Below are 60,991 nucleotides of genomic sequence, written 5' to 3'. Positions count from 1 at the left end.
AACGTCCATCATAGCGGCAGCTACTGAGAATCGCAACAGGGTGCTCCTAGGAAGCTCCTCTACAGGATCTGATTATCTATCTGAAAATGCAGTTCTTCCTATGCCTGCGCTCCCTGAGACCACACAACAGACCTCAACAGTTACAAGAAAACGTGGGCGCCCAACTAAGAAGATTACGGCTAGCCCCAGAGTCTTTGCTAATGGAGCATCTAGAAGGAGACTGCTTACCTTAAATCAAGCCTCTCAACCCTCTCCTGGCAGACATAGAGCCTCAGCGTCTCCTGCTCCTGCCCCACCCCCTCAACAGAGCACTGCAGAGGTTCCTGACAACCTACAAAGCCCACGATCTGTTCGCACTCCGCCGGCTTCAGCTCCACGTTCTGCTGCCTCTCATCGGGATTTTCGGGCAGACGAAAACCCCCTTCCTTAGGAGTGTTAAGCTGGAACTGTTGTGGGCTTGAGAATCCCAGAATAGTTCGCAGGCTCCTGGACCTGAACAAAAAATTCTCCCCCGACATTATTTTTCTTCAAGAAACTAAGAACACCGATGCCTTCGTCCTTAAGGAACTGGAACCGCTCAATATGCAATCACACTTCCTTGTGTCGCCCTCAAACCCGAGCTCGGGAGGCCTGGCGCTTCTATGGAAATCGGACCTAAATATCCAAGTTACTGCTTCCTGCAACAATTTCGTGGACACGCAAATCACCTACAAACGAACAAAATTCTTCAGTACCTTCGTGTATGGAGCCCCTGAGGTCCCAAGGAGGCAAGAGATTTGGAACCAACTTACTGATATAGGTGACTTGAGAGCAGAGCCCTGGTTTTTGACTGGGGATTTCAACGAGATTATTGACAATTCAGAGAAGACTGGTGGAAAGGATAGACCAGAAAGCTCATTCAGCAACTTTCGCTCCTTCCTTGCAACCAATGACCTCTTTGATTTGCGCCATCAAGGAATCTCTCTCTCTTGGAGAGGAACCAGGCACTCCCACAGAGTTCACTGTCGTCTTGATCGTGCTATGGCCAATAGCTCTTGGTCTGACTTGTTCCCTAAAAGCAGCTGCATCTACCTCCCCTTCGAGGGCTCTGATCACCGTCCGCTCTTCTCCTCTTTCACTTCCATAAAGAAGAAGCGAGGGCGTAACTTCTGTTACGACAGAAGTTTGCGACACAATCCAGAAGTTACAGCTATTGTAGAGGAGACATGGACCAAGTCCAGCTCAGTCTCGGTGTCGTCTAGAATTGCAAATTGTTGACGTGCAATTGCCTCCTGGAGTAAAAAACACCACATCAATAGTCAGAAGGAGATATCTAGACTACAAAAGGAGTTGGACAAAGCTATGACGGATACCTTTGTGGATGATAATGATGTCTCTATCATTAATCAGCAACTGCTATTGGCCTATAAATCGGAGGAGGAATTCTGGAAACAGAGGAGCCGCCAGCTTTGGTTGTCTCTCGGAGACCTCAACACCGGCTACTTTCACGCTTCCACAAAATCCAGAAGAGCTAGGAACCGCCTCTCCATGATTGAAGACGCTGTGGGAAATCCAGTTGTTGATGACGAGGAGATTGCAGAAGTTATCTCCAATTATTTCCAGACAATCTTCACCTCGTCGAACCCACAAGCATCTGATATAGTCTCCAAGGCCCTGACTCCATGCATCTCTGCTGAGACTAACAGACTCCTCACTTCCTTGCCTTCAGATCAGGAGATTAAGGAAGCCATGTTTTCAATCCACCCAGACAAAGCTCCAGGTCCTGATGGTTTCTCCGCCAGTTTCTTCCAAACAAATTGGCCGACTGTCGGTCCTGCCATATGTAGTGAGATCAGGTTTTTCTTCTCTACGGGCTCCTTACCTACCAAGATCAACAACACAAATATCAGGCTGATTCCCAAGATTAATAATCCACTAAAGGTGTCTGACTTTCACCATATCGCTTTGTGCAACGTTTACTATAAAGTAATCTCCAAGGTATTATCTCTACGCCGAAAGCCTATTCTTCAAGATATCATCTCGGAGAATCAGTCTGCGTTCATACCTGGTAGAGCTATCTCCGACAACGTGCTCATCACTCACGAGGTCCTTTACTATCTCAAAACGTCTGAAGCGGAGAAACGATGCTGCATGGCTGTTAAAACTGATATTAGTAAGGCGTATGACCGCTTAGAATGGCCTTTTATCAGACAAGTGTTTATCAGCCTGGGATTTGATAGTACCTGGACAGAGTGGGTTATGCAATGTATCTCCTCTGTCTCCTACTCTTTCCTCATAGAGAACGAAGTGAAAGGCGAAGTAAAGCCCCAGCGCGGCATCAGACAAGGTGATCCGATGTCACCGTACATCTTCATCCTTTGTGGAGAAGTCCTCTCGAGTCTCTGCAGGAAAGCACAACAAGATGGATCACTTCCGGGTGTGAGAGTCTCAAATAACAGCCCAAGAATAAATCATCTGCTTTTTGCATATGATACGATGTTTTTCACTAGAGCAAATCAAAAATCCTGCAATTCGCTACTCAAGATTCTACATGATTACGAAACTGCATCTGGCCAAAAGATAAACCCTGACAAATCCTCTATCTCATTTTCGGCCAAAACACCACAATCTACTCGAACTCAAGTCAAAGAACTTCTAGGTATATCTAAAGAGGGGGGGAGTAGGGAAATATTTGGGACTACCTGAGCATTTTGGCAGGAAGAAGAGCAACCTTTTCTCATCCATTGTTGATCGTATGAAGCAGAAAGCTGTGAGTTGGTCCACGCGGTTCCTGTCAACAGCTGGTAAAATGACGATGCTTCAGTCTGTCCTCTCAGCTATTCCATCCTACGCGATGTCCTGCTTCCAACTACCTGTGGGATTATGTAATAGAATCCAATCAGTGTTAGTTCGCTTCTGGTGGGACGACAGTAAAGGGGAGAGGAAAATCTGTTGGGTAGCTTGGGATAAGATGACGAAGCCTAAGAGTCTAGGGGGTCTGGGTTTTAGAGATGTTCAGCTTTTTAACCAAGCTCTACTAGCAAAAATTGCATGGAGAATCCTAAAGAAACCCAACTGCCTCTTGGCTCGGGTTCTCACTGGGAAGTACTGTCATAGTCAATCTTTCCTGTCTACTGCAGCTAGGACTGATTCCTCGCATGGGTGGAAAGGCATTCTATGGGGCAGAGATTTACTCCTAACCCACCTAGGGAAAGCTATTGGCAATGGAACGTCTACTCGGGTCTAGAATGATTCTTGGATTAGTCCTAGTGACAACCTAAGACCTTTCGGTCCATCGACAGAACATGATCAAGACCTCCTAGTTTCAGACCTTCTAGCTACTGAATCTAGACAGTGGAACCTTGCTAAAATTAATAATATTCTGCCAGAGATGGCTCACCTTATCCTGCGCATAAGACCGAGTGTGTTAAACACTGAAGACGCTTTCATCTGGTCGCTACATAACACTGGAGAGTACACCACGAAGTCGGGCTACTTCTCAGGAGTCCAGTCAATGCACTCCTCACCGTCTTCCATACTGCCCTCCACCTCTCTTTGAATGGAAGAAGTTGATTTGGACGCCAAAGCTGTCACCAAAGTTGAAACTGTTTCTGTGGAAGATCATTCAAGGAGCTCCACCGACAGGAGACAATCTGCAAAAAAGGAGCCTATTATCTAACACTCTTTGTCCTCGCTGTGGCGAAATGGAAACGGCAGATCACCTGTTTCTCCTATGCCAGTTTGCGCAGGAAGTGTGGAGACTAGTCCCTTGGGAATCAGTCTTTGATTCATCAGAGAGCAACTCCTTTGCGGAGGAACTATCACACTCCACCATCAGGCGCAATCTCCCTCCGGTGGGCATCACGATCAACATATTTCCTTGGATCTCCTGGTTCATCTGGCTGAGTCGCAATCAGTTAATCTTCGACAAGCGACCATCAAGTCCTCGTAGCATCGTCACAAAGGCACTCCAGACAGCACAGGAATGGGAGCGAGCCCAACCTCCCATCGATCCCCCGAATCACCAGCTCACTACGATCCCATCGACCCCCGATCTTCCACCGATGACCTTCTTGTGCAACACTGACGGAGCCTGGCTCTCCTCCTCGTGCACCGCAGGCGTTGGCTGGATCATCCGAGCGGTAAAGGCACCCCCTGACTCTGAGATTGGCAGAGGGGGTCGCTCCTTCCTGCATGTCTCTTCGGCCATCATGGCAGAAGCTCTAGCAATACGGGAAGCACTCCTCCACGCTCTCTCCATAGAGATCACTTCAATCTGGCTTCGATCAGATGCTCAAGCGCTCATCACAGCGATCGTCACGAAACGGAGACCGACAGACCTCTACGGTGTTCTGTCGGACGTCGATTTGATTTCTTCTTCTTTTTCGTTTTGTCACTTTTCTTACTAGCTAAAGCCCACCTCTGTATCCAAAACTCTTCTGTAGCCTACCTCGTTTGATTTTAATTTGAAAGATTTAGTTGTGCAAAAAAAAAAAAAAGAAACAGATGGAGTAATATATACATATATTAATATCATTTAAATTTAATTATATATCATAAAAATTATTATGGATTTTTTTACCATATATTATTGTAAATAAAATTAACTATTTAATTTTATGTGTCTGCGCACCAATTTAATTATAGACAATAATTACTGATTCTGAATTATTTAATATATTTATTACTTTACTACTTAATATATGTGAGTAAAAGTGTAAAATCAGTAATAGTGCATAAAATATTTTATATACATAATTGTGATAATATCCTAGTGGCTAGTCGTATGCAAAATTGCTAGGAGTCTCAATAATAGAATTTCTCGGAAAAATAATAACAATAAAGTCTGGGGGAGGAACAGTATGCGCACCAATTTAATTATAGACAACAATTACTGAAAATACTATTTTATATACATAATTGTGATAATATCCTAGTCGTATGCTAAATTGCTAGGAGTCTCAGTAATATAAATTCACGGAAAAATAATAGCAGTGAAGTTTGGGGGAAAGAAAATTTAAGAACAGCCTTTACTTTTTTTTTTTTTTTGTCACTGAGAACAGCCTTTACTAAAATTGAAAATTGGGAAACACAAAGAAGGACACGAAATTAATGTTTGGCCTCGAAGAGGTCCCCCGATATAAACAGACAATCTTAATTTTTACAATCGCATCTTTGAAATCTGCTAATTGTTTAAGTTTCCTTACATGGGAATTTTCTACGATAATTTCCCATATTTTTAAATTCCCTCGACTGATTTCCCAATACATCTATAATATCTTATGCAATCACCTAAAATAAATAAAAGTAATATATTTTATACTAATATCATTTCCTGACATCTAGAAAGAGACGTCAAAAAAAAAAAAACACGGTCCCCTACATAACGAAAGTCTCGCTAAATAATTGTTGTTTGGTGTCAATCAGATATTTAGGTATCAATCGGCTTTGCATATGTTTTCCGAGGAGAATTTCAAGTTTACCTCATTGTTATTATCATTATATTCATGTTTATCTTTATTGAAAAATATTTTCACAAATACATTTTTTATTAAATAAGCAAAATACTCTTATATATTTTTATAAATAATAATAATTTAAATAAATAATAAAATTATATATAATTTTTATCGTTATATGTTTTTAATTTGTAATTTTTATAAACCTTTTCGAGCCTTTCAAATTTTTTTCTAGTCTTTTTATTTTATTCTTTTATCAAAAATTTTCTTTTAAATTCGAATTTTTTTAACTATTTTTAGAATTTTTGAAAATTTTAAATATTTATTGTAATCCCAAACTCCACCTTCCAAAACTCAATACCTCTAAATCTAGATTAATTAATTTTAGAGTTATAAATGTCTATTTACCTTTTTAAAAATATATTTCAAAACTACTATATTTATAATACAATTTATCTTAACCACGTTTATCCTCAACTTTTAAAAGATAAATAGACATTTATAACTTTAGAGTTAACTAATCTAGAACTAAAGTTTAGAGTTGAAGATGAATTTAAAGAATTTAAGATTTAGGATTTTAATAAATATATAAATAATTACGTAATTTTTTAAAAAATATAAAAAATAGATTTAAAAAGAATTTTCTAATTTCTAAAAGAAAATTTGCAAAACAAAAAAAAAACAAATTCAAAGAAAAAACAAAAATTTGAATTTGAAAAGATAATTCGAAAAATATAAAATTTTAAAATAAATATTATATTTATATATCTATAAAGCAAGGGTATAAAATATTTTTACCTCTTTAATAAATAAGATATTTTTGAAAATGTTTATTTAATGAAACTAAACATGATTAATGAGTCCAATAATGTAGTAAAAGTGAAATTTTCATTTCTTTAAAAGTGAAAGTAAATGTGGTTAAAATGAAAATGAAAAGTGATATTAGCAATATGGTCATAAATAACTGGTTATAATTTGACAAAGTTTTTGAATTACTTTTGCACTCGATTAATGTTGGAGTATACTTTTGCATTTAAAATTTTGAGATTCTATGTTCTTAGTTCACAGACTTTTAAAATGAAATTAAATATATTATTATTAGTTTGAAAATTTTCAAAAACTAATGTTTTGGTTTGAGATTTTTTAAAGTACACCTAAATTTCTTGTAATTCGTTTGTGCCCTTCATTTTTTATTGATGATTGATTTTTTAATTCTAACTAAGTTTATGTTAGCGAGATATGAATTCTGCATTTTTACTCATAAGATATAATTTTCAAACTTCATATATTTATGAAAATTTTAGAATCTGTGTGGTAAAAACATTCTAAGTAACAAATAATTATTGTTAACAAAAATTTACTGCAACTTCAGTGCAAATTTTATGTCCAAATATTTAAATTCATCACATTTTATGTAATTGATTTTTCAATGTATAATTATTTTTCACTATTCATATTTTCATAAATAAAAATTTAAAATAACATAGAAATTCATTTACAGACATTAGTAAACATTTAATGTTAGAAGAAAATATTTTTGGAAACTTTCTTAACAATAAATATATTTACTTTATAAAATAATGATTTAAATCAGTTAATAAAATTCATAAAAATCTATAGCATTATATAAAAAGTAAAAAAAAAAATTTCTAAATCAGAATACATATTGACAGAATCTACATAACTTAAAACTTTATAAATCAATCTTCCAGTAACATTCTCAATGATTTTTGGTAAACATGGTTTCGATTGGCACAACTGATTAGGAGAAACTGTATGCTCTCGTTAAAAATTTTAATTAGATGATTGGTAGAACACTACCAGTATATAATTTTAAAATTGTTATAAAATTTATTATATAATATATTAAACTTATATATATATATATATATATTTGTTCATAAAAATAATGAATCTTATTTAATTATATAAATAAAAATTAAATTTTAAATGTGAAATATTATTATTAAAAAATAAATGTAAAATTTATTTAAAATATAAATTTATTTTTGTAATAAAATAATTTTGAATATTATTAAATAATCTAAATTAATTATATATAATTTATATATATATATATATATTATCATTATTTATTAGTTGGTTAAACATTAAATGATTCATATATAATATTATCATAAAAATTAATATATGGCATGATTTATTTATTTCTAAATAATACAGATATGTTTATTTTATAAGGTATAATATATAAATATATATTATGTTATGTTATGTTTTTCGAAAAAAATAATGAATGATATGTGTAATTACATAAATTATATTGTATTTTAAATGTGAAATATTGGTTTTAAAAAAAGATAAAATATTTAATCGTAATTTTTATTCTTAAAATTTTATTTTTATTACGAAAATATTTTGTATATTATTAAATAAAAATAAATAAATTATATATAATTATTTTAAAATTTTATATATTCTAAATGCAAATGATTTATCAAAAAATTCATACGATTTAGCAAAACTATTTGGAGAACATTATCATTTTATAAATACTATTCTAAAATATTTTTATAATAAATATTGATTAATATAATGCTTATAATAATGGGTTTGCCAATCCACCCTTAAGTGGACTTTACCTCTTGAGGCTGGACATGTTTATTTTTGTCTTTCCTCCGCTGTCTTCCGTCAACATAGCTAGTCGTAAGTTTTGTTGGCCCCACTTCTTTGGTCCACACGTCACTTGTGGGTTGACTCACCAAAATTAAATTCAACAAGAAAATCAGATTGGCCATCTACATCTATACTTTCCAGTTGATTTGATGATATTAATGTTATGAACACGGTCATTTAAATCATTTTGTTTTTAGAAACTGAGATTCAATGCTATGCATCTGACAATGGAAACATAACAGTAATGTGTTAGTATTATCACCTAATCTCTTTTTATTTCGTATTTAAAACTGTTTTAAATTGCATAATGAATATGTCAATATGATATATGTTCATAAAGATATGATTGGGTACAAGTAACTCAAAACCGAAATGCAAAGAACAATTTTTTGTAAAGACATAAAATTCAGTGGGATATGAAAATATTAGTATGATAAATATAAATAGATAAAAAAAACTCTACGTGCGAGAGAAAAAAAATTGCAATATTACAATGATGAGAGATTATCATAATTATGAAGGTATATTAGTGCTACTAATCTTATAAATCTCACAATAATTTAAAAGATAATCAAAAATGAACTAGTACGAAGAATCTTAGGGGTACATTTGATTAAAAGTTTGAGATGATTTGTATTGGATGACATACTACTACTATTATTCAAGCATAAACTTTTTAAATATCACTAAACGTGTTATTTGATAAACTATTTTAAAAGTAATTTTTATTGAAAATCTTTAAGTTATGATTTTAAAGATTCTTCAAGTCATTTTAGAGTGTTTGATATAATTTCTTAGTTAAAAAAAATTTCAATCTCATAGTTTTAAGTGAGACTCTGAAGTGGTTTAACAAAGATAAATATTGCTTGAATAGTTTTTAGATTTTAGTTTTAAATTTGGCTTTTTATTTTTAGATTTTGGATTAAGTTTTTGATTTTTGATTTAGAAAAACTTTAATGATGATTTTGATTTTTTATATTTTTAATTTTAGATTAAACTTAAAATAAATAAATAATAATAATAATAAATATAAAATATTTCTTCTCAAATCTAAAATATTATCACCAAAAATGCATAGAAGAGAATGATAAAAAAATGTATGCTAGAATTTTTTATTTTATAAAAATATTTCAAATTTAATATTTAAAACACACCACAATATGCTATTGTATAAGTAATTAAATATTATAAAAAGAAATTAAGACCAGAATTTGAAGAGTTTTTCTATAAAACATTTTTGCAGAAATATTTTAAAATTTTATTTTATGTATAAATAATTTATATAAAACTTAATTAAAGTAATAATTTAAAAATACATTTTACTTTTAAAATAGTTTCCTATTTTTATAATTTATAATGTTGTTCTTATATAAAATTATATTTTTCTGAAAACTCACTGATAAAATAGTAATATTTTAAAATAAATAAATAATGACAAATAAACATATTTTTGTTGAAAAAGCTAACAATTACGATTTTTGTTTTTTGTCAGCTAAATGATTTTTGGTTAGTAATTTTTCTTAAAAACTATTTTTCCTCGATTATAAAAAATTATTTATTCATAATATTTTTTAACTCACCTAAAATCATTTAAAAACTTAATTAAGGAAAAAAAAAACAAAGCACTTGAAATGCTTGAATGAATACACAGTCCTTAAATTAAAAAAAATTATTTGACATTCATGATTCATATTTTAATTTTAGTTGTTCTTTACAATCACTCCAACCCAAATTCTTAACAAATGGATTCTTTATAATTATTTAGGGAAATTCGTTTTTCCAATTTTGATCCGTTTATAAACAAAAAAAACAAAAGCAGTCTCTACTTAATTAATCATTAAATAGTAATTAAATAAATATTATTTTCATATAAGAACAAAACTCTCATAAATTTTTTGTCCAAAACATATCATATAATTTCATCAATAATTTTATATATTTGATTTTTTGTTTTAATTTTATAAACTAGACTTAGGTACTCTGATCAAATATTTGTTTATAAACTTTAAAGAATTATGAATTTATTTTAATAATTATTAGCTACATATAACAATAACTAAAATTTAAAAATAAATAAAAGTCTTATTTTATAATCTATTATATCAATTTGAGAATAAAAAAATACACATCAAGTTTCAAAAACTAAAGTATAAAAACTAAAAAATATAATTAAAAACCAGAAAATAAAAGATGAAATCCAAAAATAAAATAAAAAATAAAAATAAAAGCCAAAAAAAACAGAAACCAAAAATTATGCAAACAAAGAAGGCCAATTTTTTTTATTGGCCTTCAAATGAATTCATTTTATCTGAGTAAATGACATTTCTTTACCAATGAATTCTTAGTATATAAGTATAATAATGGAGTTAGCTGTAAGATATGATGTCTTTGATAATTTTCCAGTAATTATTTGAAAAATGATTTTTCAAATTTTACTTATGTCATTTCTACAAGTATTTTCACTAAAAAGATGTCATGACACACTAATAATTAGGATGTGGCTTAGCTACATATTACATGGATATTTGAATTTAATGTTTATTTATATATTTGGTAAGTTTTTATAAATGGAATTAACTTATACATCATCACTAAATTAAATATATTTAAGTATAGCATTAAAATAATATAATAAAATAAATAGAAATATAATAATAATTTTCAAATTTCCAAATATATTATTTAATTCTATTTTGATACTATACAATCTTTATTACTAAAAGATCTTCAAAATTTTATGCAATTTTAAAAATTAATAATTTCTTATCCTAAAACTATCAATTTCCTTTTGATATCTATAAATTATAATAATATGCCCTATTCACCCAAAAGTTCGGATTATTCACGAAAATGCCATTGCTTTTTTCTTTTCGAAAATGAGTATTTTACTAATCTTTAGAGCTGAGAGTATAAGTTTTCACCAGCGGGTTCGACCCCATTTGACCCACCGCGGGGCGGGTGCGGGTCAGCCAATTCAGAAAATTCAACATGCGGGTGTGCATTAGAGCTGGGAATCTGAATCTTTACCCGCGGGCCCCGCCTCATTTGACCCGCTGCGGGGCGGGTGCGGTCAACAAATTTGAAAAATATGCGGGGCGGGTGCGGGTGCGGGTTGAGCATATTTTCTGCGGGGCGGGTGCGGGTCGATCGAATTTAGACTGCGGGTACCCGCCAACCCGCAAAATAAAAAAAAAATCTTTTTTTTTATTTTTTGTTTATAAAATATGTTTTTTATTAAAAAATAATAATAAAATTACGAATATTTAAAATAAAATTATTAAAATATATTATTTATATTATTTTTTTACAAAAATATAAATAAAATAATTATTTTTTATTTTTTTATTTTACCCGCGGGTCCCGCGGGTCACCCGCTAATTTATGCGGGGCGGGGCGGGTCTTATTTTTTTCAGTTGCGGGTCAAGCGGGTCGGATTTTTGAATCAAAAAAATGATTCGACCCGCAGCGGGGCGGGGCGGGTCGGGGCGGGTCGACCCGCAAACCCAGCACTAGTGTGCATGCTAATCGAGTTGATTTTAAGCGAGCCGGGTGCTAATCAGTTGAATTTGAATCGTGGATACCCGCTAACCGACTCTCTCCTAAACGCTCTCGCCTCTTTCAAAAAGTAACGCAGAAACCTAGCTCTGGCCCGGTGTTCCTGGCGCCGGAGGCACCCCTCTTTCCCTCAAATCTCGTTTTTCTTTTTGCTTTCTCCTTTTCTTCTCTGAACTTTGTCCATATGCTCGTTATTCTGGGTTCGATGGGATCTATCGAGAGACTCAATTTGAGTTGACCGTGACTAGGTCCGGCGTTTACTGGAGTAGCAGCATGGCTCATGGGAAGGTTAAGAAGGAGAGAGTCGGCTTTTAGGGTTTTTGGAGGAGTCAGATCTGATTTTCATTTTTTAGATCTCCAACGATTCCGGCACGGTGACGGCGCATGGCTTGGTGAGACGCCTCCTCCAACATGGATCTTCGTTCCCTTGCGGCGGTGTGACATACAGAGGAGGGAATCAACAGACATCGGCCAGATTTTTGTCCTCCGATTCTCGGGGATTACATGCACCAAGGTTTGCGCCAACATAATGGTCAACCGGAGGAGTAAACTTTACAGCGGTACGTGGCAGAGGCTCTATATCCCAGCATCGGAAAAAATCGGCTCGTTCCCAACCAGTGGTATGAACTCTGCATCTCTGAAATCTTTGTATATGATGAACCGGTTCGTGTCTGTCGCTGAGACCCGTCTTTCAGTATGGATCGTATTGTCCGGTTTTCACAACAGCGAAATCCAGGGTTGGGGGTCTAGTCTGATTAAGCGCCTCAGTGAAGATGCTCTTGGGACACAAACATAAAGCAGATCATTTGGGACCATTAGCTTGTGTAAAATTGTATCATGATTAGATTCCTGTTTCTGTGTTAGTAAGTGTTTGTCGTATCATGAGGTCTAAGTTTAGGTGGTTTAAGAGGCAGATTACTTCGAATCGTGGAGTAATCGTTGTCTCAGTGTGGTCCAGTATACAAAGGGACTTTGATTAGGTAACGTTTGATCCAGCTAGTGATTCAGAGTAATACTCAGTGGCGAAGCTAGACTTTCTTACAAGTGGGTGCAAAATAACTGATAAAATGTTTTAGGGGAGAATTGAACCCATGTTCTTAGAAAATTATGGATGCACTATAATCAAACTAACCACTTAGATCTTAGTTGTCCACTGTAAAATGTTAAATATTTAAAATAGACTGGGTGCACTTACACCCATAGTGTTCAACCTAGATTCACCCCTGGTAATACTAGATCATCCCTTTGTATTTGTGGTATAATGTCTTGTGGTTCAAGTCTTTGTATCCAGTTTATTGGTGAATTGAAAGTTTATGATGTGTTTTAAAAAAAAGTACGGCTACATAATTGTTTTTTTTTTTAAATTCAACAATTGTTGCATATACACTACTTTAGACCACCCATAATATGGGTGTTAAAACACACCTTCAACTGTTGAACCCTTTGTAATAAGGGTGTTGATAAATTTGGTAATCCTATGTGGCATAAACACCCGTTGCAAAGTTTTAGCGGTTGAAACATTTTTGTTTTGCTCCACCACTGCCACGTGTCACTTTTTGATTGGTCAGTGCAGATTTTTTTTGTTTTTATCCCATCCAATAATTCAAATGCATTTTTCATATAATAAAATATTTTTTTAAACAAAAATTTATATCAAAATTCTAGATTTTTTTAATCTATAAATAGAGACTACTCTCATTTCATTTGGATACATAAAAACGTCATTTTTATTATAATCAACTATTTTAGTGTTTTAATCTTTTTTGTTAAATGGATCCCAATAATAATCTTTTTAACACTTAAAACTCTTTTTGTATCGTGTGTATTATTTTTTTTAATTTTATTTGTTTTAATAATATTAAGTTTCGTATTTTTCAAAATAAAATTAGGTAAATATCTAACTTAGAAATGAATATGTTTTTAATTTAAATTGTTTATTAATATTGATTTTGGTATTATTTAAAAAGTAAGCTAAGTATAATAATTCAAAATAAATATTATTAAAAGTTATTTTATTTTAGTTTTAAGTTAATTATTAATCTGTAATTATTATGCTAAAAACTGTGGAATAAGGTGTTAAATTTTTTAAACAAACTATTGTAGAAGTTTAGAATGAAGTGGGTGTTAAATAAATGAAATGGAATAAAGAGACGATGATGTGGAATGTTAAAAGGGAAAAATGAAGGTATTGAAAATAAAAAAGATGTTGAAACCATTGTTGATGGTCCTAAAAGATTAGGACAAGTATTGTAATAACTATTTTTTAGTATGGTCAGTTCTTAGGGATATGAATTTTTATATATTTTCGGTTTACATATATACATTCGATTGTTGTCTACTTTACCAGCAATAAGCTGTTCCATCTCCCTCTCTTCTCTAGTTTCTCTTGTTTGTAAGTGGTGCTTGCTTGCTCAATGTATTTCCTAATCTTCATTAATAAATATCCTTTAACAAAACATATTTTTCTTTTGTTTACAAAGTATAAGAGTCTAAAATTTAAATAACTGTTTTTTTTTACTAATTTAAATAACTGTTTTGGTTTTTAGTTTCAGTATCTTAGAGTTTAAATACTTTATTATATATCTTTTTTAAACTACTTTTCTATATATCTTGACAAAAATATAATATGTATTTTTTACAAAAAGTTAAGATGTATTTTGTACTCTCTTAATCAAACATTTAATGATTTGTATTTTCTTTTGACAAAAAATGATTTGTATTGAAATGAGATTTCTGACCACGATAACCTTTTGCTATATGCATATGCATAATTTAATACGTATCACGTATATTTTTGTGGCTTTTTTTCGTGGCACGTATTTACACGTACATTTATGCATGAAAATAGGCGTCATAATAAAGTCTTGTTTTTGGTAAAGAAACAAACATCATAATAAAGTTCAGAAAGATAATGTCATAATGCATGTCATTGTCTCATTTATTGGACTCGTATACGTACAACATACTTAAACCGTATCATAAAGCATATATTATACACATGTTATTATTTATTTATATTTATACACACTTTTTAGTTATTTCTAATCATGTTTGAGTTAAGACTCTTAACTTTTTTTTTTTGGACAAAAGACTCTAACTTAAAGAGGGTTTGTTGTGACTTTTTTTTGTAAATATAGTTGTGATTCGTGAGTTTTTTTTTTTTTTTTTTTTTGATAATTCTGGTATCTGGGCAGTCACATTCCCAACTATCCCCCGAAAGGGTCCAGCGCCCCAACGGAAGGTGATTCGTGAGTTTAGCATCACTGACCTCTGAGATTACTTTTCTTATTATTATTAAATTTCAAATCCATGATATATATTTGAACTTTTTTTGGCTAATATTTTAACTATTCTTTTTTTTGGGTAAAAGATTTTTTTTTAACTATTCTTTCTTTTATGCATTTCTACATTTTAGATTTAAATGTTCTGTGTTTTTTTTTGTTGATCGGAAATCGGAATGTACTGCTTTAACTTCTAATTATCAGAGATTATTATGTTATGTGTAGTTTAATATGAGGGATTAAATCTTCCAAAAATCACCATCAGCTTTATTACCAAAAAAAAAAACCACCATCAGCTTTTCTCAGAAAAAAAGAAAAGAAAACACCATCATCTTGGTTAACAAAAGTCAAAACTTGCATGAACATATAATTCTTTTCTTTCGCATCATAAGCCACGTGCTTGGGAATAAAAGAATTGTGAATTGTGATTTCTTTTTATTTGTTTGTCAAAGATTATGATTTCTTATCAATAAAGGCTACTCAATTATATGGTGTAGTAAATGCGAAAGCACATTCTCTTACTTTCTCGACATTAACTATTAATCATACAGTAATTCATAACACTACTTTACTCCACCACTCCTTTCCACGATCTATGAATGATCAGCGTGGCGCCACCCATGCACAAACAATTTTCTTTAAAAATTACAAGATCTTAATGAATTTCATAAATACTAACGGATTCACTGAAAAACAATTAGTAATACATCTCCCACCAAGTGTAGATGGTGAAATCGATGTAATACTGACAGTGTCTGGACTGAAATTCTGAATATTTTATCTCTGCTTACTACGTATACCTAAAAGTAAATATTTTCTATTACGATAAATAAGACAAAATCAAGTTATACAGTCTAAAAGAAACTTTTTTTTTACAGTCTAAAAGAAACTTTCTTGTGTGACAATAATACTTGCACTTCTCCTAGAACAAAGATTGATTATTTCTGAGATGTGAATATATATATATTCTTGCTGATGAGAATATATGCCCACTGCATATCGATTCAGGTTCTGATAAATATAAAGAACTACGGAACTAGTAGATGATGTTACGCACGTATACAATGCTGATAATTCATTTGGCATAGTGTGAAAGTTTCAACCACGTCTCGACTCTTTTAGTGCATTTTAATTTTGTTAAATGATAGCATCAAACATGACCTTGTTTTGATCTTCTAATCAAACAGGTGATTTACATGTCATCCACGTCAACAATCATTAATGGAAATTAATACCAATTTTAACACATTCATATAATTGACCATATTTCAAAAAGTTATGTACCAATTCGAATACTTAAATAGTGAATGTGCATTATGGCATTCTTCCGTAAGTCATGTATAAATAAACAATCAGTAACTATTCTATTAAAAACTAGACTCTGACCCGAACAACCACGCAAATATTTATATTCAATTTTTAATTTGTATCTGTACTAAATGTTATATTTGTATTACACATTTTTTGCAATATAATCAGTGTTTTGAAATTCGATTCAGACACAAGGTTAAACCGGTAAATCTGATGACCTATTTGTATTCTGGTTTGAGTTTTAGAAAAAACTTTTATATAAAAATTTGATAAATCCCGTTAAAATCTGAAATCCGACTATTTATTCAACGACTGGTTGACCTAGAAGATAACTTCTTCTACTTATTTTCTTTAGATTTTTTTTTAATTATGTTATTTTATTTCTGATCCGCAAGACAAGGGAAAAATAATTTGGAAACAAATTAGGTGATTTAATAATAGGTAATATTACAATTGTTTCAATATTTTAGTTTCTATATCTTATTGCTATAATAAAGATTCATTATTGATTATGTATGCATAGACTAAAATGATATTATGATTTGAATTTTGAATTTATTGATTTTGTTTATTTAGAAGTGTTAAAAAATCATTGTTGTCTTTTTAGGTAAAATCAGATTAACCAAAATACATTAATAAACATAAAAAGAACAACAATAATAAAATGTATTTCAAAGGAAAAAAATATTTATTATACCTATAGTTATTTAAGGCAACTCGTATATATAAATATTTAATATCCCAACGAATTTTCATTTTTTGTTAGTTTAAAATAAATCTTTAGGACATGTATATATTTTTAAAGAAAATGAAACTAAAAATAGGTTTATTAATTGTCAGTGGCATAACAGTGTAAATAAGTTGAAAACCTAAAGAGAAATTTTAAATGGTACTTCTCTTTTAATAATATAGATAAGATGTTGCATCATTTTTTGATACTTTGTTTATTTTTTCTTTTGTGATGGACTAGCACATGTTCAATAACATTTCTATCGAAAGGAAAAAAGTTCAAGAGTTGATTACATTAAATGCCATTTTTTGTCCTTTTTACACTAAAAGATACTTTTCACATGTTAGACACTTTGAACTTTCTCAGTCTGTGGTTTAAGCAGTGCAACATATATAATGACATGTTTCCTATTCCTACATGGCACTATTGAAAAATTTAAATGTATGAACTTCAATTTTTGGTGGAGTTCAAAATAATGTTACACTGAATTGCATGAGATAATATTTGCATGCCCAAATTATGGAAGGGTTAAGCTTTCAAGATCTACATGAATTCTATGTAGTGCTTCTCACAAAATAACTATAGAAGATAATTTAATTTCTCTCATCTTAATTTACTAGTATGTGCTTTTTCGAGAATATACTATAATTGTTTTTTCTCTTTTGAAGATCAGCAAATATACTTTTCATTATTTGGTTGGTGTAACATTATAGACACAAAGCATCTGCTCAAGTCGGGATTACATAAAGCAATTAGATGGAGACATAATACTAGGTTTGGAGTGAGTTATGGGTCTCAGAAATGAAAACTCGGCTCAAGAGTTTCAAACAGTTTACAGAGAACCCCAACTCTTTATTAATTCTATTATTAAGAGTGCTACAAAAGAGTGTGATTTTCCCTTTTACATGAGTATTTCCGCCCCGATGATATAACTTTGAAGCTTTGGTTGAACCTAGTCGCTCAATATCATTGGATGGATATGCTCGAAATCACATAAAGTCAAAGGTTTACTCGGTTAAATCTGGATATTAGCTACAACATCCAACACAACTGAAAACATGTTCTTAATCCGTGTAGTAGAGGCCTTACAAAGTCATGTGTAAAAAATAGGAGCTCAAAGACAAGATGAAACATTTAATGTGGCAGCAGTAACAGCCCTGAGGGAAAGCCATGGAAGCTTAGGTTTCCGGCCTCCATTTGTCTTACTAAATTATGGGCCAATTATTTACAAAATCCTTGAGTAGTCTATTGGTTAATGATGCAAATAAGAAAGGTTGGTGTGCTGGGTTCAATTACCTGCCAAAGCTTATGACCAAACTTTGTTGGCTTTCCATATTATGAGACCTTATTTTTTAAATTGCTTCCGGTCTAAAATTATTCAGGATTGGCACGGTGTGGCAGACACTCTCTGGATGTGCGGCGACGAGATAAAACCTCATTTCTAGACATATGGATACTGAAAGGAGTTGTCCTAGATGTGGTGGTCTAGTGAAGTCGGTTAATTATCTTCTTTTTTAAATGTCTTCTATGTTTATATGTTTGAGTTTTATCGGACTATCTGTCACTTATGGGTTGCTTCCCGAGTGCATTTTTGTACCAAACATGGATCTTCTCTTTTGGAGGAGAAAAAAGTGGTTCCAGTGGAACCACATTTGACATTCTTATAGATCATTATGTACATTTGAAAGACAAAAACAACAAATGTTTTGATGGAAAATACAACTCTCCGGTCAATACTCTATAACTCGCTTCTCTTGAAGCATAATGCTAGAGGAAAGAAAACCCTAAACATGATGAGGAGGAGGGTCTCAATGATCCCCAAACAGACTTATTGAGGTAACCCCCTTGGATACTCCTAATCATGACTTGTCAAATAACTGCCTTAGATCGATAATGGTCTATTTAGTGCGGCTTAGGGTGGAGTCTTAAAGAACAAATAGATGCTGAATCATTTGTATTTCGTGGATTAATATAAGCATTTTTAATTTTACATGCTGAGATGTAAGAATTTCTTTTATGTCATGTGCGAGATAAATGCATATTCCCTTGATCTGAGTCAAGACTAATTGCTCATATTTGGTGGATATGACTATAAACTCGGTCGAATGGCCAGTCTTCACCTCAAAGATAGATCTGTCGTCATATATGGGATAGTTTTGAGAGTTTGAGCTTAATCCATATCCAAATGAGCAGAAATGTCGGTGCGAATTCACTGACAAAAGATGTTATAATTAGAAACATTATGTTTTCCTATAAAATAGACATGGTGGGATAAAGTTGTTCTTCAAGATAATCTTTGTACTATTACTCCTTGTAATATTTGTAAAAAAACTTAAATGTATACTCCTTGTAATATTTGTAAAAACACTTAAATGTATAAATTTAGCATTTTACAAAAAAATACCGATCAAAACTTAGTTTACATATTTGATAATCCATATTAAGAAAATCTTTTTCACCTTTTTTATATTTTAAAACGTCAAAAATCAAAAAAAACAACGACAGAACAAAAGCTGCAAGGGCCGGGAATGTCCTTGTAGACCCGTTGGTCCCACAAACAAACATTTTTGCGTAAAACGAACTCAAATGTAAAATATATTTTTGATTCTGTTAAGTTTCTCGTAAATTTTTAGTGTTTCTAAATATAAAATAAGAGAACCGATAAGTTTCCTCCATAATTAGCTTTTTCCCCTTTTTATTTTTTTAGGCCAAAACAGAGAAAAATAACTGGGAAGTTTAAATTTTTTTTCTGGCAAATAACCTATTTCCTCTTTTCACCATACTGATAATTATTCTTCGAGACCATTCAAATGAGACAAGGGATTTTTTCTTAGAATTTATTTTTCTGCGAAATCTTTGGTAAAATTTCAGCTAATTTATGGTTGATTTGTTCAGTATTGATATAATTTTCTGTGAATAGTTTTTTCTTTTGAACTTTTTTTCCATTAATTTCACAAACATTGATGTTTTAGGTTTTTTTTTGGTTTCTTTTTTTGGGAAAAGGCTTTAGTAGATTTTGGTTTCGTATATACAAATCGATATGAGTTGTAATTTTCCATGCAAGATTTTTTTTGAAAAAAATCCATGCAAGTTTACATGACGTCTTCAAACAATACATGCCTATGTATAATAGTTGTTGTTTTAGTTTTTTTTTTTTTTGTTGTGGTTTTAGTTGATATCTGTAACTGTATAGTTTTCAATCGGACTGATATTTAGGTCAGTTGCTTGTTTTAATAATATGTGTGAAAAACTTATAAATCTCAACCTTTAAAGATTTAAAAGTATTATTAGTTAAGCATTTGGATTTTTTTTTCACAAGAAGAAACGTATAGAGCTTATAGGAGCTCAATTGGTATGTGTTTTGAATGTGTTAGAAATGAAATGATGTATTTATTATTATAGGTCTAGAAATGAACAACCGAATCAAAGGAGGGTCCAGCATGATTGGTGTTTATGGTCGACCATATGGTTCAAGTAGCATTTTGAGTTTTGATGGATCAGAAAGTCGTCAAAATATAGATGATACTAAGCAAGGCAACGTTTTTTTTTCACTATCTTCTTTGATTTTTGGGACAATAGTTAAAATTTGTATTTGTTCTTATAATCGCTTTTAATTTGACTCACAGGCCATCAGAGTTTAGTGGAGTGGTTAAATGAGACACTTCCTTATTTAAATTTACCATGGCAAGCTTCAGAGGAAGAATTAAGAGCGTGTCTGATGGATGGTACCGTCTTTTGCAATCTCTTGAATCAGCTTAGTCCCGGTTCAATGAAAATGGTACTTGATTTTGGGCAAACCTATTTGTTTTTTCTATATACTTATTCGTATTTTAGATTTACTCTCTTTTGGATTATAGGGCTGTAGTTTTGAGCTTGCTTCTATAAATATTGAGAGGTTTTTAACAGCTATGGATGAAATGGCCTTACCCAGATTTGAGGTTTCAGACTTAGAACAGGTTTGAACTATTTTTGATTAATTTTTATTTAAAAATTTAGGTGGATGTATTTGATCAAACACTTGAAATCATATCATATTCAATAATTTGTAGATGATTTTAATGATTTTTTGGATAAATTAACGAAATTTATTATGATTATTGGTACAGGGGGATATGATTCCAGTTTTACAGTCTCTAAAAGCGCTTAAAGCTAGTTTCTCTGATGCTGCACATGATAAGAATACACTGAGCTCGATGAGAAGATGGAGTTTGCCTGAGGATCAGTCAAAGGGACTTGATAGCAACTTTAATGATGGATTACAGTCTAAGGAAGTCTCTGAGATTAATACATCTCATGCTAAAATTTTGGACTTGCTAAAATCAAACACTTTACAAGTAAAATGTTCTAACAAAATTAAACAAAACTATGTTTTCTACATCACTTTAGTTAATTTTGTTTCAAGTTTGCTAATTCAGAATTCATATCCTTAAACCTGAACCCTCAATTTGTAATTCTGATTTCATTTTTCCTTTTCTCTTATTAGAATACTTCTACTCGATCCTTGTTTGATATGCTCGATAAGCTTCTTGACGAGAGCATGTATAAGATGAATGTGGATGTGTCTCATGTAAGGAAATGTTTTTGAATTATTTGTTCATAATTTTTTTCAAAAGTTCTTAATCTTTATTTTCGTCTGCTTGCTCTGTTTTTCTTTCCAGGATTTTGCATCTATCTTGAGAGGCATTGTGCAAGTATTGGAACAAAGGATCTCAAATCAAGCTGAGAACCTAAAGAATGTATGATTAAGTCAAGTTTTTACTATTACTTTTTCGTTTACATTATCATACCTTACACAATCAGGAGATATGCTTGTGCAGCAAAACATACTCTTTAGGGTTCGGGAAGAAAAATATAGATCAAGAATAAATGTATTAGAAACCTTAGCATCTGGGACAACAGATGAGAATGAGGTATTCTTTATCAAATTCAGTCTCTCTTTGCGAACATTCATTTTGTTGCCATTTTCAAGAAAATGTTCAAATGTATTACTATCTTGTGGTCTGTAGCTAAGGTCAGAAGAACAAGATGTACTCCAACTGAAAAGGAAAAAAGAGCGCAGTGATGCTGAGCTTGCTAAGTTGAAGCAAGAACTTGAAGTTTTGAAAGAGACACATGAAAAACAATTTTTGGAACTAGAATTATATGCCCAGCAAGCTAAAACTGTGTTGGAGAAGCAATTAGAAGAGTCAGAGTTACGTGTAGTAGACTCAACTAATAAAGTGAAAGAGCTCGAAAAGTTATGTGAGACCAAAATGAAAATATGGGAGAAGAAAGAGCAAACATACAAGAGCTTTATACACAACCAGTCAGAGGCTTTGCAGGTTATTTGACTTAATTGATGGTTTTGTAAGCTTTTGTAATTGGGTTTTTTAATACATTTGTGTGGTTGCCCAGAACAAAAAGAGTTCTTATAATTCTCTAACTATCATCAACTTATGTGAATTCTGTAGGAGTTGAAATCTACCTCTATGTCTTTGAAACATGAAGTTCTAAAGACAGGAGAAAACTACTTCCAAGATCTAAATTACTACGGTAAGATCATTTTTCTGTTTCTTTTTGGCTTCATTTTTTTATATGTACTAATAATCTACTTCTTAGGCTTAAAGCTTAGAGGAGTGGTTCATGCAGCAAAAAACTACCAGGTAGTTGTTGAAGAGAACCGAAGGCTTTACAATGAAGTGCAAGAACTAAAAGGTATAATTTTTTTTAAAAAGGTGTAATCTATGAAATCGTGTTGTGAAGAACATTTTTGGCATATTGGAAATAAAATCTTGGCACAAATATTAGAGAATCACTGAACTTTTTATATTGAAGAAATATTGTTACGTTGCTAACTCTTTTTTTTTGTTCAAAGTTAACGTTGCTAACTCTACTTCACCTTTTCAAGCATTTTGTAGACTAATAAATTTTGATTCTTGCCATCTTTTTTTTTTGAACAACTGCTTTGCCATCATATAAATTGTATTTCTTACATAAAGGGAATATTAGAGTCTATTGCCGGATAAGACCATTCCTTAAAGGACAAAACAAGAAAGAAACATCAATAGAGTACACAGGTGAGAATGGTGAGTTGGTGGTTGCAAACCCCTTAAAGCAAGGCAAAGACACTCATCGGTTCTTTAAATTCAACAAAGTCTTTGGACCTTCATCAACTCAAGGTTTAAGCCTCTTCTGTATTTGCAAACGAGGAAAATATACTTAAAAAGTTGTACTGAATCTTTTTTTATGCAGAGGAAGTATTCTTAGATACTCAACCGTTGATTCGTTCCCTTCTTGATGGCTATAATGTGTGCATATTTGCTTATGGTCAAACAGGTTCTGGAAAGACTTATACAATGGTAAGGAAACATAGCTAAGTAAAAGATAAGATGATGTCATTCTTTATGAGTTTATATCAAACATGTGTTTTCCATTTTATGTATCCAGAGCGGACCAAGCATAAATTCAGAAGAACATCGGGGTGTAAAATATAGAGCTTTAAATGACTTGTTCCACTTAACTCAAAGTAGTCAAAACACAGTGATGTATGAAGTTGGTGTTCAAATGGTTGAGATTTATAATGAGCAAGTTCGTGACCTACTTTCTGATGATGGTCCCAGTAGAAGATATCCTTCTCTAATCTAATCTAGTATTCAACACTGTACCATTTTTATTTTATTTTTAAAAGTTAATCTTCCTTAATTTGCGCACACTTGGGATTTGGAATACTGCTTTACCAAATGGCCTCGCAGTTCCTGATGCAAGCATGCATTGTGTAAGATCAACTGATGATGTTCTTGAATTGATGAATATTGGATTGACGAACAGAGCTGTAGGTGCAACAGCTCTTAACGAAAAGAGTAGTAGATCACACAGGTTTAAAGACAATTTTCCCTCTTTAAGTGTATATATATGCATTGCATAGCTAAGCCAAAAAATTGTTTGGTCTTCTTTTTTTCGCAGTGTTCTTTCTGTTCATGTATGCGGTGTTGATGTCAAGACTGACTCCGAATTGCGTGGCAGTTTGCATTTGGTTGATCTTGCTGGAAGTGAGAGGATCGATCGCTCTGAAGTAACCGGAGATAGACTCAAAGAAGCTCAACATATAAACAAGTCATTGTCTGCTCTTGGAGATGTTATATTCGCTCTAGCACATAAGAATCCTCATGTCCCTTATAGAAACAGCAAGCTGACCCAAGTCCTCCAAAATTCCTTAGGTACTATCTCCGAATAATGATGAATTTCTTTGACTATGTGACATTCTTTTTTGTTTTATAACGCTTTTATTTTAATTTGTTAGGAGGACAAGCGAAAACTCTTATGTTCGTTCAGATAAATCCTGATGAAGATTCATATGCTGAGACAGTAAGTACTTTGAAATTCGCGGAAAGAGTTTCGGGTGTCGAGTTAGGTGCAGCTAGAAGCTATAAGGAGGGACGAGATGTTAGACAACTCATGCAAGAGGTACTTCTAATATTTTACGGTTCAATTAAACCCTCAAAATTTTATTCATGAAAAACTTAAAAAGTATCATATACAAATTTTAGGTGAGAGTTGTGTCTAATTATATTTTTAATCACTAAATCTTGATATTGCATGCAGGTATCTAACTTGAAAGATTTGATTGCAAAGAAAGACGAAGAACTTCAAAAGTTTCAGAATATAAACTGTACCAAAAGAAGTGGTTTAAACAATCTAAGGTTTGAGTCTACTTCTCCAAGAAGACATTCTTTAGGAGGAGCGTCACCAAACTCTTCAAGGCAAAGACAAGGATCTCGTTTACTCGGAAGAACAACTTCAGATTCAGCAGATGAACGTATACATCAAAATGAATCCAGATTATCGCCCAAGTTATCCGGTACGCCTAAAGACAATAATATATTGACCTATTAGGCCATTAATTTTTAAATTTTGAAGAAACACCGAGTGATATTTCTGATATTTATCTTTCAATGGGGATAGAAACTGATGGCTCGAAACTCTTCTCCGAAACCTCAAGTCCTCATGAAATGGCTGAACAATCAGAACAAAATGAAAAGTGAGTATATATCATAGTTAATTTTACTTTTAAATCATATGATTTAGTTAAGAGTTAATCTTTGTCTGGTGTTCATTGTTTGTATCTGTTGATTGCAGAGCTAATGTTGAACCATCAAAGATACTAAAGCATATGATTTAGTTAAGAGTTAATCTTTGTCTGGTGTTCATTGTTTGTATCTGTTGATTGCAGAGCTAATGTTGAACCATCAAAGATACTAAAGCATACAGTAAAAGCAGACCAAACGAGATCTTCTCGTCTGTCAATTTCCACCTCCTCCTCTAAGGCTTTAACAGGTAATCTCAACATTGACTCTAACAACCAACAATGGTTGCGTTGTATGAAACCAAACGTAGCATACCAAAAATGACAAACAAAATATCACTAAAATATTACTCCATATGTTGTAAGTTGTAGCCATTCAGATCCATAGTGTTTGGCATGGAGTCATATGATGTGTTTCTCTTTTAATCACAGGTTCTAAAAAACCGATCAATGGCTTTTCAACTTCAGTAAAACCTCTTACCAGAAAGCGATGAAGAATATTATTGCGGTAACTTAAAAGATTCAAGTTTCTTCAGAAAAAAAAAATTTAAAATTCAAGTATATGCTCGGAAGCTTTCTTTCTTCTACACTACATGAACTAACAAATGTTTTGTTTATCAAAAACTCAAAAGTAATCAAATGTATCAAATGGAAAATACTTGTTATGATGTGTATGGTGTAACATACAAGTAGAATCTAACAACCTTGATTGTAAACTAAATGTGTAACATATTTTAGTAACTATTACAATCTTGGTTCAATTACTTGGTCAGTTGTTCCTAGATGTTTTCAAATGAAAAGGACAAAATTATTTTATAAAATTTAATCCTCACAACAACTGAATATAACCGGATTAAATTTAAAGAGAAAAAAACATAAGCATGACGCAAAAATAACGGAAAATTGATCTTATCTTATTAAGCTTTAACATGAAAAATTGCAAACCTTATCATAAACCCAAAAATGCTAACACCGAAGCAGCCACAGCAAGAACCATTCCCCCAAGTTTATTACATCCTGTAGAAAAGAATAATCCTAACATTACAACATTGACCGCAATACTAAAAGTACGAGAGATCAAATAATGTTGCAGCTGTTTTGTACTTATTTATCGTCTTCAGTATATTTAATTTCTATATTAGATAAATAGAAATTTGGAATATAATTTTTAGAACCTGAAAGCTATTACAGCTTATACTCTTGACATGTGAAAGTTACGTATCGTCTACTGATCTCTAGATATAAAGTATAAACCCATCATTATATTTAGAAATATATACATGCTCACCTCTGATCGAGAAGGACCCGCTATGAGTAGGGGATGAGTTGTAGGTATCAAAACTCACAAGACATTTAGGAGTCCAGATCATAGCCCAATGCTTATCACTTGCATCTGTGTGTCTTAAATCTCTGTTGTACCAGTAAAATGCCCAGCACTCGTGGATCGGACGTAGTCCGACCGAGTGCGGGCGACACTCGTTATCAAGGTTGACATCTGGGGGTGCGGGGGCCACAGGCCCCCGCGGTACGGTATGCCTTTTCGGTTTTAGGAAAGTTACTATTTCTATTAAGAAAAGGAAATCGGGTTTTTGAGGCTGTATAAATATGGGTCTAAGGGTTTGTAAATTATTATCACATCATTAATAAGAAACCCTAAACGGGTATTTGCCTCAATACGTTTTCTTCTCTATTCTTCTTCCAACCTAAACGACGGCTGTTCACAACAAGTGGTATCAGAGCTTTAGGTTGCGAACCCTAAAGGATGACCGGAGGAAGTTCTCTTAAGTTCGATGTTCCAAGATTCGATGGGAAGGGAAATTTCGGTCTGTGGCAACGGCGTGTTAAGGACTTGCTTACGCAGCAAGGGGTGAAGAAGTCTCTGTTGGAGACGAAACCGGAAGCGATGGATCAGGATGATTGGGAAGAGATGCAGGATAAGGCCGTCTCAACGATTCGACTCTGTTTGTCGGATGACATAACACATCAGGTGATGGATCTCACAACTTGTAAGGAGATGTGGGATAAGTTGGAAAAGATGTATATGTCAAAATCGTTATCTAGCAAACTATACCTCAAGCAGAGGTTGTTCGGTTTGAAGATGTCTGAGAGCGGGGATCTGGTTGCACACGTCAACAACTTTAATGAAATCATCGGGGATCTGGTTCGTGTGGATGTGAAGATTGAGGACGAAGATCAAGCCATGATCTTGCTGTGTTCTCTGCCTCCTCAATATGAGACGTTGTTAACAGCTCTAACAGTCGATAAAACGACCATAAAGCTGGAGACAGTTTCTGCAGCACTACTCTCTCACCATGAGAGAAGGCAGAATACAGGCGTGGGTGACAACTCTCAAGGTGACGGGCTGTATGTCAGTCAGGATAGAGGAAGGCAGCGGGGGAAGCAGCAGGATGATACTAGCAAGAAAAGGTCAAAGTCAAAGTTCGGGAAGAAAGTAGTCTGCTATAGGTGTGGCAAGCCTGGCCACTATAGGAGAGACTGTCCGGACAAAGGGCAGAATTCGAAGGAGACATCGAACTCTGCAAACATGGTTCAGAAGGTGGAAGACTCGGAAGGATCAGCTGATTCGGATATGCTTGCTGTTACGTCAGGTGATCACTCGGATACCTGGATAATGGATACGGGCGCTTCATTCCACATGACCCCTAACAGGGAGTGGTTTGAAACGTACAAGGCTGGAAACATGGGCTCTGTTCGACTTGCGGATGACAAGGCATGTGGTGTTGTGGGCATTGGACAAGTCAAGTTTCGGATGTATGATGGGACTATCAGGACATTAACTGATGTCAGACACATACCAGTCATGAAGAAGAATCTGATATCTCTGGGGTTGCTACATAGAAACGGCTTCAAGTACAAATCAGATGATGATGAAGTATTGAAGGTTTTCAAAGGTTCTATGATGGTGATGAAGGGACAAATGACAGCTGGAAGCGTATATCGGTTGATAGGGAACGTGGTTGTAGGTGGTGCTGCAGCTGCAGTTTCTGAGTCGGAGTGTACAACCTTGTGGCATATGCGTATGGGTCACATTGGGGAACACGGTTTGAAAGAGCTCTTTAGAAGGGGTCTTCTGGACGGGTTAAAGGATTGCAAGATGGAGTTTTGCAAGTTCTGTGTGATGGGAAAACAGTCCAAGGTATCTTTTAAGACGGGCCAACACACGACAAAAGGTCTTATTGACTATGTCCATTCTGATGTGTGGGGGCCAACTCGGGTGCAATCTATGGGAGGATCAAGATACTTCGTTTTATTCATCGATGACTTCTCTAAGAAGGTTTGGGTGTACTTCATGAAGCAGAAATCTGAGGTGTTCGAAAACTTCAAGGTTTGGAAAGCTGAAGTAGAAAATCAGACGGAGAGAAAGGTGAAGTACTTGAGATCGGATAATGGCACAGAGTATACTGACGGGAAGTTCCAGAAGTTTTGTGCGGAGCATGGCATTCAGAGGCACTTTACAGTGCGTAAAACACCTCAGCAAAACGGTGTCGTTGAAAGAATGAACCGTTCGATTGCAGAGAAAGCAAGGTGTTTGAGGTTGAATGCAGGGTTAGCAAAGCAGTTCTGGGCGGAAGCAGTAAACATGGCAGTCTATCTCATCAATAGATCGCCAAGAAGTTCCTTAGAAGGGAAGGTCGCAGAAGAGGTGTGGACTGGGGTAGATATTGATCTATCAAACTTGAGGATATTTGGATGTCCAGCTTACATGCTAGTTGCGGGAGATGAAAGATCAAAGCTGGATTCGAAATCCAAGAAGTGCATCTTTCTAGGCTTTGAGAAAGGTGTTAAAGGATTCAAGTTATGGGATCCTGAGGCAAGGAAAAGGGTGTTTAGTCGAGATGTGGTCTTTGACGAGCAGTATATGGTGCAGCAGGCGATATCAGACCGAGTGCCTGTGACCATTGAGACTATCACGGATTCTGAAGTTACTCAGGAGGAGTCTGGTGCAGATAAACCAGATGAAGTTAGTGATGAGCGATCTGTGGAAGTGGCACAGAAAGAGGTTCAACGTGGAACAGAGGAGAGTTTGGTTTCTAGAAGACCAAAACGTGCGATAAAGGCTCCAGTCAGGTTCGGGTTTGAAGACATGGTCAACTATGCTCTTATGGTCGAGATGGATGATCCTACCACCTATCATGAAGCTATTAATAGCGATGAGAGGGATGAATGGATTGGTTCTATGACGGAAGAGGCAGTAAGTCTGGATAAGAACGAGACTTGGGATCTTGTGGAGTTACCTGAAGGGAAGAGAGCAATTGGCTGCAAGTGGATCTACAAGAAGAAGGAAGGGATGTCTGTGAAAGAACCTAAGAAGTTCAAGTCCAGAGTAGTAGCAAAAGGGTACTCGCAGAAGAAAGGAATAGACTACGACGAGATATTCTCGCCGGTAGTACGACACACTTCCATACGAGCTGTGTTGGGTTTGGTAGCTGTTTGGGATCTGCATCTTGAGCAGATGGACGTGAAAACGGCCTTCCTTCATGGAGAGTTGGAGGAGGAAATATATATGGAGCAACCTGAAGGTTTGGTTAAGCCTGGAGAAGAGCATCTGGTGTGTAGATTGAAGAAGTCTTTATACGGTTTGAAGCAGGCTCCAAGACAGTGGTACAAACGGTTTGATTCATATATGATGAAAATAGGCTATCAAAGGTGTGAGTACGATTGCTGTGTGTATGTCAAGTCCCTTGACCATTCTCCCATATTCCTGCTGTTATATGTTGATGATATGCTCATTGCTGCAAACGATATGGATGACATAAATCGTTTGAAAGGGTTACTGGGACGAGAGTTTGAGATGAAGGATCTTGGTGCTGCAAAGAAGATTCTTGGAATGGAGATTCGCAGGGATAGGAGCTCTAAGAGGTTATGGCTTTCTCAGAAGAGCTACATTGAAAAGGTGTCAGAACGTTTTGATATGTCGAATTCAAAACCAGTCTCTACACCATTGGCGAAGCACTTCATACTTACAGCAGAGCAAAGTCCAAAGTCTGCTGAAGAACTCAAAGATATGGCGGAGGTTCCTTATGCTAGCGCAGTTGGTTGTTTGATGTATGCAATGGTGTGTACAAGACCGGATCTAGCACAAGCAGTTAGTCAAGTCAGTAAGTACATGTCGAATCCTGGGAGGAGACAATGGGATGCTGTGAAGTGGATCCTAAGATACTTGCGAGGTACAAGTGACTATGGGCTTATGTTTGGTGGAGAAGTGCAGGATTCAGTTATTGGGTTCGTGGATTCAGATTATGGTGGAGACCTTGATAATAGCAGGTCAACTACGGGGTATGTATTTACTCTTGCAGGAGCACCTATTTGCTGGAGATCGGTACAACAAGGTATTGTAGCGATGTCAACCACTGAAGCTGAATACATGGCACTTGGAGAAGCATCTAAGGAAGCAGTATGGGTACAAGGACTTGTATCCGAGTTGGGTGTTGATCAAGAAGGTGTTCAGCTACACTGTGATAGTCAAAGCGCGTTATGTTTGGCTAAGAATCAAGTGTATCATGGAAGGACGAAGCACATACGTATAAGGTTTCACAAGATAAGGGAGTTAGCAGCTTCTGGAGAAGTCTTATTGGAGAAGGTGCATACGTCGGAGAATCCAGCTGACATGTTGACCAAGCCTGTTACAACGGAGAAGTTCAAGCATTGCTTGAATCTGCTCCATGTTTGCCAATGCTAAGAAGCAATGGAGGTTCCCCCCAGAAGATAGACGGGATAAGGAGTTTTGTAGAGATTTTTCGTCAAGGTGGTGTTTGTTGCATCTGTGTGTCTTAAATCTCTGTTGTACCAGTAAAATGCCCAGCACTCGTGGGTCGGACGTAGTCCGACCGAATGCGGGCGACACTCGTTATCAAGGTTGACATCTGGGGGGTGCGGGGGCCTGTAGCCCCCGCGGTACGGTATGCCTTTTCGGTTTTAGGAAAGTTACTATTTCTATTGAGAAAAGGAAATCGGGTTTTTGAGGCTGTATAAATATGGGTCTAAGGGTTTGTAAATTATTATCACATCATTAATAAGAAACCCTAAACGGGTATTTGCCTCAATACGTTTTCTTCTCTATTCTTCTTCCAACCTAAACGACGGCTGTTCACAACAATCACCACAACAGTCAATCATCTCTTGCAACGCAAGTTTCAGGCATGTGGTACAGTTTCCCGGATCCAAATAAGGAGTGCACTGAACAATAGACTTAAGATCATACACGTTGTCGAATCTAGTCGTATCCATAAGATAATATGGAGTAAGTGATGAAGATAAAATAGACGATCTGACGATAACTTCACCCATTTTATCAGACAGCCTCTCTCCAAATTTTACCAAATGTTTTGGGTATTAGATCGGTAGACCACCATAGGGTATTAGGCTGTGTCTCTAAAGTGGAGAGGAAGAACTTATCTGAGTAACGAACCATACAATCGAAGTAGTAAACGATTGCTTCACGGTTGTTGGTACAGTTTTTGGCGATCTCGGTTGTTGCGGTCTTGACGCAGGAGTTGCAAGTTGTTCTGTTGACGTCTCCTGTGCACAAGAACATCCCATGGACTGTGTCTGAAGCTAGACCGGTCGTGAGGTTGTAATAGTTAGCGAGGGAGGACTGGTTGCTTAGAGTGGAGAGAAGAGCGTTGAGATTTGTGTGGTAAGTTGAGTTGCGAGTGAAGTTTCCGGATGGTTTGTTGCAGAAAGTCTCCATGTGGTCGGACTCGGACATCGTTTGGTTAGTGGTGAAGAGAAGACATAAGAGAAAGGAGAAGCAAAAGAAAGCAGATAGTTTCTTTGATGTTGCCATGTTCTTGCCTTTGTGGTTGTGAGAAATGATTTCTAACAAGTTTCTTTAGGCCGTATTTAACTTCTTTTTACGTTAGTCATCTTGGTCTTTGTTTAACTTAAACTTTTGTTTTCGTTTTTGTATTTCTTATCTTGGTGTTTGTTTTTCTTTTTAACAACATATCTTGGTCTTTGTTTATACGTATACTTTTGTTTTTCTTTTCTTTTCTTTGATTCGACCAAAAAGAGTTGACTAATGGGTTTAGCATATATCAAACTAGGGATTAAATAAGGGTCCAAATCCCCTATATATTATTTGAGGATCTTTTAAATAGTTATAACCTGAATTTTATAATAATTAGAAAAGTGCCCCATCCTATGTGTCAGTTGTTTATGCCTTCTAATACCTGACGTGGCAGACTTATAACGCGTTTAGAAAAAGCATATATAGTCTTAAAATAAATTCCCTAGCGAAATAAAATTCTTTGACCGTCACAAGAGCCGTATATACATAGTATAAATTTAATATGATATCTATATCATCTTCTTCTCACGCCGTCATCGTTACTCTCTCTAAAAATCCTCTCAAACAGAGTTCTTCAGTCTTCTATCGTTTCGTTGTAAACCATGTCATTTGAGGATAATTTTGTGGAAGATGATGAGATGAACATAATTGATGAAGACGTAGCATCTGACTCCGAAGTAGAATCTTTGTCAGATTCGGATTCAGAAAACGAGATCACTGAGAAGCTTCAAGACATAAGCAGGCTAGAAGATGTTGCTGAAGTCACAAGCTCACCGTCGAGATTGATCAAGGACAAGCCGTTGATGTAAACGATGACCTCGCTAGAGAGATGGCGTTCTACACTCAAGCCCTCGAAGGGACGAGGCAGGCTTTCGAGAAGCTCCAGGTGATGGAACTGCCTTTCCTCAGGCTGGAGGATTACTAGGCGGAGAAGGTGAAGTCGGACACGCACATGGAGAAGGTGAAGTCTAAGCTTCTGTAAGAGAAGAAGCAGATGGAGTAGTCTGAAGAGAGGAGTAAGGCTAGGGACAAAAAGAAGATGGCTAAGGAAGTACAGTCTCAGAAGATGAAGCAACGGGCTAAGCAGAAGAAGGATGAGATTGAGTCTGTCAAGAAGTGGAGGAAACAGAAGCAGCAGAGTGGGTTTATCGAGAAAAGAGGTGCTGGAGAGCTTGATCTTGAGTTTGGAAACGGAAAGAGTTTCCAGAGAGGAGGTGGTAAGAAGAGCCCAGGTGTGTCTCCCGGTGATCGGTTAGGTGGTAAAGGGAAGCCTACTTCGAGGATGAACAAAAAGAAGAGGGAGTTTAGGGATTCTAAGTTTGGTCATGGTGGAAGGAAAGGGTTGAGCAAGCAGAAAACTGCAGAGACGACGAATGATTTCAAAGGTGGGTTTCGTGGAGGCAAAGCGGGTGGAAACATGAGGCAGTAGAGATAAAAATAAGGTTTGGTTCATCTAAACTTATCTACTGTTTCAACACTATAAACTACTTTGTTGTTTTGGATTATATTTTTGAGAGAATGTTTCTTTGCTTTGTAAGGGTCTTCGGACCAATATATCTATTATATTAAAATAGAAGTTATGACTTCTAATTCATGTGTGATTTTTTAAAAAATGGACTATCTACTAGACTTGGTCAAACTACATTTTTAATCATTATTAATCTTTGAACTACTTTAATCATAATATCTTTTGATATCTTTTCATTTAAAATTTAAATATATATATATATATATATATATATATATTAAATTTCAAAAAATCTTTTAAAAAGATCTTAACAAGATCTTAATTTTGAAAAATATATGTAAATATTTTAACTAATTTCGTAATAAGTTTTGAAATATTATTATACATTAATATATTCAGTTGTTTTTATAAAATAAAAAATAAAAAATTATATCTTATTTTTATCTACTATATAATCACAATCAATCATGTTAATTTTTTTTATCATATTGAACTTAATATGATAAAATTATATTAAATTGATAAAATTTTAAATTTTATTTTCATAAATAGAAAATATTTATGTTAAAAGTATAATATGACAAAGCGGCTTAACATTAACAGACTATATACTACATGTATAAAAATTAACATATCTTTCACTTTTGTAGATATAATAATATATTGTGTAAAATGAATAAACATAGAAAATACTGTTAAAAAGAAATCTACCTTTGAAAAACGGATAAAAATTTAACATTAATTAAATAAAAAATAATTGTCAAATATGGTTTTCATGAACATATTAATATGTTTAATAACTAAATATTGTTTGACAAAAAATAACTAAATACAAATACAATAAGATAAATATATAATAAGAAGCAACAAATACGTACGACGGTTTAAACAGTTGATTATTTACAACATGCAAACTATATATTATTGTATTTGAAAAGCTTTATAAATATTTAAATATATGATTAAAATTAAAAATGTATACTACTAATGATCTAAATAAATATATATACATATAAAATAAAAATAAAACCAGCACGGTTGTGCGGGTCGAGATCTAGTCTATTATATTAAAACAGAAGTCATGACTTCTCATTCATGTGTGATTTTTTTAAAAATGGACTACTTAATAGAATTGGTCACACTGCATTTTCAATCATTAATTATGTTAATATCAGAAGCACATGTCGACATCTATATATTGCAACAACTCATTCACCTCTGCAAGAGTTTTACTCTATAAGACTGTAACCAAATAAACTAATATCATCTTCCCAGATTTTGTGACTTTTAATGAATATCAAATATCAAATTTATATCAATTTCTTGGGTCAAAGACAAAGACGTCTGTAACTCATTCACGCCTATGATTAATTGCAGTCTATAGTTTTACTCTATAACCAAATAATTAATATCATCTTCCCAGATTCTGACTTTCAATGAATATCAGGTTCATGTCAATTTCTTCGGTCAAAGAAGTCTTTCCAGATTCTATATTATTGTTAGACTTGAACATGAAAGCTTGAACATGTTTTTCTATTAATACTATAGATTATTTGGTTGTTAGCCTTGAACATTTGTTAATAGTTTAATTACTTAAACTGAACACAGTGAGCATTTGGAGAAGATGAACATGGTGCACTGTTAACGTAAATATTTAAATCTCATATTTATAAATCATATAAGTTAATATAACATATATATTTGATTTATTTTTCAACCAAAAATACCGGACCTAACATCTGAATATAACTAATTTGTTAAGTTGATAAATCAAGAATATTGTTACTATAACAATATATGAAAACTAATTAGCCGAGTAAACTAACAAAGAATATTGTTACGTTCAATAGATAGGCCAAAAAAATATTCTTAAAGGAATTTCTTTTCAGAGATATATTGTTCACATATATTTTTAACCAAAACTTATATTGTTCTACATTTAAAAGTATATAATGCTCATCCAATATTTGATCAAAACTCTGTCGACATCTTTTCAAAATATACTGTTTCCTAATCAGTATTTCAAAACAATTTGTGAAGTCAATATTTTCTCAGCTTTAATTAGTTTGCCATTAATTCAATATAAAATTATGGTTCAGAGAAAATCTGTTAAAAATATATATTTTCCTAAATTTTCGACTTATCTTCAAAACTATATTTTTTTCAAAATTTTGTTCAGTCGATATATGCTCAGTTTTAATTATTTTCCTAAATTCTTAATATTCTGCGTCAAAAAAAATCTATAAGAAAATATATTCTTTCCAATTTTTTGGACTTAACTTCAAACATACAATTAACATAAACCTAGGAACTGTCTCACCTATAAAAATGATACTTGCATATTTTCTCTTCCACATCAAAAATTTTAGGCAAAAATGTCGATTAATAAAAGGTGTTGCTCTTAAAAGGTGTTGCTCTGTTTAAAAGATTGCTCCTGATACGGATAGCTGGAATATTCAGGTTAAGTTGCTTCATTCATGGAAGCAAACTACCAATTATGGTGGAGATTCTATGGAATTAATCTTAGCAGATGAAACTGTAAATTTAGTTTGATGTAACTAAATTAGTTATTTATATAACCTACGATTTTAGATCATACTAATTTAGTTGTTTTATTTTTGGTGTAGGGTTTTAAATATATATAAATTTATGTTTCAATAGTATACCTTCGTATGTAATTTATTTGAATATATCAATGTTATTTGTTTAATATTTGATAGTTCATTTTTAAAAATAACAAAACTAATAGTAAATGTTTAAACTTTATAATTTTGAAGTCAGTTACCATGTCTTTCGCGATGCAAAACTATTTTCTATTTTACCAAACTACATATTTTAAAAATTTATAAAAATAAAACACTTATTCAACAAACAAAAATATAGAAACAAAGATACAAAACATGTTACATTTTTATATAATTGATTTGATGAAAATTTTTTTGTTGAAAACATACTTATTTCGTATAATGCATAGAAACATATATATAATTATAATATATACCATTCTTGAAGTAAAAACTATATATTTATGTAAATAAAAAAGAAAATTAACACCCGCACGGTTGTGCGGGTCCAAATCTAGTTTTAGTTAAAAATGTTGTACTAATGATTACTTGAATCAACAAAGCTCCATGTGTTTCTGTAAGACCCGAACCCGGCCGGCTAGGCCGCGGTCGATGCCTCACGTCGCTCGGTCCATACCCTGACCGAACCACTCAATTTTTCAATCTCTATCTATACTTTCGCCTAAGGGCGAAGTCTATCTTAGACCTTAGCTTAAGACTACCTTAGTCTTTCCCTAACTTAGATCCTTTCTACTTATGCACAGCGGAATATTCTCTACTTAACCATTGGTCTAAAACCAATCTAACACTGGTCAGATCGAATCACCTTAGCCATGGTCAGTATACACAACTACTACCAGCTCCAAGGTTGATCCTGAACCTAATCCAGGTCATACAATAACCGAGATTCCATTCCCCTAATCCATTCTATCTAGATCTATGCAATATTGCTAGATCATACCTTTGTCACATCCACGGAGCTTGATAGCTCTTTGTCTCAGCTGCCTTAGCTGTCTAGCTAGCTCATCTAGCTAGCTGAACTGAACCACTTCACTTGAGGTTCCCAACTCTCTTCCAGCTGATCGAGCTGCGAGGTAGCTTTGCCTAGCTTCCCTTCCACTCGTCCAACTCCCCATTATACCTGTATAAACTCTCCCCTTAGGTACTTAGTCATTCAACCAACCATCCCCACAGACCAAGTACCTTTGGGAAGTCTTCAGCTGCAAAACCAACCACAAACAAACATGCTCCAAAAACTAATTAAAATTCATGATAATTCATAACTAAGAGAATGGTCAAGTCACATTTCTCAGAACTGGCCTCGATCATACTGATCTCGCCCATGAACAGCCCATATGGCCATAACTGACCACCTCTAAATCAATCAGATAAAATTAATCTTTCACCATGATAATTCATGATAAATACCCATTAAGATATATTTGAAGTCGGATCCTAACAATTCCTTATGGAACTATCAGATCTCCACTTACCTGCCCAATCAAGGCCATGGAGAGATTTCTCTGAATCGGCCACTCCATGGTTCAGTACCTCCATGTCTGAACATCATAGAACAAGATTAACAATGCCCACCAGTTCCTGAGTCAATAAACCAACCACCCCACATGACTCAGAACTGATGAGTCTTCACACATACCTAACCGGCCATGGAACCATGTCCCAATGAACCTGGTCAGTCTTGCTCTTCTTCATGGCTCTCAGCCAATCCTGTACCGACCCAAGGTTGATACCTATCATACCATATGATTCCATTACCTCACTGCCACGGCCTGAAGCCATTGGTAATGCAAAACCATAGATCAGGCTCACTCATGAACCACCATGAATCACTAGTTGCTGTATAGCATCTAATTACCATCCCATATGGATGAATTAGTTCAACTATGATCCGCCCCTTTCTCCAGGCAAGGCAAATCTGGTGGCAGATGCATTGGGAATTCACTTGGGAAACCGGTACCTATGCTTAAGATAGGTACATGGGCGTGTGAGTGTTCCGAGTGACCGAGGGCTAAAGGAAGAGATTATGAGGCAAGCTCATAAGTCTAAGTTCGCAGTGCACCCGGGGCTGAACAAGATGTATAGGGACATGAAGAGGTATTACCATTGGGTGAGAATGAAAGCTGATGTGGCCGAGTGGGTGGCTAAGTGTCCAACTTGCCAACTGGTCAAGGCAGAACATCAGGTTCCCAGTGGTTTACTTCAGAACCTCCCTATACCTGAGTGGAAGTGGGATCACATCACAATGGACTTTGTGACTAGGTTCCCAACAACAAGGGGTAAGAAGGATGCAGTTTGGGTGATTGTGGACCGACTGACCAAGTCTGCACACTTCTTACCAATCAAGAAGGGTGATGGCGTGGATGAGATAGTGAAGATTTACATTGATGAGATAGTGAGGCTGCATGGAGTGCCGGCCAGTATAGTCTCTGATAGAGACCCAAGGTTCACCTCTTACTTCTGGAGGGCTTTCCAAAAAGCCTTAGGAACTAGAGTGAACATGAGCACATCCTACCATCCCCAAACAGATGGACAATCGGAAAGAACTATCCAGACACTAGAAGACATGCTTAGGGCATGTGTACTAGACTGGGGCGACTCATGGGAGAAGCACTTGCCACTGGTGGAGTTTGCCTACAACAACAGCTTTCACACCAGTATAGGCATGTCTCCCTATGAGGCATTGTATGGGCGGCCTTGCAGGACACCCTTATGCTGGACCCAAGTGGGGGAGCGCAGCATAATAGGTCCTGAGATTGTGGAGGAGACCACTGAGAAGATCAAGTTGGTCAAGGAGAAGATGAAAGAAGCACAAGACCGCCAGAAGAGTTATGCTGATAAAAGAAGGAAACATCTTGAGTTTGAGGTTGGTGATCTAATCTATCTCAAGATGATCACATTCAAGGGAAGGGCCAGAGTTTCTGGAAGAAAGAAACTGGACCCAAGGTTCCTAGGACCGTTCAGAATACTTGAGAGAGTTGGGGCAGTGGCTTACAAATTGGATTTGCCATCCGAGATGGATATCACAATGTGTTCCATGTGTCTCAACTAAGGAAGTGTCTGACCGACCAGGACATTGTGTTGCCTGAGATTCCAAAAGATCTTGGTAAGAACCTCACCTTAGAGACAAGGCCGGTTCGAATCATAGATAGAATGGAAAAGGCAATGAGAAGGAAAACGGTACCTATGCTTAAGATAGTATGGGAATTCAATGGTAAGGACATTATCACTTGGGAAACCGAGGCAAGGATGAGGGCCGAGTATCCTGAGTGGTATAGTCAGTATGTGGATGGTGAGACATCAAGTCTGAACTCGGGGACGAGTTCCTTCCAAGTGGGGGAGACTTGTCATGTCCCAAGTTCTAGATAAGCCATCCGGATGGGCCATGGTGCGAGGACAAGCACCAGCCAGGTCATGAGACCTTAAGGCAAGCGTATCATGGTCCATAAAGGGGGTTAAGTGCATCAGGAAGCTGAGACTTGACCGGAATGAAGGAATGGTAAGCTCAAAGGAGCTGGACGAGTGTTTTGGTAGCTGGCCGTGAAGGTTTGGTAGCTCGGGCAGCTCGGGAAGGAGTGGGGCAAGCTCACCGTAGCTCAGGCAAGTCTAGGACAGCTCCAGTAGCTGGCAGGTCAGCTCACTCAGCTGGGGAAGCTAGTGACCAGCTCGCCTCAGCTGGACGGAGTGTTCGGCTCATGTACGGTTGTACCGGACCGTGAGCGGTTATGGGTCCGGCTCGGTGGTGACATGGTCAGGTGAGACCATGGAGCTTGGCAAGTGAGCTAGGCACCTGGAGGAGTGATGGAAGCTGGACATCGATCAAAGGGAGCAGTTGGGTAGCGGTTTGGCCGAAGGGATGCAAAAGGGAGCGGTTGGCGCCTTTTCGCCCAAACCGTGTAACCGTTCGTCCCAACCGCCTGTCGATGACATTTCCTATAAATAGGAGTCATTGTTCATCGATGAACAATGACTCCTATTTATAGGAAATGTCATCGACAGGCGGTTGGGACGAACGGTTACACGGTTTGGGCGAAAAGGCGCCAACCGCTCCCTTTTGCATCCCTTCGGCCAAACCGCTACCCAACTGCTCCCTTTGATCGATGTCCAGCTTCCATCACTCCTCCAGGTGCCTAGCTCACTTGCCAAGCTCCATGGTCTCACCTGACCATGTCACCACCGAGCCGGACCCATAACCGCTCACGGTCCGGTACAACCGTACATGAGCCGAACACTCCGTCCAGCTGAGGCGAGCTGGTCACTAGCTTCCCCAGCTGAGTGAGCTGACCTGCCAGCTACTGGAGCTGTCCTAGACTTGCCTGAGCTACGGTGAGCTTGCCCCACTCCTTCCCGAGCTGCCCGAGCTACCAAACCTTCACGGCCAGCTACCAAAACACTCGTCCAGCTCCTTTGAGCTTACCATTCCTTCATTCCGGTCAAGTCTCAGCTTCCTGATGCACTTAACCCCCTTTATGGACCATGATACGCTTGCCTTAAGGTCTCATGACCTGGCTGGTGCTTGTCCTCGCACCATGGCCCATCCGGATGGCTTATCTAGAACTTGGGACATGACAAGTCTCCCCCACTTGGAAGGAACTCGTCCCCGAGTTCAGACTTGATGTCTCACCATCCACATACTGACTATACCACTCAGGATACTCGGCCCTCATCCTTGCCTCGGTTTCCCAAGTGATAATGTCCTTACCATTGAATTCCCATACTATCTTAAGCATAGGTACCGTTTTCCTTCTCATTGCCTTTTCCATTCTATCTATGATTCGAACCGGCCTTGTCTCTAAGGTGAGGTTCTTACCAAGATCTTTTGGAATCTCAGGCAACACAATGTCCTGGTCGGTCAGACACTTCCTTAGTTGAGACACATGGAACACATTGTGATATCCATCTCGGATGGCAAATCCAATTTGTAAGCCACTGCCCCAACTCTCTCAAGTATTCTGAACGGTCATAGGAACCTTGGGTCCAGTTTCTTTCTTCCAGAAACTCTGGCCCTTCCCTTGAATGTGATCATCTTGAGATAGATTAGATCACCAACCTCAAACTCAAGATGTTTCCTTCTTTTATCAGCATAACTCTTCTGGCGGTCTTGTGCTTCTTTCATCTTCTCCTTGACCAACTTGATCTTCTCAGTGGTCTCCTCCACAATCTCAGGACCTATTATGCTGCGCTCCCCCACTTGGGTCCAGCATAAGGGTGTCCTGCAAGGCCGCCCATACAATGCCTCATAGGGAGACATGCCTATACTGGTGTGAAAGCTGTTGTTGTAGGCAAACTCCACCAGTGGCAAGTGCTTCTCCCATGAGTCGCCCCAGTCTAGTACACATGCCCTAAGCATGTCTTCTAGTGTCTGGATAGTTCTTTCCGATTGTCCATCTGTTTGGGGATGGTAGGATGTGCTCATGTTCACTCTAGTTCCTAAGGCTTTTTGGAAAGCCCTCCAGAAGTAAGAGGTGAACCTTGGGTCTCTATCAGAGACTATACTGGCCGGCACTCCATGCAGCCTCACTATCTCATCAATGTAAATCTTCACTATCTCATCCACCCCATCACCCTTCTTGATTGGTAAGAAGTGTGCAGACTTGGTCAGTCGGTCCACAATCACCCAAACTGCATCCTTCTTACCCCTTGTTGTTGGGAACCCAGTCACAAAGTCCATTGTGATGTGATCCCACTTCCACTCAGGTATAGGGAGGTTCTGAAGTAAACCACTGGGAACCTGATGTTCTGCCTTGACCAGTTGGCAAGTTGGACACTTAGCCACCCACTCGGCCACATCAGCTTTCATTCTCACCCAATGGTAATACCTCTTCATGTCCCTATACATCTTGTTCAGCCCCGGGTGCACTGCGAACTTAGACTTATGAGCTTGCCTCATAATCTCTTCCTTTAGCCCTCGGTCACTCGGAACACTCACACGCCCATGTACCAAAATGGTGCCATTGCTGGCCGTTTGGTACTCAGTCTTGTCATTCTTTGCAACCTTTTGCAAATTCTCATCCAAGCATTGTGCTTGTCTGATTCTACTAAGGAGATCGGCCTGATCCACAACCTCCAGTCCTAGAGGTTCATCCTCACTGACTAAGGTGTTTAGATTCAAAGACCTGACCATCCCCTCCAATACATCAGCTTCTCTTTCAGCTGACACCTCTGCTCTCCTCCGGCTCAATGCATCTGCCACCAGATTTGCCTTGCCCGGATGATAAGCAATGTCAAGATCATAATCCGCCACAAATTCCATCCACCTTCTCTGCCTCAAATTCAACTCAGGCTGAGTAAAAATGTATTTGAGACTTTTGTGGTCGGTTAGGATCTGAACCTTAGCACCATACAAGTAGGACCTCCATATCTTCAGAGCAAATACCACCGCAGCCATCTCCAGGTCATGGGTTGGGTAATTGCCCTCATGCTTCCTCAGTTGCCTCGAGGCATAAGCAATGACCTTCCCATGTTGTGTGAGCACACAGCCTAATCCAGTGATGGATGCATCTGTGTAAACCACATATGGTTGATCAGCCTCAGGCAATACCAGCACTGGTGCACTGGTCAACATGGTCTTTAAGGCCTGAAAGCTCTTATCACATGCATCAGACCATATGAACTTCACATCTTTACCAGTAAGCTTTGTCATGGGTTGTGCCACACTTGCAAACCCCTTGACATACTTCCTGTAGTACCCGGCCAAACCCAAGAAGCTTCTCACTTCACTTGCATTCACTAGATCAGTTCCTCTGTCTCTAGGACTCCCATGTGTCTCATCAGTGGGTCGGACTCATGGTTCACACCATGATCAAACCCAACACCAAACCATGATCCATCATTGATCACTATCCAATGAACATCATCTAACCATCATCCCACAAGGTATCAACCTTGGGTCGGTACAGGATTGGCTCTGATACCAACTTGTAAGACCCGAACCTGGATCCCTTGATCCAACCAGTCCAAGTACTTACCTAAATATCTAAGTTCAATTGAGCCGGTTTAAGTCCAAACAATGCTGAGTCATTTTCAATCAAGTGAGGTTTATATTTGACAAGTACAAAGCGGAAGCATAAAAAGAAACATCATTTATATATATATAAGTCAATGTGATCCATACAATATTCAATCCACACAAGTTTGCACAATAGGCTAATCATAAGTCCAACTAATCTAGACACACATCACACATCCATCCACGGCCAAGTCTTCAAGACTCCTTTGCTTTACCACGATCACTGCTTGTTCCTGAAACCAAACCACAACACATGAATATCCATATGAACCGATAGCCTAAACATCAATCTAATCAATACATGGTTCCGGACCCTAGATCACATCTAACTCCCATCTCTGACCTTACTAAACACTCGGCCAAAAACTCTAAACTATACATGATAAATCATGATAAATCCAAACTAAAAGAATGGTCCAATTGGATTCCTCAGAACCGGCCTCAGTCATATAGACTTTGACCATGAACCGCCAACCGGCCAAACTGGACCAACCCTTGATACATGTTATAAATCGAATCTATCACTTTGATAATTCCTTATAAATCCCAACTAAGAGATTACAATCGCCAAACCCCAATAGTTCCCTTGGGAACCATGAGATCGGACCTTACCTCCCCAACCAAGGCCGCGGAGAGATTACTCTGACCAATCCGAACCTTGGGGGTTTGTCCGCGGGTTTAAACCCTCAGGACACATCAGAAAATAGTAGGGAAGAGATTGATAAAGGGAAAGTAAGAAACGGATGCAACCAACTCATCATGGTTCAACCGGCCAGACCATATGAACCCACGGTCTTGCGCGGTTACCATCCGGAGTGCATCAGTACCTTAGGCGTGCGTTCCTCTGCGCCTCCATCCTTCTCTGTCTCCTTCCTCTTGTCCTTATCACTTTGCCCGCCTGCCATGTCCTTGCCTGAACCGATCCCACCGAGTAAAACTCACCGGAACACCACTCGGATAACACCTTACCGCCGGTTTCTCTTTTCTTTCTTTCTGGTAGAATTTTGGCAGAGGTTTGCCTAGTTGTTTTTGTGATCCAAATCGATGAACAATGACTCCTATTTATAGGAAATGTCATCGACAGGCGGTTGGGACGAACGGTTACACGGTTTGGGCGAAAAGGCGCCAACCGCTCCCTTTTGCATCCCTTCGGCCAAACCGCTACCCAACTGCTCCCTTTGATCGATGTCCAGCTTCCATCACTCCTCCAGGTGCCTAGCTCACTTGCCAAGCTCCATGGTCTCACCTGACCATGTCACCACCGAGCCGGACCCATAACCGCTCACGGTCCGGTACAACCGTACATGAGCCGAACACTCCGTCCCGCTGAGGTGAGCTGGTCACTAGCTTCCCCAGCTGAGTGAGCTGACCTGCCAGCTACTGGAGCTGTCCTAGACTTGCCTGAGCTACGGTGAGCTTGCCCCACTCCTTCCCGAGCTGCCCGAGCTACCAAACCTTCACGGCCAGCTACCAAAACACTCGTCCAGCTCCTTTGAGCTTACCATTCCTTCATTCCGGTCAAGTCTCAGCTTCCTGATGCACTTAACCCCCTTTATGGACCATGATACGCTTGCCTTAAGGTCTCATGACCTGGCTGGTGCTTGTCCTCGCACCATGGCCCATCCGGATGGCTTATCTAGAACTTGGGACATGACAAGTGATGCACCCAAAATCCAGCACCTTCCTACTTGGTTCATGGACGCGGCCCAAGATGGTGACCTTTTCGACCAGCTAGACCTACCCGAGGTTTTCTCATCAGATTATGCAATCTTGGATGAGCTGAATACTCAAGTGAGCTGGACTGACACTATCATGGACGAGCTGAGCTGGACTAACACTCACCCGGACGAGCTGAGCAAATTGGTTCGATCTTCCGAGCTGGTTCGACCATCAAACCACCCGAGAAGCAACACAGACATACGTTCATTGTTCGAAGCATATCTTCTAAACCATGATGTTTCTTGGCGTGAAACCACTTGGAGAATGTGCTCAACTCAATTATGGAACTCCTCGAAGAAGAATCAGATCAAACGGAGTTCAGATGAGGGAGTTATGCCATGTACAAATCAGGTGATGTTCAGTTCTCGCGAATTCAGACATGTGTGGATCGTCCCGCGTGTGTCTATATCCTTCCCAGCATGGTGTGCACGACCTGATCATCACTGCAAGAACCTGGACACTCCATGAACCTAGACAGTCAATGAATCTCGCCAAGTCTCCCTCAATTTCCGAACGTTGACTAGTCTTGGTCAATTTTATATTTTCTATGCATTGTTTTCTGCACTTTTCTTTTATTCTCTTTGACTAGAAACACTATAAAATGTACCCCTTTGTCATTGCAATACATCAACGAATTTTCTTCTTCTTTTTGAGTTTTTACTCTTTGTTCTTTGCTTAGAACATTTCTAGTTTCTTGGTGAGGTTATCTCCAAGTCTCGATCCTTCCTTTGTTGGACCGGTGCGTCACATCCGGCAACAACTGAAGTCTGGTAGTATCATCGGGCCTTCCGCAACCCGTTGTGTCACCGTTCATCCCACCAGTTCTCTATCCTTCCGGATCAGAGTCCATATCAACCTTACCGAAAGAGTGATCCCGATTTTGGTTCTATCAAGTGGTATCAGAGCCACTCTTCCGGTAACTCTTTATCATTCCATCTTCTCATCTCTCCATATTCTTCTAAACACTTCTTCTTCTACCTTTCTTGAACCCGGGCCCCTCATTACCCACCATAGTTGAAAAAAAAAAAAGATCTAAGTTTATGCTGTAAAAAAAAAAAAAAAAAAAAAAAGAGAAAAAAGTTATAAAAAAAAAAAAAGAAATTTCAAAGTTTGATTTGTTTGTGGTGTGGTGGTGGAAGAGAAAGCCTGCTGGCCGAAGAGAAATCCGGCCTTTGAGGTGGTTGAGGCGGGTTCCCTCTAAATCTCTTATCTTTCTATCTTAAACCTTTGATCTTGCTTGGATTTGCCCATTGGGATTCTTTGATCTGTTCTCTTAGAACCTTGAGAAGAAACTGTGTGATCATCATAAATCTGAGAGAAAACACTTGAGTGGGTGAGATTAAACACTTGAGAGAGTGAGGAATTTTATCTACTAACTTTTGTGTTGAGATTTTCAGGTTACAATGTTTGGTCTTCACCGGAGAAGTAGCAAGGAGAAGTCTCCACGACCATCTGTCTCTCAAACTCCACTTAAATATTCTTTGAACAATTTTGATGAGTTTGTTAGTGTGCAGGAAAAGCCAAAGAGGAGGAGCAAGGAACAAGTCAAATCGTCCAAAGGAGAATCTGTTCCAAAAAGGCGATCTTTTCAGTTTGATGTCCAAGAGATCTGTGACAACTTACAACTTTGAGAAGGGAATGATGCAAGCCCTCGAGGACGTCAGCAAGAGCCACAAGAAGAGCACATCCACACGTGCACATGTAGCTGAGCCATCCTTGTTCATCAGTGAGAAAACTCAAGGTGAATCTGAAAACCATTTTGAAAAGCTTAAAGATTTTTCAGATTCTTTACCCATTTATGATGAATCTGATGAAGAGCTAATTGAAAGCTTGATCACTTGTGAGGATAAATGTGATCTTCCTTCTCTTGAACCTGAGTTTGTGTTTGAGAATGAGCAGGCTAATGTAGAACTAACTGTTTTGCAACCGGAGCTTCCGAGTAGTCTTGTTTTGTCTCCACAGGTTTTTGAGGAAGAGCCATTCAACCATCCACATCATGGACGACTTCCTGGCACTAGGACATCTTTGGATGATGATCTAGGTCCTATCTTTGATAAGGAGGACGACCCTGGTCCAGTCTTTGATGAGGAAGCAACAAGCATCACATCCATAGCTATGGAGAGTCATCTATGCTTTGATCCCGGCACATCTCCTCTCCCTTTGTCTCCTGATCTTCAAAAGCACAGTGAGAACTCTGATTTGTTTAATTCTCTGCCTGTCATGTTTGTCAAGATTAGTTCTCATGATGTAACTCGTTTTGGTCTTGAAAGGATGAAAGAATTTTGTGTTTCGAAGTCTGTTTTTGAAAACATGATTAATTCTTTTAAAATCTTTAAACCTGATGAACTTCTTGATCATAACTGTTTTCAAAATGATAAAGGCATCAAATCTGAAATTATATTGACCTTTGATCAGTTCTTGACACATAGCAAATGTTTTGATCATTTTGAAGAAACTCTTGAGCTTGATTTGCAGCTGCCTGATTTCTATGCTAGAAAACCGTTTGACTCATTTGTTTTCAAAGGCATTGGCTTTGATCTGAGTTCTTATATTCATGCACTGATCACTGATAATTTATTTGCATCCTCTTGTGCCTTGGACGGAATTTTGGTTAAGAAGTTGCTGGAACATGAATCACTTAGAACTGAAAATGATTTTTGTGATCTTGATTCTTGTGATTATGTTTTGCAGCCTGATCTTGTGTGTTTTGAAACTGATAAAACTTGGCATCTATTGAGATCATCTCGTGATCAATGTGTTGTTTTGAGCCTTGATGATATTTTGGTTTACAACACATTCTTTGATAAGTCTCTTAAGTCTTTGATAAATGTTTCTCAATCTGAACTTAAGCTTGTGTGTTCAGATGTTGAGCAGGATATGCACTTTCTGAAAATGTCTAATATTTTTGCATGTCTTGAGAAAATTCTGGTCTGTAACATCTATTTTGATGATCATCTTGAAAGGCTGAAATGTGTGCTACTTGTTCTTGGAAAAGATATCTTGATTTTTGATTTGAACAAGTATCTCTCTTGCACATATGATCCTGGTCTTTTAGTGTTTGTTTTGAGTATCCAGGAAAGACAGGTTCAGCCTCTGAATGAAATCACTGATCGCACCCAACAGCCTGAGTTTTGCAGAAGCATTGTTGTCCAAACCGGCTACCTTGGAGATGCCAGCGACAGAGGTTCAGTCCACGAAGGGTATCTCGAATTTAAAAAGGTCTTTTGTCTTGACTCCAATTTTCCTGGAAAGCCAATTCCCCAAGGATTCACTGAGGCTTGGAATCACTTGAAAATATTCACGGAGGAAGGAGTTATGAATTTTTCAAGCCGGAGGTTCTCCAGTCCATCTATCCGCGAGTACCAGATTTCCCAAGGAGATTTAGGCCCAGCAAAAAGGCGACCTGATCCAAAACCGATCATATTATTCAAGATGGTTCTCTCAGCTTCTCAGAAAGATCAAAATCAGAAGGAATGGCCTTGGGATTATGAAGATATGATCCTTCCACCAAAACCGGCCAGACCAAAGGCAGCAAAGTGTTCATCACTTGAGAAACCGTTGGAGCTGCTGATTCTCAAAGAACCAAAGATGGAAGCAAGCAGAGGAGGTCGGCACAACACTAGTGTTCTTGGAACATGGAACTGGAAGTACTTGAGGAAAATGACTTCAAAACTCCAAGGAAGTTTCTCTCCAAAATTTTCCTTCATTGAATTTTTCATGTTTTTTAAATTCTTTTTATCTGATTCATTTCCTTTTGATACAGGTAAAATGGATTTGAGGACAAATCCTTTTGAAGAGGGAGAGTATGATGCACCCAAAATCCAGCACCTTCCTACTTGGTTCATGGACGCGGCCCAAGATGGTGACCTTTTCGACCAGCTAGACCTACCCGAGGTTTTCTCATCAGATTATGCAATCTTGGATGAGCTGAATACTCAAGTGAGCTGGACTGACACTATCATGGACGAGCTGAGCTGGACTAACACTCACCCGGACGAGCTGAGCAAATTGGTTCGATCTTCCGAGCTGGTTCGACCATCAAACCACCCGAGAAGCAACACAGACATACGTTCATTGTTCGAAGCATATCTTCTAAACCATGATGTTTATTGGCGTGAAACCACTTGGAAAATGTGCTCAACTCAATTATGGAACTTCTCGAAGAAGAATCAGATCAAACGGAGTTCAGATGAGGGAGTTATGCCATGTACAAATCAGGTGATGTTCAGTTCTCGCGAATTCAGACATGTGTGGATCGTCCCGCGTGTGTCTATATCCTTCCCAGCATGGTGTGCACGACCTGATCATCACTGCAAGAACCTGGACACTCCATGAACCTAGACAGTCAATGAATCTCGCCAAGTCTCCCTCAATTTCCGAACGTTGACTAGTCTTGGTCAATTTTATATTTTCTATGCATTGTTTTCTGCACTTTTCTTTTATTCTCTTTGACTAGAAACACTATAAAATGTACCCCCTTTGTCATTGCAATACATCAACGAATTTTCTTCTTCTTTTTGAGTTTTTACTCTTTGTTCTTTGCTTAGAACATTTCTAGTTTCTTGGTGAGGTTATCTCCAAGTCTCGATCCTTCCTTTGTTGGACCGGTGCGTCACATCCGGCAACAACTGAAGTCTGGTAGTATCATCGGGCCTTCCGCAACCCGTTGTGTCACCGTTCATCCCACCAGTTCTCTATCCTTCCGGATCAGAGTCCATATCAACCTTACCGAAAGAGTGATCCCGATTTTGGTTCTATCAACAAGTCTCCCCCACTTGGAAGGAACTCGTCCCCGAGTTCAGACTTGATGTCTCACCATCCACATACTGACTATACCACTCAGGATACTCGGCCCTCATCCTTGCCTCGGTTTCCCAAGTGATAATGTCCTTACCATTGAATTCCCATACTATCTTAAGCATAGGTACCGTTTTCCTTCTCATTGCCTTTTCCATTCTATCTATGATTCGAACCGGCCTTGTCTCTAAGGTGAGGTTCTTACCAAGATCTTTTGGAATCTCAGGCAACACAATGTCCTGGTCGGTCAGACACTTCCTTAGTTGAGACACATGGAACACATTGTGATACGCATCCATCTCGGATGGCAAATCCAATTTGTAAGCCACTGCCCCAACTCTCTCAAGTATTCTGAACGGTCCTAGGAACCTTGGGTCCAGTTTCTTTCTTCCAGAAACTCTGGCCCTTCCCTTGAATGTGATCATCTTGAGATAGATTAGATCACCAACCTCAAACTCAAGATGTTTCCTTCTTTTATCAGCATAACTCTTCTGGCGGTCTTGTGCTTCTTTCATCTTCTCCTTGACCAACTTGATCTTCTCAGTGGTCTCCTCCACAATCTCAGGACCTATTATGCTGCGCTCCCCCACTTGGGTCCAGCATAAGGGTGTCCTGCAAGGCCGCCCATACAATGCCTCATAGGGAGACATGCCTATACTGGTGTGAAAGCTGTTGTTGTAGGCAAACTCCACCAGTGGCAAGTGCTTCTCCCATGAGTCGCCCCAGTCTAGTACACATGCCCTAAGCATGTCTTCTAGTGTCTGGATAGTTCTTTCCGATTGTCCATCTGTTTGGGGATGGTAGGATGTGCTCATGTTCACTCTAGTTCCTAAGGCTTTTTGGAAAGCCCTCCAGAAGTAAGAGGTGAACCTTGGGTCTCTATCAGAGACTATACTGGCCGGCACTCCATGCAGCCTCACTATCTCATCAATGTAAATCTTCACTATCTCATCCACGCCATCACCCTTCTTGATTGGTAAGAAGTGTGCAGACTTGGTCAGTCGGTCCACAATCACCCAAACTGCATCCTTCTTACCCCTTGTTGTTGGGAACCCAGTCACAAAGTCCATTGTGATGTGATCCCACTTCCACTCAGGTATAGGGAGGTTCTGAAGTAAACCACTGGGAACCTGATGTTCTGCCTTGACCAGTTGGCAAGTTGGACACTTAGCCACCCACTCGGCCACATCAGCTTTCATTCTCACCCAATGGTAATACCTCTTCATGTCCCTATACATCTTGTTCAGCCCCGGGTGCACTGCGAACTTAGACTTATGAGCTTGCCTCATAATCTCTTCCTTTAGCCCTCGGTCACTCGGAACACTCACACGCCCATGTACCAAAATGGTGCCATTGCTGGCCGTTTGGTACTCAGTCTTGTCATTCTTTGCAACCTTTTGCAAATTCTCATCCAAGCATTGTGCTTGTCTGATTCTACTAAGGAGATCGGCCTGATCCACAACCTCCAGTCCTAGAGGTTCATCCTCACTGACTAAGGTGTTTAGATTCAAAGACCTGACCATCCCCTCCAATACATCAGCTTCTCTTTCAGCTGACACCTCTGCTCTCCTCCGGCTCAATGCATCTGCCACCAGATTTGCCTTGCCCGGATGATAAGCAATGTCAAGATCATAATCCGCCACAAATTCCATCCACCTTCTCTGCCTCAAATTCAACTCAGGCTGAGTAAAAATGTATTTGAGACTTTTGTGGTCGGTTAGGATCTGAACCTTAGCACCATACAAGTAGGACCTCCATATCTTCAGAGCAAATACCACCGCAGCCATCTCCAGGTCATGGGTTGGGTAATTGCCCTCATGCTTCCTCAGTTGCCTCGAGGCATAAGCAATGACCTTCCCATGTTGTGTGAGCACACAGCCTAATCCAGTGATGGATGCATCTGTGTAAACCACATATGGTTGATCAGCCTCAGGCAATACCAGCACTGGTGCACTGGTCAACATGGTCTTTAAGGCCTGAAAGCTCTTATCACATGCATCAGACCATATGAACTTCACATCTTTACCAGTAAGCTTTGTCAGCCAATCCTGTACCGACCCAAGGTTGATACCTATCATACCATATGATTCCATTACCTCACTGCCACGGCCTGAAGCCATTGGTAATGCAAAACCATAGATCAGGCTCACTCATGAACCACCATGAATCACTAGTTGCTGTATAGCATCTAATTACCATCCCATATGGATGAATTAGTTCAACTATGATCCGCCCCTTTCTCCAGGGTCCTGTATCCCTACAATACATCACAATATATGGTCTCCAAGGGCGTGCCATACTTGGCCTCATATGCACCTCAAGAGACACCAACATAATCCACAAAGTAATCATGTGTACATGTTACCTTAGACTTGATCTTACTAGATCTTGTGCTTCCTGTATCATGTCTGGCCATGCTCCTCCATTGCACGCCTCTATCAAGTCTTATCATACACTTCCAGTATTGATAAGAACCTATCATGGGTCGCACCCATCATCCATTCCATGGAACTCCATGAAACCAGTTTCTGCACTGCATCCACCTTCAAGGCTGTTCATGCCTTTGAGAGTGGAGTCCGGCCTTCTCCATTCTACTCTGACCATTTGCGTGTGTCCCTAAGACACAGAGGAAGCCTAGGGTGTGTTCATCCATGATCAAACACCACCCAAGGGTCGTGCATCACTTCCAACTTCAGTTCCCATGAAACTGCCTTTCTACACACCACTGCCCTTAAGGCTGCTCTTGGACTTTGAGATTGAATCCGGTCATCTCCCTTCTTCCCTGGATATTTGGATGTGTAGTAAGGATGTATATGAAGCCTATGGCGTGGCAAACCATAATCAAAACACACCAGAGGGTCGTTCTCAACTCCCCTCTTGATTGCCATCAAAACTGCCTCTTTGCTGCCTTCAAGCCTCTCTTGGTCTTGGATTGTGTAATCCGACCATCTCTCTGTGTTTTCTCTATTTTTCTTTGTGTTTCAGGAAGAAGAATGAAGCCCTGACGTGCCTGCAAAGGCACGGACTTGCCTTGTATTTATAGAAAAGGAATGGTCACCTTTCCAAAGGTTGCACCCTTTCGGTATCATTTCTGGCCATTGATTTAATCAATGGTCCAGATCACACCTGTTCGCCTATGGCAGTTACCAGACGTCTTTGACATGCCTAACTGCTCCTAGACATGTCACACACAAGCCTTAGCTGGTTGCCCAAGCCCCTGGTCCAACCACAAGTGCCCACCGGCTCACCGGCACACCCGGGTGGTCCACATGGTCCGACCACTGTCCGGACCTGGCCCAACTGCCCGTGACTTGAACACTCAGTCTAGCTGAGTTGAGCTGATCCCCAGCTGACCCAGCTGAGTGAGCTAGTTTATCCAGCTCAGGGAGCTGACACACTCTTCAGTGAGCTACACTGAGCTGCACTACACTTCATCTAGCTGGTCGAGCTTGCTCACTGCATCGCCCAGCTGCCATACACTTTGTACAGCTCCTTTATACTTGTCTCCTTCTTGTTTTAGCTATATCTTAGCTTCCTGATGCCCTTAACCTTACTTCCAGGCAATGATACCCTTGTGTTTAGGTCACATGAGCTGACTGGTGCGTCTCCTTGCACCATGGTCGATCCTAAGGATCATATCCTGGATCGGGGACATGACAAGTCTCCCCCACTTAGAATGGATTCGTCCTCGAATCCTGTGGTGCTTACATCCCATATCATGACAAAGGTTCCAACTGAACTCTTTGCTTCATGCACATCCGCTAAGGTTCATGACCCCAGTCACAACTTACTGGATCATTCCTTAACTGACCACAGCTTATCCCAGCTTGGCCCTATTGCGATCTTAGTCCCTACTAGACTAAACCGCCTCATACTTGACTTCGGTCCATCACCAGACATAGTCATACTTTGATCCTAGTCCATGACTAGATCATTTTCAGTCCTTAAGAACATACTGCATACTCGAGTCTTAGTAGATTTACCCAATCTCCAAGCTACTCAATGTATCAGTCAAGTCTTAAAGAACTCGATCACATTCCGGTCATGTCCACTCCGGGACTCCACCATCTCAATCCAACCATAGGTCAATCTCCGACTTAGTTGTGCTGCGACCCTCATCCCTCACTGGACTTAGTCGACCTCATCTCAGCCATCTCGGCTGGTGCCAAACGATACGGACTTTTGGACATTGGGACCGTTCCCGGTTCTAGTTCGATCATGCTCGGGTCAGCCCCTGCAGGAGGCACACCCTGCAGCGCCCGAAACACATCCTTGAACTCTTGAACCAACCGAATCCTCGTCCGGGCTACCACCCCCTACAACCTCCTTAGTGTTAATGGTCGCCAACCAGGCCTCATGACCACCTCTCAGCATATTTTCCACCTGGACCGCTGAGATCACTAAGCATCCAGAGGTTGGTCGGATGCTTGGAATCTGATCGGGGGTCCACACCCACTCTCAAACTGCACTTTTCCCCGGTGACAGTCTAAGGTGGCCCGATTCTTTCCAAGACCAATCCATCCCTAAGATCACTTCATGATTCTTAAGGCTAACCACAATCAGATCCAGGGCATCACCCTTCCTTGGATCATCACTGGGATGTCCCTAACAAGGCCTAGTGAATGCATCCTTTGGCCTCCGGCCGCACTCACTACCCCGGGATCATCCCCTATACCAATACAAACAACCCCTTTCCGATCATATCTGGACTCACAAACAGTGTGTAGCTCCAGTATCGAAAGGTACGTTGTTCCCACACCACCGATCATTAAGTACTTAGATGAGTAAGATATCAGCTTGATTACACATTTGGAAAACGTCCCATACCATTCTCCAAAGTGTCACACTTCTGTGAATGTCCCATACCATTCACAAGAGTGTTTATAATATACCTCAATCCCCATCATACTAAGCCACTTAACATCGTATACTTAATCCATTCAAATTGATCTAAGGAATCCTACCTTGGCTTATACTGAGTCCCAGCTGATCCATCTGATCCCAAGCCACTCGTATACTAGCCATGTAGCATCTCCCTTAAACCAATTTGAACCTCGCAAATGCTCACTTGTTCTGTACGGCCACCAAGGCTAACACTTACCCCCAAAGAGTGCTGCACGTTTCTTTCAACCTAAGCCACTCTCAGGTTCATGTTACTTCCCTGGTCCAGGTCATCCATAAAAGATCTTGCATTGCATCGATCCGTCCAATCCGTCTATTATTTCCAGATAACTAGATCAACCAACCTTCTGTTTCAGGATCTTGCCCTTGGAGAATGCATCTTGGCCAAGCCGGTTCACCTTGGAACTTTCCCGTTCACAAGCATGATACCCTATCTTGCCTCAGCTCCCTCTTGGCTCACCTAGTAAGGTTCCATGGTCGTCTCAGTTTCCAGAAATAATTTTGGTTTGGAACACAATACCTTTGAGCAGTGAGTTTTGAGCTGAAGTTACAACCCAATCAGAACCTCCACTCAGCTGCCTCAAAAGGATCCATACTACCTGAGAAATACTTAGTTCTCATCTGAGCTATGTGCTCCAGCACCCTCAGGTAGTCCACTAACCAAGCTGCCCTAGCTGGTGGATCAATCTATACCACCTCAGCTACTGGCCCAGCTTGATCATTAGCTGCCAAAACAGCTGCCCAATCAACCGGTTAGTCCTCTCATTGTTTGCAACAATGTTTGGATCAGCCCGGTTCACATCACAAGAGGATTCAACTTACCCTTCCAGCTGCAGCTCAGCTCTCCCCCACTAGAACCTCAGTAGGGTTGAGCTGACTTACAGTCAATCCAGCTTCATTGTTAACTTCCTCTAGCTGAGTCAACAACAAAACTGGTAGATTAATCACATCAGCATCTACTTGTCCGGATGCATGTGTGAACAACCACAACCCAACGATCCTAGAATCAAGCATGCTCTGATACCAACTTGTAAGACCCGAACCCGGCCGGCTAGGCCGCGGTCGATGCCTCACGTCGCTCGGTCCATACCCTGACCGAACCACTCAATTTTTCAATCTCTATCTATACTTTCGCCTAAGGGCGAAGTCTATCTTAGACCTTAGCTTAAGACTACCTTAGTCTTTCCCTAACTTAGATCCTTTCTACTTATGCACAGCGGAATATTCTCTACTTAACCATTGGTCTAAAACCAATCTAACACTGGTCAGATCGAATCACCTTAGCCATGGTCAGTATACACAACTACTACCAGCTCCAAGGTTGATCCTGAACCTAATCCAGGTCATACAATAACCGAGATTCCATTCCCCTAATCCATTCTATCTAGATCTATGCAATATTGCTAGATCATACCTTTGTCACATCCACGGAGCTTGATAGCTCTTTGTCTCAGCTGCCTTAGCTGTCTAGCTAGCTCATCTAGCTAGCTGAACTGAACCACTTCACTTGAGGTTCCCAACTCTCTTCCAGCTGATCGAGCTGCGAGGTAGCTTTGCCTAGCTTCCCTTCCACTCGTCCAACTCCCCATTATACCTGTATAAACTCTCCCCTTAGGTACTTAGTCATTCAACCAACCATCCCCACAGACCAAGTACCTTTGGGAAGTCTTCAGCTGCAAAACCAACCACAAACAAACATGCTCCAAAAACTAATTAAAATTCATGATAATTCATGATAAATCATAACTAAGAGAATGGTCAAGTCACATTTCTCAGAACTGGCCTCGATCATACTGATCTCGCCCATGAACAGCCCATATGGCCATAACTGACCACCTTTAAATCAATCAGATAAAATTAATCTTTCACCATGATAATTCATTATAAATACCCATTAAGATATATTTGAAGTCGGATCCTAACAATTCCTTATGGAACTATCAGATCTCCACTTACCTGCCCAACCAAGGCCATGGAGAGATTTCTCTGAATCGGCCACTCCATGGTTCAGTACCTCCATGTCTGAACATCATAGAACAAGATTAACAATGCCCACCAGTTCCTGAGTCAATAAACCAACCACCCCACATGACTCAGAACTGATGAGTCTTCACACATACCTAACCGGCCATGGAACCATGTCCCAATGAACCTGGTCAGTCTTGCTCTTCTTCATGGCTCTCAGCCAATCCTGTACCGACCCAAGGTTGATACCTATCATACCATATGATTCCATTACCTCACTGCCACGGCCTGAAGCCATTGGTAATGCAAAACCATAGATCAGGCTCACTCATGAACCACCATGAATCACTAGTTGCTGTATAGCATCTAATTACCATCCCATATGGATGAATTAGTTCAACTATGATCCGCCCCTTTCTCCAGGGTCCTGTATCCCTACAATACATCACAATATATGGTCTCCAAGGGCGTGCCATACTTGGCCTCATATGCACCTCAAGAGACACCAACATAATCCACAAAGTAATCATGTGTACATGTTACCTTAGACTTGATCTTACTAGATCTTGTGCTTCCTGTATCATGTCTGGCCATGCTCCTCCATTGCACGCCTCTATCAAGTCTTATCATACACTTCCAGTATTGATAAGAACCTATCATGGGTCGCACCCATCATCCATTCCATGGAACTCCCATGAAACCAGTTTCTGCACTGCATCCACCTTCAAGGCTGTTCATGCCTTTGAGAGTGGAGTCCGGCCTTCTCCATTCTACTCTGACCATTTGCGTGTGTCCCTAAGACACAGAGGAAGCCTAGGGTGTGTTCATCCATGATCAAACACCACCCAAGGGTCGTGCATCACTTCCAACTTCAGTTCCCATGAAACTGCCTTTCTACACACCACTGCCCTTAAGGCTGCTCTTGGACTTTGAGATTGAATCCGGTCATCTCCCTTCTTCCCTGGATATTTGGATGTGTAGTAAGGATGTATATGAAGCCTATGGCGTGGCAAACCATAATCAAAACACACCAGAGGGTCGTTCTCAACTCCCCTCTTGATTGCCATCAAAACTGCCTCTTTGCTGCCTTCAAGCCTCTCTTGGTCTTGGATTGTGTAATCCGACCATCTCTCTGTGTTTTCTCTATTTTTCTTTGTGTTTCAGGAAGAAGAATGAAGCCCTGACGTGCCTGCAAAGGCACGGACTTGCCCTTGTATTTATAGAAAAGGAATGGTCACCTTTCCAAAGGTTGCACTCTTTCGGTATCATTTCTGGCCATTGATTTAATCAATGGTCCAGATCACACCTGTTCGCCTATGGCAGTTACCAGACGTCTTTGACATGCCTAACTGCTCCTAGACATGTCACACACAAGCCTTAGCTGGTTGCCCAAGCCCCTGGTCCAACCACAAGTGCCCACCGGCTCACCGGCACACCCGGGTGGTCCACATGGTCCGACCACTGTCCGGACCTGGCCCAACTGCCCGTGACTTGAACACTCAGTCTAGCTGAGTTGAGCTGATCCCCAGCTGACCCAGCTGAGTGAGCTAGTTTATCCAGCTCAGGGAGCTGACACACTCTTCAGTGAGCTACACTGAGCTGCACTACACTTCATCTAGCTGGTCGAGCTTGCTCACTGCATCGCCCAGCTGCCATACACTTTGTACAGCTCCTTTATACTTGTCTCCTTCTTGTTTTAGCTATATCTTAGCTTCCTGATGCCCTTAACCTTACTTCCAGGCAATGATACCCTTGTGTTTAGGTCACATGAGCTGACTGGTGCGTCTCCTTGCACCATGGTCGATCCTAAGGATCATATCCAGGATCGGGGACATGACAGTTTCAAAGAAAAAAAAAAGACTATTCTATATCTAAATATAAGACATATATAGTGTATGTATTTCCATCAAGTTTATCGTTGGTTCTCTTTGGCCACAACATTTAAAAATGGTTTCTCCGTATGCAAAACTAAAAGTGTTATGTACCAGATTGTGATCGACATAACCGGACCGATCAGGACCGTACCGACCGCAGGAGATAATACTTATCGACTGTTGTACTTATCCACTTAGGATAAACACGACCTGATGTATATATATATGTAAGACCCCTGGTCGAGATTAATAATAGAAACACGTTTCCCCACTTAGTTTTACAACACGTTATCAGCACGATACGTTCTCCAAAAACCCGAGTTACCAAAACCACCAAAAACCCTAAAAACGGCGCATCTTAAAATCGCTATATCTCTCCAACCGTAAGGATCCAGACAACGAGCCACATATCAAATCGAAGCTCTCGACGAAACGAATCCAACGCCGTAAACCTCGTGTCAATCCGATCTCGGACGTTCCCTCACGCTCTGTTTTAATACGCGCCGCCAGTAACCCTAAAACCCCTAATTTCGGCGCAACTTCAAATCGATCGATCTCTTCAACCCTGAAAAAACAGACGACGAGTAATATATCAAATTGAAGCTCTTGACGAGACGAATCCAACGCCGTCGGCCTCGCCTCTATCTGATTCCGGACGCGCCCTCACACTCTATTCTAAGACGCGCCGTCGAGTGATCTAAAACCCTGAAATTCTAAAACTCATCTGACGACTTCAAACCGTTCGTTCTCTCAAACCGTTTCTAAAGATACAAGAGGTTTTTGCTCAACCTAGGACACGCGACCAGCTCCTGATCCGTTCTCGGTGGTCCAAATCTACACTTCAAAGTTCTAAAGGTAAACTTTGAAACCCTAAAAGAAATCATAATCGAACATGGTTGATTGATAAAGGAATGACCATTAAAATTTTGCAAAACCCCAAATCAAACCCTAGCAAAGATTAATAGGTCCAAACCCTTCCATGAGTAAATCGAAACTCTTAAACCAAAAGTTCGATATGAGATTGTTTTACAATTAAAATCAAAACCACAATGGTTTCTGAATCTCAAAACCTCTTTGATCTTAATGATCAAATCGATAAAACCTAGAAATCGATCAATCCCCTTTAAAATCTAAACCTGATCGATTTCATCAAAAAAAAAAAAAAAACCCCTATTTTTTTATTAACTTGCAATTCGATTGTCTACTTGATTGTTTGATAGAAAATTTCGAAAATATAAAATTTCCATTTATAGAAAGTTTCGAAATAGAAAGTTTCCATTTATAGAAAGTTTCGAAAATATAAAGTTTCCATTTTTAGAAAGTTTCCATTTTTAGAAAGTTCTCTTTTATAGAAATTTTTTTTCTGAAATTTCTTTTTATAGAATTTTATGGGAAACTTCTCTGATTCATTGATCATCTAGAAATGTTTTCTAAGATTGCATCATAACTTCGATTATTTTGCTTGCATCAATAATTATTAAAAAAAAAAAAAAAAAAAATTTCTTTCTTTGGTGCATGTGATAAGAAGTATTGATATTGATATGAATAATAAAATTTTCTAAAAAGATTACTTAACATAAATTAAGACCTGTTTTGGATAATGTGATTTCAGATGTCGAATTTCGAAACTTCAGATTATACTACCCTAAAATCTTTATGGAGATAATTGATTGAAAATGGCAAATGAACACTAGTAGTCCTGATGTCAAGAGGACTCGGACAGTGTATTAATCAAGGTAATTATGTAACTGAAAGTGAAAAAAATAAATAAAGCCATAACAATTATGTGCTATCATCTCACTAAGGATCTGAGAGAGCAGTATGAAAATACTAGGGATCCTTATGACCTCTGGTCAAAACAAAACTTCAGATTCTCAATGGTATTATGGCAAAAGGCCATAGATGAATGAAAGATTCTCAGGTTCTAGGTTTTTGAATCCGTGGACAAATATCATTCTGCTCAAATGAGAATCACCTATAGTTTTTAAACTATGTGCTGAAGTGGTAACAGAAGAGGACTTATTTTATATGAACTATTCCACATTTCATTCAAAGGATATGTTGTTATCACATAAGTCTAAAAGGTTTCACGACCTATAAAGACTTATTATCATGCCTATTGGCAGCCGAGCAAAGAAAGCAGAAAATTCGAGATACCATCAACTGATTGATAAAATTCAGTAAACATACATTGAGAAACAAGACAATGATATGAAACCTCCTGAAAACATTGAGGATGAAAATGATATATAAGAAAAATCTGAGGAAGCCGTATGGAAAATATAAATTGTGAGGTTGGCTTACACATTGATTAAAGAATCAAAGATTCAGACATTCTGATTTCATGTTTTATGTTTTGATTTGATTTGCTTGTCATTTATAAAATTTATAGCAATAATAAAAGTTGATTCTGGTCTTATATTATCTTGCTTGATTTGCTTGATAATTCCTTGATTGATAAATGACAAATGAAAATTTAGAAAATGAGTATTGTAATTAAAAATCATCCGACCAAAGGCATTGCCTAAAAGGGGCATGAATTATTCACCCAAATAAAAGTCCCATTTGAGTTATAAAATTTTGAAAAGTGAATGGTTTCCACATTGAACCAATGGGCAAAGGAAATATAAGTTCCTTAAGATTATAAAGAAAGTAAAAATTGCCCAAGGCATAAAAATGGTCGAGACTGTACTCCCAACTGATCTAAACTATGCTAAAATATCGGTATGATAAAGGCAAAAGGCCTAGGTAACCAGATAGGTTGACCACGAAATTTTATACACTTTATGGCATGAGTGGACTAGCCATCCAGGTCTTTAAAATTGATGCAAAGATTGATATCGAGAAAAG

The 60,991-nt window shown here is 38.1% G+C and overlaps 4 protein-coding genes and 1 pseudogene across 4 annotated transcripts; 4 read left to right on the top strand and 1 right to left on the bottom strand.

The window, feature by feature from the left end:
- Nucleotides 1-2,788: 2,788 nt before the first annotated feature.
- On the top strand, nt 2,789-3,226 carry LOC108850702 (uncharacterized mitochondrial protein AtMg00310-like). Its single transcript, XM_018624188.1, has one exon. It carries the CDS (start codon nt 2,789-2,791, stop codon nt 3,224-3,226), a length of 438 nt encoding a protein of 145 aa, XP_018479690.1.
- A 457-nt stretch (nt 3,227-3,683) lies between these two features.
- Nucleotides 3,684-4,388, top strand: LOC108850701 (uncharacterized). Its single transcript, XM_018624187.2, has one exon. The coding sequence runs from the start codon at nt 3,684-3,686 to the stop codon at nt 4,386-4,388; it is 705 nt and encodes a 234-aa protein (XP_018479689.2).
- A 15,974-nt stretch (nt 4,389-20,362) lies between these two features.
- Nucleotides 20,363-25,647, top strand: LOC108837474 (kinesin-like protein KIN-14K). The gene is given in 21 exon segments (XM_057007352.1): nt 20,363-20,486; nt 20,579-20,730; nt 20,810-20,890; nt 21,083-21,286; nt 21,436-21,519; nt 21,611-21,688; nt 21,770-21,862; nt 21,964-21,996; nt 21,998-22,273; nt 22,403-22,484; nt 22,551-22,646; nt 22,931-23,110; nt 23,184-23,290; nt 23,379-23,544; nt 23,684-23,807; nt 23,895-24,148; nt 24,232-24,395; nt 24,534-24,810; nt 24,813-24,969; nt 25,162-25,265; nt 25,447-25,647. Coding segments are annotated over 21 exon segments (2,898 nt in total). The 3' UTR covers nt 25,509-25,647.
- A 5,680-nt stretch (nt 25,648-31,327) lies between these two features.
- On the bottom strand, nt 31,328-31,744 carry LOC108835111 (cysteine-rich repeat secretory protein 57-like). Its single transcript, XM_057008203.1, has one exon. It carries the CDS (start codon nt 31,742-31,744, stop codon nt 31,328-31,330), a length of 417 nt encoding a protein of 138 aa, XP_056864183.1.
- A 683-nt stretch (nt 31,745-32,427) lies between these two features.
- LOC108835112 (probable rRNA-processing protein EBP2 homolog) lies at nt 32,428-33,254 on the top strand (annotated as a pseudogene).
- The last annotated feature ends 27,737 nt before the right edge of the window (nt 33,255-60,991 follow it).

This window comes from Raphanus sativus, chromosome 4 (genome assembly GCF_000801105.2).
Source record: "Raphanus sativus cultivar WK10039 chromosome 4, ASM80110v3, whole genome shotgun sequence".
In the NCBI taxonomy this organism is placed as follows: Eukaryota; Viridiplantae; Streptophyta; class Magnoliopsida; order Brassicales; family Brassicaceae; genus Raphanus; species Raphanus sativus.
Note: the sequence above shows the minus strand (reverse complement) of the source record. Positions and strands in the feature narration are given on the sequence as shown.

Coding starts and splice junctions, on each gene's coding strand:
- LOC108850701 (XM_018624187.2), top strand. CDS start 3,684: ATGGAAACGGCAGATCACCTGTTTCTCCTATGCCAGTTTGCGCAGGAA.
- LOC108850702 (XM_018624188.1), top strand. CDS start 2,789: ATGACGATGCTTCAGTCTGTCCTCTCAGCTATTCCATCCTACGCGATG.
- LOC108835111 (XM_057008203.1), bottom strand. CDS start 31,744: ATGTCCGAGTCCGACCACATGGAGACTTTCTGCAACAAACCATCCGGA.